This window comes from Rutidosis leptorrhynchoides, chromosome 1 (assembly GCF_046630445.1).
Source record: "Rutidosis leptorrhynchoides isolate AG116_Rl617_1_P2 chromosome 1, CSIRO_AGI_Rlap_v1, whole genome shotgun sequence".
Classification (NCBI taxonomy): Eukaryota; Viridiplantae; Streptophyta; class Magnoliopsida; order Asterales; family Asteraceae; genus Rutidosis; species Rutidosis leptorrhynchoides.
Window position 1 is genome coordinate 532,013,061 of NC_092333.1, and position 72,089 is coordinate 532,085,149.

General features: G+C 34.5%; 1 protein-coding gene and 2 long non-coding RNA genes across 3 annotated transcripts; 1 reads left to right on the forward strand and 2 right to left on the reverse strand.

The window, feature by feature from the left end:
• Nucleotides 1–598: 598 nt before the first annotated feature.
• Nucleotides 599–1,861, reverse strand: LOC139877511 (uncharacterized). Its single transcript, XR_011768636.1, has 2 exons — nt 755–1,861; nt 599–659 (listed from the first exon to the last, which is right to left on the reverse strand). It is a non-coding gene; the product is annotated as an uncharacterized lncRNA (long non-coding RNA).
• Nucleotides 1,862–13,565: 11,704 nt separating this feature from the next.
• Nucleotides 13,566–15,365, forward strand: LOC139877518 (uncharacterized). The gene is made up of 3 exons (XR_011768639.1): nt 13,566–13,678; nt 14,654–14,733; nt 14,819–15,365. It is a non-coding gene; the product is annotated as an uncharacterized lncRNA (long non-coding RNA).
• A 16,236-nt stretch (nt 15,366–31,601) lies between these two features.
• LOC139842311 (uncharacterized mitochondrial protein AtMg00810-like) lies at nt 31,602–32,246 on the reverse strand. The gene has a single exon (XM_071832464.1). It carries the CDS (start codon nt 32,244–32,246, stop codon nt 31,602–31,604), a length of 645 nt encoding a protein of 214 aa, XP_071688565.1.
• Between the last annotated feature and the right edge of the window lie 39,843 nt (nt 32,247–72,089).

Here is a 72,089-nt window from a genome sequence, read left to right on the forward strand (position 1 = left end):
AGTTACATAGAGTTATAAAATAAGAAATTAAATTCAAAATTTTAGAGGATGAATTTTTTCTTACCTATGAGTATAGTGACTTTTAAATAGCCATCTCAATTTTTGATACTTCCTTAACATCTGATAACATATACCTGAAAAAAAAATATATAAACTAGGTATGTACCACATATATGGTCCTAGAACGTAACAATTGCCACATAAAAAAACAGAATACATCGGTAACGATACAACATATATGCAGCAACAACTAAACTAAACTCGATACTTATATGCAGAAGCTAAAATTAAAATATACCCCAGCAAATAAAGAAGCATCACGAGAAGATACAAACAAATTATTGACATAACTATTATTTTTATTGGTAAAATTGTAATAGAAAAATGACCTTTTAGGACGAAGTGTTTCCGATAAGGCGGGAATGAATTGCCTCAACATGTTACCAAGTTCACGTGAGCCGCCCATTTTGACACCTACACAAGATGAAAATATGTAAAACAGATCAATACACGGAATGAACCTTAGCTACCACTAATTTAAAAGAAAAATCATCACACTTAGTAGTCTATGTTAGATAATGTTGTAGAAAACTGATACCATGGTCATAGAGGAAGGTAAGACAGTTGACTCGTTTGATACTTCTCGGGATACACCTCATCTGACAAATGCAAATACTCAGTCAACTATTCAAATTGTGACATGTACACTTATGTGATCATGTAAATCATCAAGCCTGAAAAAAAGTAGATGAACCTATAACACGAGCAATAGTTAATTATAAAAACCACTTGTGAAGGACCTCGAGACCCCCTGCAATCCTAGATTCAGAGCCCAATAATTCAGTTAAACATTCTTCTTGCAACAAATATGATATAAATTATTAGCCATTCAAGTTTTGGGGAAATCGTAACTCGCAGTTAGAACCTTACTAAATCCTCATCAACAATTATTACACGAATCGATACTAATGCTAAAGATCAATTCTTGTAAAGGAACTCGAGAACCCCCACCATCTTCGGCCTCAACACATTAGCATGCATATTTCCCTGTATGTCAAACACAAGAAATTCTTTTAAATCACTTGTTTATAAGGAGTCCAGTAAATAACATAAAGTTCAAAACTTTTTGGGCAGTTTATATTGTTGAAACCTAAGAAATTGTAAAAACACAAGAGCGTTTTTAACATCACTCGTTTTCAAGAAAATACATAAAGTTCTAAACTCGTCTATTCTACTGATTTCAATATCCTAAATAGGGATGTAAGATTTAAATTTTTCAATGAAGTAGTGCAAGATCCAATTTTGACAATAACGGAGTGCAATATTAAGACCAAAATTGGTGTGCAGGCTGAAGGTACTTTCAGTATAGTATATCAAGCTACATATAACAACACAATTTGTATGTTATAGAGAACCAATATTACAATTTAGTCTATAGATAAAGAAGCAATATTATTATCATATCAAAATTAAATGACAAAACTTAAGTATTTAAAGTATACCTATAAAAGAAAATACGAAATTTACCTTGCAATTAGAAGTTGCAGGCACTGACCAATTGTCCAGCATTGATACAACAACCATTTCAGATTCTTTAGAAACTGCAACCTCTGGTTGGCGATTCAAAGAAGTTTGTGACAAAAAAGTGATGACACAATTACCATCTTTAAACAACATTTTCTACCGGTAACCAAATTCTTTTTATCAACATCATTATATAAAAGCAAATCAGCAAATTTAATGCCACTTTTGTCATCATTGAACTTCAGCAAAGAGCGAAATTTCAACAAACAACTTGATCGAGACAAATTTAAAATCGATTTTACACGCATTATCCCCAAATATAACTCAAACCCTAACCGATATTATCCTTTGTTATACCGTTTCCACAATGAAAAAAGAAAATTTTAAAACTAACCTGATTATGTTTTCAATCAAAAAATAGTGAAAACAGCGCTGAAGAAAGATTAATCTGAATGAATCAGGTGAAAGCTCATAATTGATTCTTCTTATACTCCGTATGTTCTCATTCGTTCTTTCAGACACGGCTTTTAGGGTAATTGGTTGATTGGAAGGGGTGTTGCTGGTGCGATGGCGTTCAATCGGGTTTGTTAGCGTTCAACGCTGGCATAACCCTGCGAGTAGTCAATGTATGAAACAGCTTAAGCTGCAAATATCAATGCACATAACATGACTAATAAGATGAGGAACCTTTAAAAATAAAATTAAATAGCAACATGGAATACAATTAATAAAGAAATATAGTCATACCTGCATTATTAGAAATTCTTTACAATGATGAAGTAGTTAAAGCAAAGATACCGGATACTTCAAAATCAACATGAGGCACACAATCCATCGAACAATGACATAAATTTTCTAAGAGAGGTCCGTTGACACAACTAATGATTCAAGAGATGACACAAAATGGATACCACTATTAACATAAGAACAACTGGTATCTGAAGTCATCATTCCGTCTTTTCTTAGTTGCCATTATCCTGAAAAACAATAAGGGCAAAAAACTAACTCGAAAAACATCAAATTAATTTTCCTTAATTGAACCATCTTAAACATATATCATAGTAATGACGAAAACAATCAAACCTCTTTAAACTGAACAATATTAGTATGTCTTAAAGGCTTATGATTGATGATTTTCCTTTGAACATATACATCAATCTGTGAAAAAACAAAAAGTAATAAAATACTAATCACAATTCACAATATAATGATAATATCACTATTACTTATAAACAAAAAATAATAATTTCATAGTATATATTGGAGTTTATTTGATATCATAACCCTAATCATATACTCACAATGATTTAATGGATTCAAGGAAATAAAACTGATTTCATTAGAAAATCACAACCTAGGTTGGTCAATCCTTAAGATGCTAGCATACAAATCTATCAAACTTCAAAGTTTAGTATTATAACAGTAAGCGTACTAAAAATGACATAGAATTGTAATAACTTGACATTGCCACTTCGTTTCCTTTATTCACAAAATATTTCCCTATATTGTGGCTAATTAAGCTTAAACCCTATACTATACACTAAACCATAAACCCTAAACCCTAAATACTATACACTAAACCCTAAAACCTATATGTATACTCTAGACCATAAATTGTAAAAAAAACTAAACCTTAAGCCTTATACCCTAAACCCTAAACCCTAAATCATAAATTTAAAATCTAAACCTTAAACCTTGAAGTCTAAACCATAAACTCTAAACACTAAACCCTAAGGCCTATACACTAAACTCTAAACTCTAACTTATATCTAAACCCTAAACCCTTAACCCCAAACCCTAAACCATAAATTCTAATCTAAACCCTAAAATCTAAAACCTAAACTCTATACACTAACCCTATATTTAAACCCTAAACACTAAACACTAAACTATAAACCATAAAACTCTATACCATAAATTCTAAAAACTAAACTCTAAACTCTAAAGCCTAAACTCTAAACCCTTAACCCTAAACTGTAAACCCTAAACTATAAACCCTAAACCCTAAAGCATAAATCCTAAACTGTAAACCATAAACCGTAAACCCTAAATAGCATTCCTAAACCTTAAACCATTAACTCTCAACGTTAATTCTTTTTATCCATTAAGCTTATATTAGTTGTCAAAATGATCTTAGTTTGTACTATAAGTATATAATATTAGAGAGGTAGCAAAACAACTTTACAATTCTGGAAATTTTATGAGTCAACCCCACTCAACCAAGTTGATATAGTTTATTGTTTATTTGTTTACAACATTAATAAGTATCATATTCTTAACAAGATCCGGATCGGCCCGCGCGATGCGGCGGGACCTTTCGAGTTACATATTCATATTTAACGTAGCATTACGGAATGTTAGAAAAAATGAACGAAAAGAGTATATACGACTTAGTCCATGTGTAACACCCAACCTTAACATGACCACAATATTGTCCGCTTTGCCCGCAGACGCACCACTTTTTCTTGGCGACCACACACGAGAAGCACTTTCCCAGGAGGTCGCCCATTCTGGTAGTGCTTTCGCCCGAGCACGCTTAACTACAACGTAATCGCACATCCGCTCTGCCTGTGGTCCCAAAACGCGTTGTGTCATTTAAGCGTGAGTATTACCTTATAATCCCATGATCACTCATGTTCGTGGGCGATGTGGGATTTTATTTAATTTCGAATTACTTATTAATTAAACACAAAAACTATGTGAAATTCGTAATAAATATTAAACAGAATAAAAATAATCATAAATTTTTTTCCTGAGATTATTATACTTGTATAAAGCTGCGAAAATTATTAAAATAAATATATGGGTCGATCTAGTATTTAATAGAAATTTGTTTGTGTTGATTTGTAAACCGAGCAAGAACAATAAGGAAAATACAAAATAAATGCAACCACAAATTTAATTTGGTTTTATAAAATTTTTATATGACTATTAGGATGTATAGATGCTGTAAAAATTATAAAAATTAATTTTAAATTTATTTATCCTATTTATTTAATTATAAGTCGACTAGAATGGATAAATGATAAGAAAATATTAAATTAATAATAATATATCTATATAAAATTCGAATTTAAAATTTTTATAACATATTTACAGAATATAGAACCTACAAAAAATATAAAATTATTTAATTAGGTCGATTTAATAATTATTATCTAATTAACCTTGATTATAATAAATCGAGAATATATATATAAAGAAAAGTGAGAAATAAATACAAAAACTTGATAAAATTATTTTTGTAAATTATCCTATCGATTTGTACAATTAACTAAGTTTATAAATATAGTGAATAGAATATTTAGTGAATTAATTATTAAATTAACATGTATTAGTATAATTATTGGTTAATATAAACATATATAATACATATACAAAGTTAATATTATTATAATTTTCAAAATACTTTAGTTATTGTAATAATTAAAAGTTAATTATAGTTCATAATAATAACGAAAGTAATACATGATTAATAATTAATTATAAAGTAACCATTAATACTTTTATTATAAGTACGATATAAAAATAAATAATACGTCATTAATAAATAAATATAATAAAACTTATAATATAATAATAACATAGAATATGATTTAAACTTAAAGTGAAAGTTATAATCGAAAGATAACGTGCACTTTATACGAACCTCACCGCTACTTACGGCCTAGGGTGGTCCTTGTTGCCATTATGGGACTCGCTTGTGGATCTCGAATGCCAAGACTTAGATTCTGGTCAAGAGTCTTGGGCACCCGGTAACAACAGATCATCAGAGTAACTTACTTGATAGCAACGAGGTTTGGGTAAAGGTGTACATGAAAGATTATAACCCGAACTTCCTAAATTTGGAAACTTACTATAAATGGAAACTTTCCAAAAATAGTAACTTTTCAAAACTAGAAATCTTTTAGTAAACCATCACTACGAATATAGGTTGCTATACTTATAAGTATACTTATATCCGTTCTTTCGTTATATCTCTTGGTTGAGATTTTCGGTCTACTACTTCCGTTCATTCATTTCTTTCGAGGATACTTTACTTACTATTAAGGTGATTTCATAGACCCATTTTCTTTTACTGTTGTTATAAATTGGGGTGAGACACATGCTATCTTTTAAATGTTTTACATGTTAGACACAAGTGCAAAACCTTAAAATGCAATGCTATATGCTTAAGTCATTTTAAATTCCCCTTAGAGTAATATCGTCAATTGCTATGTGATTTAGTGAGCTTACTTATTGTGAATAGCTCTGTTGAAGGTAACGCCTCTGTCCATTAACCTATGGTTGTGGACACATAATAATGATTTGGGGCCAGAAAGAGCCTTGGGGTTACCGTTTAGTCTCGATATTACAATTCGGCATATATTTTTAAAGATTGATATGATGAATGTCAGTCTATTTTATTGAAATCTTGTGGTCTTAACAATTCAGGAATAATTATAAACCTATGATATCACTCAACCTTTGTGTTGACTTTTTAAAACATGTTTTGTCTTAGGTAATTAAGATGCTAATAATGTGGATTGCTAGCTTTACATGGAGTCTGCATATTATCATAAAACATTCATTTTAGTTTCATTTAATACATTGCTATTTCAATGTAAAAACAATATTTACTTCCGCTGCCAATAAAGAAGTTTATTTTATAAAACGTTTCATATAGAGTCGTTCTCGTTTATGTACACTACTTGTTTTGATATAATTGGTCACAAATACCCCCGGCCCTATTTGGGGGTGTGACAGACTGGTATCAGAGCAAGTTGAGTATAGAGAATCAGGATTGCATTTTATGTGTGCCTTATACAGATAGGTACCTTATCAATGTAGGACTATACCTCTCCTTGACCTTAGTGCTTTTAATTGCCACATTTAAGTGTTATCTGCTTATACTTACACCCTTTATTTCTTTCTTAGAATATCGAACCAATCAGGAAATTCAGTTCGCTCTCGTAAGTACTCTCCAGCTACTCCACCACACTCTAATGACTCCGCGAGCTCTGCTGATTCACCGAAGTATAAGCCAATGAGTACTCCTGAGTGGGAAGCTTACGAAAGTCTCCCAAACTACGACAGTGACTTCTCAGACTATGAGCCTGAAGAAGAACCCACTCCTAAGGAGGCATCTCTAAAAAGAAAGCAACCAGAAACTGCTACTGCTCATGAAGCCGGTCCATCAAAAAGGGCTAGCTCACCATTCTGTAATAACATGGAGCATGTACTGAACAAATGTGATCTCATGAACCTTCAGCGCAGTATGAAAAGTGCAAGAAAGCCTTACGTCGCCATGTTGCACGGATTGAAGTGCGTTTAAACAGTTTGGAGAAAGAGAACAAGGTCTTGAAAGAGATCATAATAGACTCATTCACCACTCAAACTGGAAAACTAGATAAGCTTGTTCAAAACAACATGAATGGGTTGAGAGAAGAGATCTTGAATATAAAGGCTGACAAGGAACGTGGTACACGATGGGGTAAACAGTCCATGACTTACTTGGAAAAAGACATGGAGGCTAAAATGAAAGTGGAGAGAACCCGTGTCAATAGTCAGTTTGCTATGATGGACTACCATCTCAACGTGCTCGGAGGCAGGGTTGATAACTTCTATAACAACCTTGAGTACCTTAATGATAAGCAGAAGGAAAAGAAAGAAAAAGTGGAGAAAATTCATGAAAGACGCTCAAAACATTCTTAACATCGTTTTCTGGAACTAGCATCCTTATGTCCATTTATAGTCACCCCCTTGTACAAGATGATAGAAAAGTATGTTGAGGGTCTACCTTCTGATATCCAGGGGAATGATATATCTGCTGGTAAGGAAACTATTGAGGCTGCTATGCTGTTAGCCCAAGATTTAGTTATGACTGCTAGAAGAAAGAAGGCAGTTAGTAAACCATCTGAGGTAAAGACAGGGGATAACAAAAGAAGACAGTTAGTAAACATTCATTTTAGTTTCATTTAATACTCTGATTGTCAAACTTTCTTTTGTTATCCCCTGTCTTTACCTCAGATGGTTTACTAACTGTCTTCTTTCTTCTAGCAGCCATAACTAAATCTTGGGCTAACAGCATAGCAGCCTCAATAGTTTCCTTACCAGCAGATATATCATTCCCCTGGATATCAGAAGGTAGACCCTCAACATACGTTTCTATCATCTTGTACAAGGGGGTGACCATAAATGGACACAAGGATGCTAGTTCCAGAAAACTATGTTGAGAATGTTTTGAGCGTCTTTCATGAATTTTCTCCACTTTTTCTTTCTTTTCCTTCTGCTTATCATTAAGGTACTCAAGGTTGTTATAGAAGTTATCAACTCTGCCTCCGAGCACGTTGTGATGGTAGTCCATCATAGCAAACTGACTATTGACACGGGTTCCCTCCACTTTCATTTTAGCCTCCATGTCTTTTTTCAAGTAAGCCATGGACTGTTTACCCCATCGTGTACCACGTTCCTCGTCAGCCTTTACCTTCAAGATCTCTTCTCTCAACCCCTTTATGTTGTTTTGAACAAGCTTCTCTAGTTTCTCAGTTTGAGTGGCGAAGGAGTCTATTATGATCTCTTTCAAGACCTTGTTCTCTTTCTCCAAATTGTTTAAACGCACTTCAATTCGTGCAACATGGCGACGTAAGGCTTTATTGCACTTTTCATTACTGTGCTGAAGGTTCATGAGATCACATTTGTTCAGCACATGCTCCATGTTATTACAGAATGGTGAGCTAGCCCTTTTTGATGGACCTGCTTCATCAGCAGTAGCAGTTTCTGGTTGCTTTAAAGATGTCTCCTTAGGAGTGAGCTCTTCTTCAGGCTCATAGTCTTTGAAGTTACTGTCGTAGTTTGGGAGACTTTCGTAAGCTTCCTACTCAGGAGTACTCATTGGCTTATAATTCGGTGAATCAGCAGTCCGCGGAGTCATTAGAGTGTGGTGGAGTAGCTGGAGAGTACTTAGGAGAGCGAACTGAATTTCCTGGTTGGTTCGACATTCTAAGAAAGAAATAAAGGGTGTAAGTATAAGTAGATAACACCTAAATGTGGCAATTAAAAGCATTAAGGTCAAGGAGAGGTATGGTCCTGCATTGCTAAGGTACCTATTTGTATAAGGCATACATAAAATGCAATTCTGGTTCTCTGTACTCAACTTGCTCTGATACCAGTCTGTCACACCCCCAAATAGGGCCGGGGGTATTTGTGACCAATTATATCAAAACAAGTATTGTACATTTATAAAATAAACTTCTTTATTGGTAGCGGAAGTAAATATTGTCTTTACATTGAAATAACAATGTATTAAATGAAACTAAAATGAATGTTTTATGATGATAATATGCAGACTCCATGTAAAGCTAGCAATCCACATTATCGTCATCTTAATTACCTGAGACAAAACATGTTTTAAAAAGTCAACACAAAGGTTGAGTGTTATCATGGGTTTATAATTATTTCCTGAATTGTTAAGACCACAAGATTTCAATAAAATAGACTGACATTCATCATATCAATCTTTAAAAATATATGTCGAATTGTAATATCGAGACTAAACGGTAACCCCAAAGCTCTTTCTGGCCCCAAATCATTATTATGTGTCCACAACCATAGGTTAATGGACAGAGGCGTTACCTTCAACAGCGTTATTCACAATAAGTAAGCTCACTAAATCACATAGCAATTGACGATATTACTCTTGTAGCGACCCGACAAAATCGTCATTGACGGCACCGACTACTTAGGTCCCGTTACGTGGTCATAAGTCTTTAAAACAACGTTTGACCAAAAGTATGTCGCATTCATTTCAAAAGTGAAGATGTTTCAAAGTTTACAAGGTAGTTCATGACCAAATACATTACAACGTTTTAGAGTACAAATGAAACCTATGCGACACAATTTAAGATAATGTCAAAAGACGCTCCAAATATGCATGTATACTCGACATCCAAGCAAGTATCAAAAATAGCGTGCAGAAGCATGTAACACTTAACGTTCAAGGACCTGAGAAAAACATAAAAATCTGTCAACGAAAACGTTGGTGAAATCATAGGTTTAGTAAGTAAGTAAGTGAGCAAGTAAGTTGAACCACAAGATTTATCACGTTGAAATAATAGTAAACCATTCTAAAAATTGTTATCACGAGCACCCAATTATCAAAGCTTAACTTTCCACGAACCCCATAAATAACGTGTTAGAACCTACACTTATACTCGAAAATATATTTCATCCACATAACGGTAGCAAACCGTCCGAATGAGGGTTTGTCAAACCCATATGGCCATACAACATAAGTTCTCGCTTACACCCTGCAAGTGTAACTAATGATAATTGAATTGAGGCATTTTTGTTCTAACTCGTACGTAGAATGGTTGTTTTCGTACGTGTGTTCACTTTGTAAAACGAAACGTTTATGTTTTCTCATCCCAAATATAAGTATAAAAGAGTAAAAGTGGGACTATGATCTCACCTTGAGTGCACGGGAATAAATATACTTCACAAAGTTAACGTGTGTAAGAACGAATGCTAGTCTTGACCTAAACAATAGGTTGTATCAATATCGGTAAAGTATAAAGTATGTCAAAGTGTTCAATTAGTCATATGGCTCGTTACGACTTGATTAATATAGCATGTGAGTCAAATTGTCAAGTTTCATGCAAGATATAAGTATAAACGCAAGTTAGAACGATTGCATAAGAGTTTGGTTAAGTTTGACTAAAAGTAAAACTTGGTCAAAGTCAAAGTCAAAGTCAACTGGGTCGGGTCGGGTTTTCGACCATTACACATAAAAACGTAGTCATATATAAGCATGTTGGCAAAATTTCATGTTAAACGGAGTTGCGAGTAAGCGGGAACGAAATTGCAAAAATCAAAAATTGACTTTGGTCAGGGAGAATCTCGTGACCGCGTGCCCAAACCTCGCGACCGCGAAGTGGCCTTTTTCAGCATCTGGTGACCGCGAGCCCAAACTTCGCGATCGCGAAGTGCCCTTTTTCAGATGCTGGTGGCTGCAAATTGTGATATGCACGAACCAAACTTCAAATAACCATAAATCATGAACCGTAAACATTTAGAACACGTATCTTATATCGTTGGAAAATTAATTTAACGAGGAATACAACTAAACACATTTAATCAAACAAAAACATCATTTACAATAACCGAATTTCCGAAGAATGATCATTTAACGCTCACCATTCAATGTTTCAAGCTCATAAATGCAAGTGATGATTCGGGAACTTAATACACACATATAATACGCCATTTCGTAGGTAATTATGCATACAATACTACTAAACACTTACAAACAACATTGCAAAGCATTCAATGCATCAAAAGTTCATATTAAATCTATCAAACCCTAACCAAGAATCACAAAATCAATAATCATGTTAATGTAAGGTTTTCATGTCATCAACATACCAAATCGAAGCATATGAAGTTAGTAACACAATTAACACATGAACTTTAACATCTAACAACATTTCATTAACCAAAATCAAGGATTAAACTAACCCATTTTTCATATTCAAGCTAGTTACATCAAAATGACAAGAACAAGCAAATAATTCACATAATCATGTTAGACTTGAGCCATAGACACTAATTAACACACTTTTAAGTTTTAAAGATCAAGAACAAGAAATTTAGTGTTTTTAGAAAGTTACCCAAACGAGATGAAGTTGGTATGGATTCGAAGATGAAGATGCAAGGATTCCGAATATGTAATTTGTTTTGAAGAACGCTTGCTAGATCGGATTTGGATGATGAATTTGTGTTTGAGGTTTGAGAGCATAAAGGTGGAAGTAGTGAAAAGTGGTGGATGAAATGAATGGAGGAGGAAGGAGTTTGACTAGTTGACCTAGTCATCTCTTTGGTCTATTGGCAAGTTTAGTCCCTCAAGTTTAAAAGCGAGTGCGTGAATTACCTAAACGAAATATTTTAAAAACGCGTCTTAACGGGTGATGTTATAATTAAATAACGAACTTTAAATTAAGTAAACGGAAAAAGGCGGGTCATTACATTACCTACTCCTTAAAAGAAATTTCGTCCCGAAATTTAAGTAGATGTAGTGATTGTTGTTTCTTCCTCGGGATCTTGCGTTGCCAACTCTGCGAATAAGTGAGGATACTTTCTTTGCATTTGATCTTGTCTTTCCCAAGTAAAATCGGGTCCCCTTTTGGCATTCCAACGAACTTTGACAATCGGGATTTTGCTTTGTTTTAGCGTTTTGACGGAGTGGTCCACAATTTCAACCGGTTCTTCCACAAAATGAAGTTTGTCATCAATAGTAAGCTCCTCGAGAGGGATGACGAGTTCGGCTTCAGCAAAACACTTCTTCAAATTTAATACATGGAAAGTAGGATGAACGGAGCTCAATTGAGGCGGAAGATCTAAACGATAAGCAACGGTTCCAATACGCTCCAAGATTTCAAAAGGACCAATATATCGCGGGTTTAGTTTTCCACGTTTCCCGAAACGGATTACACCTTTCCAAGGTGCGACTTTTAACATTACCCGATCACCCACTTGGAACTCGAGATCCTTACGTCTAATGTCGGTATAGCTCTTTTGACGACTACGGGCCGTCCTGAGCCTATCTCGGATTTGAATGATCTTCTCGGTTGTTTCATGAATGAGTTCGGGTCCGGTGATTTGTTTGTCGCCTACTTCAGCCCAACAAAGAGGTGAACGACATTTGAGACCATATAAAGCTACGAAAGGTGCGGCGTTGATATAACTATTGTTGTAAGAGAATTCGGCGAGAGGCAAGTGCTTTTCCCAAGCTTTTCCAAAATCGATAACGCAAGCTCGTAACATATCTTCAAAGGTTTGAATTGTGCGTTCGCTTTGTCCGTCGATTTGCGGATGATAGGGTGCTCATGTCTAATCGTGTTCCCAACGCTTCTTGTAAGGTACGCCAAAATCTAGAAACAAAACGGCCATCTCGGTCAGAAATAATCGATAAGGGTACACCATGGCAGGATACGATCTCCTTAATGTAAAGTTGTGCAAGTTTTTCCATTTTGTCGGTTTCCTTCATAGCTAGGAAGTGGGCGGATTTGGTGAGACGGTCTACAATAACCCAAATGGTATCATAACCGCCCACCGTTTTTGGTAGTTTGGTGATAAAGTCCATCGTTATTCTTTTCCACTTTCATTGTGGGATTTCGGGTTGTTGAAGTAATCCGGATGGTCTTTGATGTTCGGCTTTGACCTTGGAGCAAGTTAAACACTTTCCCACATAAGTAGCAACGTCCCTTTTAATGTTCGGCCACAAATATTGTTCTTTAAGATCCAAGTACAACACGTAAAGCTTTGTCAAGCCCACTCAAAGCATCATTTATGTTTTCAGAAAGGGATTATCACCCAAAAGCCCATTTTTTTGAACTTGTTTGCGTGAGAACCCATAAAAAAAAAGTTCGACAATTTGCCCTCGCAAGGAGCAAGAAACCTCTTGCTCCCTTGCGTCCTTGCGACCTTAGTCACACTTGAGAGCAAGGAGCAAGGTGCCTCTTGCTCCCTTGCTCTCAGGTGGAAGCAAGGACGCAAGATGCCTCTTGCTCCCTTGCTTCCACCTGGGAGCAAGGTGCCTCTTGATCCCTTGCTCCCAGGTGGAAGCAAGGGAGCAAGATGCACCTTGCGTCCTTGCTCCCAGGTGAAAGCAAGGAAGCAAGAGGCACCTTGCGTCCTTGCTTTCACCTGGGAGCAAGGGAGCAAGGGAGCAAGAGGCACCTTGCGTCCTTGCTTCCACCTGGGAGCAAGATGCACCTTGCGTCCTTGCTTCCACCTGGGAGCAAGAGGCACCTTGTTCCTTGCTCTCAAGTGTGACTAAGGTCGCAAGGCGCAAGGGAGCAAGAATGCGAGGGCAAATTGTCGAATTTTTTTTAAGGGCTCTCACACAGACAAGTTTAAAAAAATGGGTTTTTTTGGTGATAATCCCTTTCAGAAATACCCGTGGTGGCCTAAAACAAACATAACAACGCATCCCATTTTATTAATTTTATTAATTATTAATTATTTATGGTATTTTTAATTTTATTTTATTTATTTTACTCTCACAGACATTACAAAAACAACAAGGGACGCTCACTGCACAAAAACCTTCGTTTCTCTATTTTGTCGTCCTTGCCCCAAAATGCAACCGGTGCGTCACTCAAATTCATGATTATAGGTAAATCATCATCATATGAACCCAATCAAGCTTACTTTACATGTGATTCGCCATTAATTTGTAAATCAATTAACTTGTGTAAGTAGTTCATCGACTGTTTAAATGATTAGGGGTTTTAATCTTTCGCATTTTAATCTTATTTTATGTCCCCAACTTAGATATCGGGGTTTAGCTTCTATCTTTTTGTTAAATTGAACTTTCTTTAGGTCTAATCAGTTTGTTTGATTTGTGTTCTACGTTTGATAATTGATTGATGTGCATTTTAGGTTTCTATTTGGATTTACGCAATGTAATTGTTATGTACAAAGTATGAATTGTATAGATTCACCTTGAATTTGTGTAGGCCCTATTGATTAGTGAATATTAATAATGTAATATATGGATTCATTACAAGTTAATTTATTAGATCTGATTTGTTTAACATTGTATAGTTAAAGTGGTTACGTCATACGTGATCCTAGAACTGCATGTAGAAGATTTAAAAGAAACAAAATTGTTCCTCTTGTTATTAATATTTGTAACTTATAGGTTGTGCCTTATATATTCAATGCACTTATGTTTTCTTCAAGATAGATTCAGTCACCAAAACGCTCTATAAGGGTTAGATCACCATCTCTAGCACCATATAGTATAACTCAGTAAAACATTTATACAGATAACATCATTACAAAGATTATATTATGTGACCTTACTTATTGTAACTTCACATTTGTGTTTTTAAAAATCATTACCCGTGTCCTTGTGTACTATATAGAGGATATCAATCGCGAAGTACGTAATTTGGTTCTTGACTAATCGTGAACTCAGTTGTTGACTTACGTTGACTTTTTAGTTTTTTATATAAATATATATGTTCAAGTATAAATTTTAATAGACTTTGACTGATTTGCTGAGTTTTTGACCGAGTTTTCTGAATCTGACTATTGAAGATGCGGTAATGCTTGAATGTTAATTTAATGTAATTTATTCATTCAGAAAAATTCAGGGAGAAATTGATGGGCATGCAAATAACTACCCTGATCGTTTCTAACAAAGTGTTCTATGTATTGAATCAGGTACTGATATAAAAATTGGTCATTTGGGCAGAAATCTTACGTTTACACAGTTGTTTTATACATGTTCTTTATTTACTTTTTGCAGCCACCTGAGTAATAGACAGGTGGTGTTGGTTTCGTATCAAAAGAAATGATCGAGACCCATTGCCTTGCACCTGCCTTCGATATTAAGGCATGGTTTAAACACTTCATTAACTTTATGAAAATATACAGTATATAACAATTAATAATACTGTCGAAGATGCAGGTTCTTAAATGTGTTCCACCACCAATGAACAAGGCCATGGCCGGTCATTTAGATGCTTTGGGATATACATCTGAGATGCAATTTCTATTCTAAATCTATTGAGGGCCTCCACATGTTGCTCATTTTTATAAGCGGAAAAATAAACAACAATTTGAGACCAAACATTGTGTTTAGAATATATACTTTGTTAATCTTCATTGTACTTTATATGAATAAAGTTTTTCCCTTTGTGTTAACTATAAAATATGCAGTTATTCGCATCTTTTAGCAGATGCGGTTAGGAGTTGAGACCATATTCAGCTTAAACTTATGTTGTAGAGGCATTTGAAATTGTTGAAATGCAAATTAACATATATGATTGAACCAATATACAAGGTTGTAAGTCATCAACATAATTGATATTGCCCAAGAGATATCAGTGTATAATACTATTAAAAAAAAATAAAAAAAATTGAAATGATTTGTATATCATGTTCTTTGTTATCTACTACTAATCATGTTCTGTTCTCCAATAATCATTTTGCTATTTTTGTATATCAATCCTTATTAAACTTGTTATACTTAACACAATAGGTATACCACTCGTATCCTACGTGTTTTAGTCTGGGTTAACTGAGTTTTGTAAATAAAACACTCATACTAACATACTCTAGTACGTAATAGAAAACACCAGCAAACAACAAATAGCAAACAACATATTGTAGTTCATGTAAAAAGAGTTACTATCAGCAAACACTCATACCACACACTGTACTTGAACTACATTATTTAAAACCTATACTATTATAAAAAGAGTTACTTTCTTCACCAATAACTGGCAGGCCTTACCTATGTATCCTTCCTTATCCCAAATTGGAACCTGTTGTGAATTCTTCCATATACAAACTTGCCCAAAACAATTCCAATTGCCAACCCACTTCCAAAGCCGGACAATATGACAACCCAATCGATTATGTCACTTGGAAGGAGAGACTCGTACTCATTGCTTGTTTGTGGAAGTGTTGATGTCGTTGAACGCTGACAGTCATTTGATAACGGTTTTCCACACAGTAGAGGATTACCCATGTAAGAATCGTTCTCAAATGTGTTGAACTGTTTCCCAGTTGGTAGGCGGCCTTCAAGATTGTTGAAGGACACGTTGAACTCTGCAAGGAAGGTAAGTTGTACCAATTCTGAAGGAATTTCTCCCGAAAACTTGTTATTTGAGAGATCCAAAGATTCAAGATTCTTTAGGTTCCCCAATGATGGTAACACAAAACCCGTTAGACGATTGTTGGGAAGATTAAGTGATCCAAGTCCTTGAAGATCTGTGAGTGAATGTGGGATCTCTCCGTCAAAACTGTTACAAGATAGGTCAATTAGAGCAAATTTGTTGATGATCTTTGGGCGTTTCTCACGTTCGTTATGAAATGTCCCGTTCTTATTGATTAAAAACGTTCCATATTAATTTATTTCGTTGCGAGGTTTTGACCTCTATATGAGACGTTTTTCAAAGACTGCATTCATTTTTAAAACAAACCATAACCTTTATTTCATAAATAAAGGTTTAAAAAGCTTTACGTAGATTAAATGATAATCTAAAATATCATGTTTACACACGACCATTACATAATGGTTTACAATACAAATATGTTACATCGAAATCAGTTTCTTGAATGCAGTTTTTACACAATATCATACAAACATGGACTCCAAATCTTGTCCTTATTTTAGTATGCAACAGCGGAAGCTCTTAGTATTCACCTGAGAATAAACATGCTTTAAACGTCAACAAAAATGTTGGTGAGTTATAGGTTTAACCTATATATATCAAATCGTAACAATAGACCACAAGATTTCATATTTCAATACACATCCCATACATAGAGATAAAAATCATTCATATGGTGAACACCTGGTAACCGACATTAACAAGATGCATATATAAGAATATCCCCATCATTCCGGGACACCCTTCGGATATGATATAAATTTCGAAGTACTAAAGCATCCGGTACTTTGGATGGGGTTTGTTAGGCCCAATAGATCTATCTTTAGGATTCGCGTCAATTAGGGTGTCTGTTCCCTAATTCTTAGATTACCAGACTTAATAAAAAGGGGCATATTCGATTTCGATAATTCAACCATAGAATGTAGTTTCACGTACTTGTGTCTATTTTGTAAATCATTTATAAAACCTGCATGTATTCTCATCCCAAAAATATTAGATTTTAAAAGTGGGACTCTAACTCACTTTCACAGATTTTTACTTCGTCGGGAAGTAAGACTTGGCCACTGGTTGATTCACGAACCTATAACAATATATACATATATATCAAAGTATGTTCAAAATATATTTACAACACTTTTAATATATTTTGATGTTTTAAGTTTATTAAGTCAGCTGTCCTCGTTAGTAACCTACAACTAGTTGTCCACAGTTAGATGTACAGAAATAAATCGATAAATATTATCTTGAATCAATCCACGACCCAGTGTATACGTATCTCAGTATTGATCACAACTCAAACTATATATATTTTGGAATCAACCTCAACCCTGTATAGCTAACTCCAACATTCACATATAGAGTGTCTATGGTTGTTCCGAAATATATATAGATGTGTCGACATGATAGGTCGAAACATTGTATACGTGTCTATGGTATCTCAAGATTACATAATATACAATACAAGTTGATTAAGCTATGGTTGGAATAGATTTGTTACCAATTTTCAAGTAGCTAAAATGAGAAAAATTATCCAATCTTGTTTTACCCATAACTTCTTCATTTTAAATCCGTTTTGAGTGAATCAAATTGCTATGGTTTCATATTGAACTCTATTTTATGAATCTAAACAGAAAAAGTATAGGTTTATAGTCGGAAAAATAAGTTACAAGTCGTTTTTGTAAAGGTAGTCATTTCAGTCGAAAGAACGACGTCTAGATGACCATTTTAGAAAACATACTTCCACTTTGAGTTTAACCATAATTTTTGGATATAGTTTCATGTTCATAATAAAAATCATTTTCCCAGAATAAAAACTTTTAAATCAAAGTTTATCATAGTGTTTAATTAACTAACCCAAAACAGCCCGCGGTGTTACTACGACGGCGTAAATCCGGTTTTACGGTGTTTTTCGTGTTTCCAGGTTTTAAATCATTAAGTTAGCATATCATATAGATATAGAACATGTGTTTAGTTGATTTTAAAAGTCAAGTTAGAAGGATTAACTTTTATTTGCGAACAAGTTTAGAATTAACTAAACTATGTTCTAGTGATTACAAGTTTAAACCTTCGAATAAGATAGCTTTATATGTATGAATTGAATGATGTTATGAACATCATTACTACCTCAAGTTCCTTGGATAAACCTACTGGAAATGAGAAAAATAGATCTAGCTTCAAAGGATCCTTGGATGGCTTGAAAGTTCTTGAAGCAGAATCATGACACGAAAACAATTTCAAGTAAGATTTCCACTCGAAATAAGATTGTTATAGTTATAGAAATTGAATTAAAGTTTGAATATGATTATTACCTTGTATTAGAAAGATAACCTACTGTAAGTAACAAAGGTTTCTTGATCTTGGATGATTACTTGGAATGGATTTAGAAAACTTGGAAGTAAACTTGCAATCTTGGAAGTATTCTTGATTTTATGAAACTAGAACTTTTGGAATTTATGAAGAACACTTAGAACTTGAAGATAGAACTTGAGAGAGATCAATTAGATGAAGAAAATTATAGAATGAAAGTGTTTGTAGGTGTTTTTGGTCGTTGGTGTATGGATTAGATATGAAGGATATGTAATTTTGTTTTCATGTAAATAAGTCATGAATGATTACTCATATTTTTGTAATTTTATGAGATATTTCATGCTAGTTGCCAAATGATGGTTCCCACATGTGTTAGGTGACTCACATGGGCTGCTAAGAGCTGATCATTGGAGTATATATACCAATAGTACATACATCTAAAAGCTGTGTATTGTACGAGTACGAATACGGGTGCATACGAGTAGAATTGTTGATGAAACTGAACGAGGATGTAATTGTAAGCATTTTTGTTAAGTAGAAGTATTTTGATAAGTGTCTTGAAGTCTTTCAAAAGTGTATGAATACATATTAAAACACTACATGTATATACATTTTAACTGAGTCGTTAAGTCATCGTTAGTCGTTACATGTAAATGTTGTTTTGAAACCTTTAGGTTAACGATCTTGTTTAATGTTGTTAACCCATTGTTTATTATAACAAATGAGATGTTAAATTGTTATATTATCATGATATTATGATATATAATATATCTTAGTATGATATATATACAGTTAAATGCCGTTACAACGATAATCGTTACATATATGTCTTGTTTCGAAATCATTAAGTTAGTAGTCTTATTTTTACATATGTATTTCATTGTTAATACACTTAATAATATATTTACTTATCATTTAATATAATTAACCAAGTGTATCAATATCTTAATATGATTCATATGTACCTAGTAAGACGTTGTTATAACGATAATCGTTATATATATATCGCTTTCGAGTTTCTTAAATTAATAGTCTCATTTTTATGTATATAACTCATTGTTAAAATACCTAATGAGATACATACTTATAATAAAATCATGTTAACTATATATAAAACCATATATATGTCATTGTATAGTTTTTACAAGTTTTAACATTCGTGAATCACCGGTCAACTTGGGTGGTCAATTGTCTATACGAAACCTATTTCAATTAATCAAGTCTTAACAAGTTTGATTGCTTAACATGTTGGAAACACTTAATCATGTAAATAAAAATTTCATTTAATATATATATAAACATGGAAAAGTTCGGGTCACTACAGTACCTACCCGTTAAATAAATTTCGTCCCGAAATTTTAAGCAGTTGGAGGTGTTGACGTATCTTCTGGAAATAAATGCGGGTATTTCTTCTTCATCTGATCTTCACGCTCCCAGGTGAACTCGGGTCCTCTACGAGCATTCCATCGAACCTTAACAATCGGTATCTTGTTTTGTTTAAGTCTCTTAACCTCACGATCCATTATTTCGACGGGTTCTTCAATGAATTGAAGTTTTTCATTGATTTGGATTTCGTCCAACGGAATAGTGAGATCTTCTTTAGCAAAACATTTCTTTAAATTTGAGACGTGGAAAGTGTTATGTACAGCCGCGAGTTGTTGAGGTAGCTCCAGTTGGTAAGCTACTGGTCCGACACGATCTATAATCTTGAATGGTCCAATGTACCTTGGATTTAGTTTCCCCCGTTTACCAAATCGAACAACGCCTTTCCAAGGTGAAACCTTAAGCATGACCATTTCTCCAATTTCAAACTCTATAACTTTTCTTTTACTGTCCGCGTAGCTCTTTTGTCGACTCTGGGCAGTTTTCAATCTTTGTTGAATTTGAATGATTTTCTCGGTAGTTTCTTGTATTATCTCCGGACCCGTAATCTGTCTATCCCCCACTTCACTCCAACAAATCGGAGACCTGCACTTTCTACCATAAAGTGCTTCAAACGGCGCCATCTTAATACTAGAATGATAACTGTTGTTGTAGGAAAATTCTGCTAACAGTAGGTGTCGATCCCAACTGTTTCGGAAATCAATAACACATGCTCGTAGCATGTCTTCAAGCGTTTGTATCGTCCTTTCGCTCTGCCCATCAGTTTGTGGATGATAGGCAGTACTCATGTCTAGACGAGTTCCTAATGCTTGCTGTAATGTCTGCCAGAATCTTGAAATAAATCTGCCATCCCTATCAGAGATAATAGAGATTGGTATTCCATGTCTGGAGACGACTTCCTTCAAATACAATCGTGCTAACTTATCCATCTTGTCATCTTCTCTTATTGACAGGAAGTGTGCTGATTTGGTGAGACGATCAACTATTACCCAAATAGTATCAAAACCACTTGCAGTCCTTGGCAATTTAGTGATGAAATCCATGGTAATGTTTTCCCATTTCCATTCCGGGATTTCGGGTTGTTGAAGTAGACCTGATGGTTTCTGATGCTCAGCTTTGACCTTAGAACACGTCAAACATTCTCCTACGTATTTAGCAACATCGGCTTTCATACCCGGCCACCAAAAATGTTTCTTGAGATCCTTGTACATCTTCCCCGTTCCAGGATGTATTGAGTATCTGGTTTTATGAGCTTCTCTAAGTACCATTTCTCTCATATTTCCAAATTTTGGTACCCAAATCCTTTCAGCCCTATACCGGATTCCGTCTTCCCGAATATTAAGATGCTTCTCTAATCCTTTGAGTATTTCATCCTTTAAATTTCTCTCTTTTAAAACTCCTTGTTGCGCCTCCTTTATTTGAGTAGTAAGGTTAGTGTGAATCATTATATTCATAGATTTTACTTGAATGGGTTCTCTGTCCTTTCTGCTCAAGGCGTCGGCTACCACATTTGCCTTCCCCGGGTGGTAACGAATCTCAAAGTCGTAATCATTCAACAATTCAATCCACCTACGCTGCCTCATATTCAGTTGTTTCTGATTAAATATGTGTTGAAGACTTTTGTAGTCGGTATATATAATACTTTTGACCCCATATAAGTAGTGCCTCCAAGTCTTTAATGCAAAAACAACCGCGCCTAATTCCAAAACATGCGTCGTATAATTTTGTTCGTGAATCTTCAATTGTCTAGACGCATAAGCAATCACCTTCGTTCGTTGCATTAATACACAACCGAGACCTTGCTTTGATGCGTCACAATAAATCACAAAATCATCATTCCCTTCAGGCAATGACAATATAGGTGCCGTAGTTAGCTTTTTCTTCAATAATTGAAACGCCTTCTCTTGTTCATCCTTCCATTCAAATTTCTTCCCTTTATGCGTTAATGCAGTAAAGGGTTTTGCTATTTTGGAGAAATCTTGGATGAATCTTCTGTAGTAACCAGCCAATCCTAAAAATTGACGTATATGCTTCGGAGTTTTTGGGGTTTCCCACTTTTCAACGGTTTCGATCTTTGCCGGGTCCACCTGGATACCTTCTTTGTTCACTATGTGACCGAGGAATTGAACTTCTTCCAACCAAAATGTACACTTTGAAAACTTAGCATACAGTTTTTCTTTCCTCAATACTTCTAGCACTTTTCTCAAATGTTCTTCGTGCTCTTGATCATTCTTTGAGTAAATAAGTATGTCATCGATGAAAACAATGACAAACTTGTCAAGATATGGCCCACACACTCTGTTCATAAGGTCCATGAACACAGCTGGTGCATTAGTCAATCCAAACGGCATAACCATAAACTCGTAATGACCATAACGCGTCCTAAAAGCAGTTTTTGGAATATCATCCTCCTTTACTCGCATTTGATGATATCCAGAACGTAAATCGATCTTCGAATAAACCGACGAGCCTTGTAGTTGATCAAATAAGTCGTCAATTCTCGGCAGTGGATAACGGTTTTTGATGGTAAGTTTGTTCAACTCTCTGTAGTCAATACACAACCTAAATGTACCATCCTTCTTCTTGACAAACAAAACAGGAGCTCCCCATGGTGATGTGCTTGGTCGAATGAAACCACGTTCTAATAGTTCTTGCAGTTGGCTTTGCAGTTCTTTCATCTCGCTGGGTGCGAGTCTATAAGGAGCACGAGCTATTGGCGCAGCTCCTGGTACAAGATCTATTTGAAATTCAACAGATCGATGTGGATGTAATCCCGATAATTCTTTAGGAAATACATCGGGAAATTCTTTTGCGACGGGAACATCATTGATGCTCTTTTCTTCAGTTTGTACTTTCTCGACGTGTGCTAGAACAGCATAGCAACCTTTTCTTATTAGTTTTTGTGCATTCAAATTACTAATAAGATGTAGCTTCGTGTTGCCCTTTTCTCCGTACACCATTAAGGGTTCTCCTTCTTCCCGTACAATGCGAATTGCATTTTTATAACATACGATCTCTGCTTTCACCTTCTTCAGCCAGTCTATGCCAACTATTACATCAAAACTCCCTAACTCTACTGGTATCAAATCAATCTTAAATATTTCGCTACCCAGTTTAATTTCTCGATTCCGGCATATATTATCTGCTGAAATTAATTTACCGTTTGCTAATTCGAGTAAAAATTTACTATCCAACGGTGTCAATGGACAACTTAATTTAGCACAAAAATCTCTACTCATATAGCTTCTATCCGCACCAGAATCAAATAAAACGTAAGCAGATTTATTGTCAATAAGAAACGTACCCGTAACAAGCTCTGGGTCTTCCTGTGCCTCTGCCGCATTAATATTGAAAACTCTTCCGCGGCCTTGTCCATTCGTGTTCTCCTGGTTCGGGCAATTTCTAATAATATGGCCCGGTTTTCCACATTTATAACAAACTACATTGGCATAACTTGCTCCGACACTACTTGCTCCGCTATTACTCGTTCCGACACCATTTGTTCCTTTCGTTCTGTTAACCCCTGGTCCGTAGACCTCACACTTCGTCGCGCTATGACCATTTCTTTTACACTTGTTGCAAAATTTGGTGCAGAACCCCGAGTGATACTTTTCACACCTTTGGCATATCTGCTTCTGATTGTTGTTGTTGTTGCGGTTGTTATTGTTGTTGGGATGATTGTTGTAGTTGATGTTGTTGTTGTTGTTGTTGTTGTTGTTGTTGGGCCGTTTGTTGTAGTTGCAATTGATGTTGTGATTGTTGGGATAATTGTTGCGATTATTATTGTAATTGCTGTTGTTGTTGTATTGGTGATTCTTATCACCGTTTTCCTCCCACTTTATTTTGACTTGCTTCACATTGGCCTCTTCAGCCGTCTGTTCTTTAATTCTTTCCTCAATCTGGTTCACTAGTTTGTGAGCCATTCTACATGCCTGTTGTATGGAGGCGGGCTCGTGTGAACTTATATCTTCTTGGATTCTTTCCAGTAATCCTTTCACAAACGCGTCGATCTTCTCTTCCTCATCTTCGAACGCTCCTGGACACAATAGGCACAATTCTGTGAATCATCTTTCGTACGTGGTAATATCAAATCCTTGGGTTCGTAACCCTCTAAGTTCTGTCTTGAGCTTATTGACCTCGGTTCTGGGACGGTACTTCTCGTTCATCAAGTGCTTGAATGCTGACCACGGTAGTGCGTACACATCATCTTGTCCCACTTGCTCTAGATAGGTATTCCACCATGTTAACGCAGAACCTGTGAAGGTATGCGTAGCGTACTTTACTTTGTCCTCTTCAGTACACTTACTTATGGCAAACACCGATTCGACCTTCTCGGTCCACCATTTCAATCCGATCGGTCCTTCGATTCCATCAAATTCCAAAGGTTTGCAGGCAGTGAATTCTTTGTAGGTGCATCCTACACGATTTCTTGTACTGCTAGATCCAAGGTTATTGTTGGTATGTAGCGCAGCCTGTACTGCGGCTATGTTTGAAGCTAGAAAAGTACGGAATTCCTCTTCATTCATATTCACGGTGTGTCGAGTAGTCGGTGCCATTTCCTTCAAAATAGTCAAATGGAACAAGTTAATCATACAGAATATTAAGAGTAGTTAATAGTATTTCGTAGCATAATATGAACTCATTTATAAAAGCTTTTTCTTCATATTTGCGTTTTATAAGTTTAAATTCGGGTAGTACCTACCCGTTAAGTTCATACTTAGTAGCTAATATACAATTCAACTACTACAATTCTATATGAAAAACTGATTATAATAATATTTCGCGTTCAAACTTTTATATAATATTTTACAAACTTACAATACCGCTTATTTTACATAAAGCATGAAATATAGCACACAATAACTTTGATACAAGATAGTTGTGAAGATAATTCTAGCTAGTACACAAGTCGTTCAGCAAAGGCAATAAAGACACGTAATTCATACGTCCAGAAACAAGTCATGCATTCTGGTTTTACTAGGACTACTTCCCATCCTTGGTCTTGTGGAACATAACCGTTATGGCCGTTGATAAGACAGCGTGTTATAACGTCGTCAAAGGTATGAGGGTTACGTAATGTCCATCAGTCCCGTAACAATCTAAAAACCTCATTTCTTACCCCAATTACCGACTCCGTTACTTGTGGGAACGTTTTGTTTAATAGTTGTAGCCCGATGTTCTTGTTCTCACTTTGGTGAGAAGCGAACATTACTAACCCGTAAGCATAGCATGCTTCTTTATGTTGCATGTTAGCCGCTTTTTCTAAATCATGAAGTCCTATATTCGGATACATTGAGTCAAAATAATTTCTTAACCCGTTGCGTAAAATAGCATTTGGGTTCCCCGCAATATATGCGTCAAAGTAAACACATCGTAACTTATGGGTTTCCCAATGTGATATCCCCCATGTTTCAAATGAAAGTCTCTTATAAACCAAGACATTCTTGGAACGTTCTTCGAATGTCTTACAAACTGATTTCGCCTTAAATAGTTGTGCCGAGGAATTCTGACCGACTCTAGACAAGATTTCATCAATCATGTCTCCGGGTAGGTCTCTTAAAATATTGGTTTGTCTATCCATTTTGTGTTTTTAAACTGTAAAATAGACAAGAGTTAGATTCATAAAAAAAAATTACTTATTAATACAAGCAATTTTTACATATATCATAAAGCATAAGCACACTATATTACATATATTACACCACACGAATACAACTATCTTATTCCGACTCGCTCGTTTCTTCTTCTTCAGTTTTGGTTCGTTTTGCCAAGTTTCTAGGGATATATGATGTTCCCCTAATACGAGCCGTCGTTTTCCACATTGGTTTAGAAAAACCTGGTGGTTTAGAGGTTCCCGGGTCATTGTTACAACTTAAGGACTTCGGGGGTTGACGATACATATAAAGTTCATCGGGGTTGGAATTAGATTTCTCTATTTTTATGTCCTTTCCCTTATTATTTTCTTTTCCCTTTTTAAATTCAGTTGGGGTAATTTCTATAACATCATCGGAATTCTCGTCGGAATCCGATTCATCGGAGAATTGGTAATCCTCCCAATATTTTGCTTCCTTGGCGGAAACACCATTGACCATAATTAACCTTGGTCGGTTGGTTGAGGATTTTCTTTTACTTAACCGTTTTACTATTTCCCCCACCGGTTCTATTTCCTCCTCCGGTTCCTCCTCTTCCGGTTCTGATTCTTCTTCCGGTTCTGATTCTTCTTCCGGTTCTTCTTCGGGAACTTGTGAATCAGTCCAATATATATTCGACTCTTCGTTATTATTAGGTGAGTCAATGGGATTTGTGCTAGAGGTAGACATCTATCACACAATATCAAACATGTTAAGAGATTAATATATCACATAATATATACATGTTAATAATATATAGTTTCCAACAAAAATGTTAAGCAATCATTTTTAAAGAAAACACGGTCGAAGTCCAGACTCACTAATGCATCCTAACAAACTCGATAAGACACACTAATGCAAATTTTCTGGTTCTCTAAGACCAACGCTCGGATACCAACTGAAATGTCCCGTTCTTATTGATTAAAAACGTTCCATATTAATTGATTTCGTTGCGAGGTTTTGACCTTTATATGAGACGTTTTTCAAAGACTGCATTCATTTTTAAAACAAACCATAACCTTTATTTCATAAATAAAGGTTTAAAAAGCTTTACGTAGATTAAATGATAATCTAAAATATCCTGTTTACACAAAACCATTACATAATGGTTTACAATACAAATATGTTACATCGAAATCAGTTTCTTGAATGCAGTTTTTACACAATATCATACAAACATGGACTCCAAATCTTGTCCTTATTTTAGTATGCAACAGCGGAAGCTCTTAGTATTCACCTGAGAATAAACATGCTTTAAACGTCAACAAAAATGTTGGTGAGTTATAGGTTTAACCTATATATATCAAATCGTAACAATAGACCACAAGATTTCATATTTCAATACACATCCCATACATAGAGATAAAAATCATTCATATGGTGAACACCTGGTAACCGACATTAAAAAGATGCATATATAAGAATATCCCCATCATTCCGGGACACCCTTCGGATATGATATAAATTTCGAAGTACTAAAGCATCCGGTACTTTGGATGGGGTTTGTTAGGCCCAATAGATCTATCTTTAGGATTCGCGTCAATTAGGGTGTCTGTTCCCTAATTCTTAGATTACCAGACTTAATAAAAAGGGGCATATTCGATTTCGATAATTCAACCATAGAATGTAGTTTCACATACTTGTGTCTATTTTGTAAATCATTTATAAAACCTGCATGTATTTTCATCCCAAAAATATTAGATTTTAAAAGTGGGACTATAACTCACTTTCACAGATTTTTACTTCGTCGGGAAGTAAGACTTGGCCACTGGTTGATTCACGAACCTATAACAATATATACATATATATCAAAGTATGTTCAAAATATATTTACAACACTTTTAATATATTTTGATGTTTTAAGTTTATTAAGTCAGCTGTCCTCGTTAGTAACCTACAACTAGTTGTCCACAGTTAGATGTACAGAAATAAATTGATAAATATTATCTTGAATCAATCCACGACCCAGTGTATACGTATCTCAGTATTGATCACAACTCAAACTATATATATTTTGGAATCAACCTCAACCCTGTATAGCTAACTCCAACATTCACATATAGAGTGTCTATGGTTGTTCCGAAATATATATAGATGTGCCGACATGATAGGTCGAAACATTGTATACGTGTCTATGGTATCTCAAGATTACATAATATACAATACAAGTTGATTAAGTTATGGTTGGAATAGATTTGTTACCAATTTTCAAGTAGCTAAAATGAGAAAAATTATCCAATCTTGTTTTACCCATAACTTCTTCATTTTAAATCCGTTTTGAGTGAATCAAATTGCTATGGTTTCATATTGAACTCTATTTTATGAATCTAAATAGAAAAAGTATAGGTTTATAGTCGGAAAAATAAGTTACAAGTCGTTTTTGTAAAGGTAGTCATTTCAGTCGAAAGAACGACGTCTAGATGACCATTTTAGAAAACATACTTCCACTTTGAGTTTAACCATAATTTTTGGATATAGTTTCATGTTCATAATAAAAATAATTTTACCAGAATAACAACTTTTAAATCAAAGTTTATCATAGTTTTTAATTAACTAACCCAAAACAGCCCGCGGTGTTACTACGACGGCGTAAATCCGGTTTTACGGTGTTTTTCGTGTTTCCAGGTTTTAAATCATTAAGTTAGCATATCATATAGATATAGAACATGTGTTTAGTTGATTTTAAAAGTCAAGTTAGAAGGATTAACTTTTATTTGCGAACAAGTTTAGAATTAACTAAACTATGTTCTAGTGATTACAAGTTTAAACCTTCGAATAAGATAGCTTTATATGTATGAATTGAATGATGTTATGAATATCATTACTACCTCAAGTTCCTTGGATAAACCTACTGGAAATGAGAAAAATAGATCTAGCTTCAAAGGATCCTTGGATGGCTTGAAAGTTCTTGAAGCAGAATCATGACACGAAAACAATTTCAAGTAAGATTTCCACTCGAAATAAGATTGTTATAGTTATAGAAATTGAATTAAAGTTTGAATATGATTATTACCTTGTATTAGAAAGATAACCTACTGTAAGTAACAAAGGTTTCTTGATCTTGGATGATTACTTGGAATGGATTTAGAAAACTTGGAAGTAAACTTGCAATCTTGGAAGTATTCTTGATTTTATGAAACTAGAACTTTTGGAATTTATGAAGAACACTTAGAACTTGAAGATAGAACTTGAGAGAGATCAATTAGATGAAGAAAATTGAAGAATGAAAGTGTTTGTAGGTGTTTTTGGTCGTTGGTGTATGGATTAGATATAAAGGATATGTAATTTTATTTTCATGTAAATAAGTCATGAATGATTACTCATATTTTTGTAATTTTATGAGATATTTCATGCTAGTTGCCAAATGATGGTTCCCACATATGTTAGGTGACTCACATGGGCTGCTAAGAGCTAATCATTGGAGTGTATATACTAATAGTACATACATCTAAAAGCTGTGTATTGTACGAGTACGAATACGGGTGCATACGAGTAGAATTGTTGATGAAACTGAACGAGGATGTAATTGTAAGCATTTTTGTTAAGTAGAAGTATTTTGATAAGTGTCTTGAAGTCTTTCAAAAGTGTATGAATACATATTAAAACACTACATGTATATACATTTTAACTGAGTCGTTAAGTCATCGTTAGTCGTTACATGTAAATGTTGTTTTGAAACCTTTAGGTTAACGATCTTGTTGAATGTTGTTAACCCATTGTTTATTATAACAAATGAGATGTTAAGTTGTTATATTATCATGATATTATGATATATAATATATCTTAGTATGATATATATATATATATATATATATATATATATACAGTTAAATGCCGTTACAACGATAATCGTTACATATATGTCTCGTTTCGAAATCATTAAGTTAGTAGTCTTATTTTTACATATGTATTTCATTGTTAATACACTTAATAATATATTTACTTATCATTTAACATAATTAACCAAGTGTATCAATATCTTAATATGATTCATATGTACCTAGTAAGACGTTGTTATAACGATAATCGTTATATATATCGTTTTCGAGTTTCTTAAATTAATAGTCTCATTTTTATGTATATAACTCATTGTTAAAATACCTAATGAGATACATACTTATAATAAAATCATGTTAACTATATATATAACCATATATATGTCATCGTATAGTTTTTACAAGTTTTAACGTTCGTGAATCACCGGTCAACTTGGGTGGTCAATTGTCTATATGAAACCTATTTCAATTAATCAAGTCTTAACAAGTTTGATTGCTTAACATGTTGGAAACACTTAATCATGTAAATAACAATTTCATTTAATATATATATAAACATGAAAAAGTTCGGGTCACTACACGTTAGTTATGTAAGTTCTGAATCCTACAACATGTGATTTCATTGCCTTCCAAATCTTAAAGTACTTGTCAGGTAGGTGACCACTGAAGCCATTATTTGAAAGGTCCAACATCTGTAACTTAGGGAACTCCGAGTTATAAGTAGACGAATCATTAATTGCACCGTAAAATCTGTTGAAACTTAAGATAAGCACTTGAAGCTGAGTAAGAGATACTAACCAAAATGGGAAGACACCATCAAAATAGTTATCTCTAACGGCGAGAGACTTCAAGTTAGTACAGTTAGCTAATGATTTTGGTAACTGACCCAGAAATCGATTTCCACTCAAATCCAACATATTCATCCGGCACTCACGCGTAAATGTATCTGATATTGTGCCACCAAAGTTATTTTGAGAAAGATTAATAAAAAACATTGATTTGCCAAAAAGACATGTAGGAAGGGTTCCAGTCAAGTTGTTATAAGACAAGTCTAGTAGTATAAGGGATTCAACTTGACATATCAATGGTGGTATCTCTCCGGTGATTAAGTTTTCTGAAAGATCAATAAAAAACATTGTTTCTCGACTGTTGTTTAAAATCCACGTGGGTATAAAAAACATTGCAAACTTGTTATTTCCTTTTGGAAACGGAGAAAGGTGGGAAATTCCTTCAAGTCACATGATGTCAATTGCAATTCTTTCAGTTGAGGTAGGGTGCCTTCGGTGTAGTTCTCACTGGTGACAACTGATTTTTCCTTCTAAATGCAAACCTTCGAGGTTTTCAAGTCCTATGAACGTGTTTAGGTCTACGCTGCCGTAAAATTTGTTACCACTTAGCCCGACATAGTTTAGCTTTTTGAAGTTGGAAAATGCACTGGTAATGGGGCCGTTCAGTCGGTTATCAACAAGATCTACATTTGTTAGTTGGGTGAGGTTCATAAATGAAGATGGGATACGACCGGGTATAAAATTTCTTGCCATTGAGACAACACCAAGTTTGGTTAAGTTTGCAAGAAAAGGAAGGATCTCTTGGTATATATTCATAGCACTAGATTGAGATGTTCAAGGTTTGTCAGTTTCCCAATCCACCCGTAGTCCGATGACGTCTCGAAATTGTTTTCACTAAGATTTAAATTTCTAAGTATCGACAAACTTCCCAAATAAGGAACTGGGCCTATGAAATTGTTTTTTGAAAGACTCAAGAGTGTGAGTTGTGTCAAGTTAGAGAGTGAACATGGAATGCTACCCGAGAGGAAGGAATCATCAAGATTCAATGATACCAAGTGGTTTAGGTTGCATATGGAATGTAAGATAAGATTGTGAATGTGTGTTCTCATTCATAAAACACAGCCGTATATATACAAGATGTGTATCCCTATCATAACAAAATATTCTAAACATATGGAAAGGATTGTATGCTAGCTATCAAATTTCTATCCTATGATACACCATACACACATGGCATATATTACAAAGATCACGACCAAATATAACAAAATCATATATCTATCTAATATAGCCCCTTAGTTTGAACGGTAGGGAGACCGAACGTTCAAACTGCTCCGAAAGTCTTCAAAGAGAACACGCGGTAATCGTTTCGTAAAAATATCCGCAAGTTGAAATCGTGTAGGGACATGAAGAACCCGAACCTGACCACGTGCTACCTGTTCGAGAACAAAATGTATGTCCATCTCGATGTGCTTTGTGCGTTGATGATGAACAGGATTTCCAGACAAATAGATGACATTGACATTATCACAAAAAAACAATCGTAGCCTTCGATATAGGACAGTTTAGTTCTAGAAGAATGTTGCGAAGCCAACATGATTCCGAAACCACATTTGCAACTCCTCTATATTTTGCCTCGGCACTTGATCGGGAGACAGTTGGTTGACGTTTTGCAGACCAAGATATCAAATTACCACCTAAATATACACAGTACCCCGGAGTGGATCTTCGTGTGTCCGGGCACCCGCCCCAATCTGCATCGGTGTATGAAACAAGAGAGGACAGTGACGAAGGTGTAAGATGTAAACCATGAGTCAATGTACCTTTGAGGTATCGTAAAATACGACGCAATGCTTGCATATTAACTTCTTTCGGGTCGTGCATATAAAGGCATATTTGCTGAACCGCGTAAGAGATGTCGGGTCTAGTAAACGTTAAGTATTGCAACGCACCGGCTAGGCTATGGTATTCGGTAGGATTTTTGTATGCGGGACCTGTAGAAAGACTTAGTTTACCGTTAGTGTCTACCGGTGTTTTAATGGTATTGCATGAGGACATCCCTGCACGGTTGATTATATCCTCAACGTATTTGTGTTGACTCAAAAAGAGTCCCTGTTCATTACGCGTTACAGATATGCCAAGGAAAAAACTGAGCGATCCTAAATCTTTCATGGGAAAATTCGTTGGCAAATGTATTCATGAGAGAGCTGCGTAGCGTACTAGAAGAGGTAACCAAAATTATATCATCAACATAGAGGAGTATGTATGCTGTTTCATTCCCATGATGATAGACGAATAACGAGTGATTGGATTGACTATGATGAAACCCAACTGTCATAACCCGTCCTTAACCATAAGAACGCGTTAGATAACGTATGATTTCATTGCGAGGTATTGACCTCTATATGAGACATTTTTGAAAGAAAACTGCATATATTATACATTACAAACCATAACCATTATTTTTGTTACAAACTTAAGACAATAAAAAGAAGATTAACGTTTAGCGATAATCTTCGACTTACAAACTTTACAAATGATGACAACAACACGGTTTCTAGCATATTTTACAGTACAACATCTTGGATATGCAGTTTTATTTTTGACACAAACATGCGTACGCAAGATCCTGGTTAGATCCAACATGATGCAGCGGAAGCTTTAGAAATCACCTGAGAATAGACATGTTTTAAAAAGGTCAACATAAAGTTGGTGAGATATAGGTTTAATGCCGGCAGCAATATATATATAGACCACAAGATTTCGTATATAAACAGTTTAATAAAAGTATTCTAAGTGGTTGAGCACTCGGTAACCATACTTAACATTTTCACGTCGCATATTCCCTTTAATATGAAATCTTACTACACCGTACCAAGTGTAGTCACAAAACGAAGTACTGTGCAACCGTTGAATACTGGTCGTCCAGTCCGGTTGGGGTTGTCAGGCCCGATAGATCTATCAACAGGATTCGCGTTTACAATACCGCTGTAAATATTAGTTACCAAGCTACAGGGAAGTATGCCAGTGGTACAACTCAACGTAGAATATATTTTTCAGTTACTTGTGTCCATATCGTAAAACATAAAATACATGTATTCTCATCCCGAAATATTTAGAGTTTAAAAGTGGGACTATATACTCACACTTGTCTTGATGATATATATAATTTGACTCGGTCTTCCGGTTGATATCACGGACCTATCCATATATAATATATCAATATGTTTTCATTTTAAACAAACGTTACATATATATATATACTTGTTATACTTTTAATACTTTGAATATTTCCTTAGTCCGAAGTTAGCATTCCGATGTTAGTAATTCAATTTTTAATGGTTCATTTTTAGATGTTTAATATACCCGCAATAAATAAAACCCCCAACGAAATAAATAAAACCCCAACGTATATGTATTGGTCGAGATTAATCTTGACCCATGGTACCGGTGTTGTCAAATGACGTGTTGCGTACAATCATGGGATCTTATGATTAATCTTCTCGTGTTGTTTACGGGTGATCCTGAACCATATAAAATTGAATTATAAGTACATATATATAAAATATCATGTTATCTTAGAAGTATGTGATTTTATGTAAATTTTTCCAATGAATCCCGAAGTCATTTAAGCCTTGGATAACCAATTTTGTTTCGGTCATAGTTTCTTCGTTACAAGTCCGTTTTCGTTGATTCAACTTGCCATCTCCTTGGATCGAGTCCCTCTTTAAGACTATGAACTGTAAATACCTTAGTTTGTATTCAAAATCACACGGCATAGGTCAAACTTTAGTGAAACTTATGAAGTTAATCATTTTCGTTACAACAAAATCATTTAATGACCATTTTTCTAAAAATACTTATACTTTGAAAAACCAAGTTTTACCTTGTTAAATTAGCATATACATAAGTTATATTACAGGTCTTGAAGTATTTTAAAAGTTAAGTTAGAAGGATCTATTTAGTTTGCAAACAAGTTTGAAAACATTCAAACTATGTTCTTGTTGTTAAACTTGTATACCACAAAATATGATAGCTATATATATATGAATCGAATAAGGTTATGAACATATATTCTACCTCAAGTTCCTTGGATGAAGTTGCTGTAAAAGAGAAGTAAGAAGCTAGAATCAAAAGGGTGATAGAAGTGGATGAAAGATTGGAAGTAAGTTGGTGTTCTTGGAGGGTTTTCTTGAAGTGTTTTTGTATGGTTTTCTTATGGTGTTTTAGTATGGTTTTTGAAGCTAGATCTTTATGGAATTTTGCTGGGTTGTTATGGAGTTTAGAGAGTAAGAAAGAGTGTGTGTTTTAGCTAGGAAATTGAAGTAGTAAATGAAGCAAAATGATCATGTATATATACACCATAAAAACGTGAATGATGATGATGATGGACAAGTTCACATGTTGTATTTTTGTGTAATAATTCATGCATGCATCCAAAATCCAATTACCTTGCTCTAAGGGCAGTAACAAGGGTGGGTTAGGTGGTGATTTGATGTGTATTTACTATTAGTAAATACGTATAGAAGCTTGGTATGATACGAGTACAAATACTCTAGGTATACGTATAGAAATTTTGTGAAAAATGGAATGAGGATTCAAATATAGCTATCTTTTGTGAATACACTTATATGATTTTATGTATTTAAGTTCTTAAAAGTGATTAAATACATTACTTATACGATATATGTATAAACATTATAAGTCTTAAGTATTTATGTCAAATAACGTTACGTATAGTTATCGTTTTGAAAACTTAAGTTAGTAGTTTCAAAATACACATATAACTTGTTGTTATTAATACAAAATGAGATATTAAAACATTTATTAATCATGTTAAATATGTATATATACATTTATATACACAAACGTATAATTATCATATATTGTATAGTTCGTGATATCATCGGTCAAACTAGACGGTCAAACGTTGTGTAAAACTCTTTTCGGAAATATAAATCTCGACAATTTGGATTGCTTATCATGTTGGCAAGGTTTAATTTATGTAAATATTAATCTTATAAGTATAGTATGATCGAAAAAGTGCGGGTCGTTACATTACCTCCCCGTTAAATAAATTTCGTCCCGAAATTTTAAAATTGTACCTATTTTGCGTCATCGAGAAACAAGTGTGGATACTTTTGCTTCATCTGATCCTCTCGTTCCCAAGTAAACTCGGGACCTCTTCTAGCATTCCAACGAACCTTAACAATCGGTATATTGCTCTGTTTGAGCTGTTTAACTTCACGGTCCATGATTTCGATTGGTTCTTCGACGAATTGTAGTTTCTCGTCGACATGGATTTCTTCAAGAGGAATGGTGAGGTCTTCCTTTGCAAGACACTTCTTAAGGTTTGAGACGTGAAAGGTATTATGTACTCCGGCGAGTTGTTGCGGTAACTCGAGCCGATAAGCTACCGGTCCAATGCGTTCGATGATCTTAAACGGGCCTACATACCTTGGGTTCAGTTTACCCCTTTTTCCAAAACGTATCACACCTTTCCAAGGTGACACCTTTAGCATAACCATGTCCCCGACCTGAAACTCTAATGGTTTCCTTCGGACATCGGCGTAGCTCTTTTGGCGACTGCGGGCTGTTTTTAATCTCTCCTTGATTTGCACTATCTTCTCAGTCGTTTCATGTATGATCTCGGGACCAGTTAATTGTCGATCTCCTACTTCATTCCAACAGATAGGAGATCTACACTTCCTTCCATACAATGCTTCGAATGGCGCAGCTCCAATGCTCGCATGATAACTATTATTATACGAGAATTCTGCTAACGGTAGATATTTATCCCATCCGTTTCCAAAATCGATCACACATGCCCTGAGCATGTCTTCAAGAGTCTGAATTGTTCTTTCACTCTGCCCGTCGGTCTGCGGATGATATGCGGTACTCATATCCAAACGAGTTCCTAGTGCCTCCTGTAGTGATTGCCAGAACTTTGAGGTAAATCTACTATCACGATCGGATATAATGGAAATAGGTATTCCATGCCTTGAAACAACTTCCTTTATATACAATCGTAATAGTTTCTCCATTCTATCCGTTTCCTTTATAGGCAAGAAATGTGCAGACTTGGTGAGACGATCAACAATCACCCAAATGGTGTCGTATCCCCAGGCAGTCTTTGGTAACTTCGTGATGAAATCCATGGTAATACCATCCCATTTCCATTCTGGGATTTCTGGTTGTTGAAGTAACCCTGACGGCTTTTGGTGTTCTGCTTTAACCTTGGAACAAGTTAAACACTCCCCAACATATGTTGCAACGTCTGTTTTTAAATTAGGCCACCAATAACGTGTCTTAAGATCTTGATACATTTTTCCAACTCCAGGATGTATCGAGTATCTTGTCTTATGTGCCTCGTTCAATATCAACTTCCTTAATCCACCCAACTTCGGTACCCAAATACGATTTGCAAAATATCGAATTCCATCTTCCCGCATAATGAGTTGCTTCTCATACTTCTTCATTATTTCATTTCCTACATTTTCTTTAGTAAGTGCTTCTCGTTGAACTTCTTTGATTTGTGAGTTGAGATTCATACGAATTTTTATGTTCATTGCTCGAACTCGAATTGGTTCTCGTTCTTTTCTGCTTAAAGCATCAGCCACCACGTTTGCCTTCCCGGGATGATAACGAATTTCACAATCATAGTCGTTTATTAACTCGACCCACCTACGTTGCCTCATGTTCAATTGTTTCTGATCAAAAATATGTTGAAGGCTTTTATGATCAGTAAACACAGTGAATTTAACCCCATACAAGTAGTGTCTCCACATCTTCAATGCAAACACGACTGCTCCCAATTCTAGATCATGCGTCGTATAATTTCGCTCGTGAATCTTCAATTGTCGGGATGCAAATGCAATAACTTTCTTCCGTTGCATAAGAACACAACCAAAACCTTGTCGCGAAGCGTCACAATATATTTCAAAATCATCGTTCCCTTCTGGTAACGATAAAATAGGCGCCGTAGTTAACTTCTTCTTCAGTATTTGAAATGCGTTCTCCTGCTCCGAGGTCCATTCATATTTCTTCCCTTTTTGCGTTAACGCTGTCAACGGCTTAGCTATTCGGGAAAAATCTTGAATAAACCTTCTATAATAACCGGCTAAACCCAAAAATTGGCGTATCTGTGTTGGTGTCTTAGGAGTCTCCCATTTTTCAATAGCTTCAGTTTTTGCTGGATCGACCTGAATTCCTTTGCTATTAACAACGTGACCAAGAAATTGCACTTCTTTCAACCAGAAAGCACACTTAGAAAATTTAGCGTATAGCTGTTCTTTTCTCAACAACTCTAATATCAACCTTAAATGCTGCTCATGCTCTTGCTCACTCTTGGAATAGATAAGAATATCATCAATGAAAACGATAACAAACTTATCTAAATACGGACTACAAACTCGATTCATGAGGTCCATGAATACAGCTGGCGCATTTGTCAACCCAAACGGCGTGACCAAAAATTCGTAATGACCATAACGTGTTCGAAAAGCAGTTTTCGGAATGTCCTCTTCTTTGACACGTAGTTGATGATAGCCCGATCTTAGGTCGATTTTCGAATAAACACATGATCCTTGCAATTGATCAAATAAGTCATCAATTCTCGGTAGTGGATACCGATTCTTGATAGTTAACTTATTTAATTCACGATAATCTATACACATTCGGAAAGATCCGTCTTTCTTCTTGACAAACAAAATTGGAGCTCCCCACGGTGATGTACTTGGTCGTATGAATCCACGGTCCAGTAATTCTTTTAACTGACTTTGAAGTTCTTTTAGTTCGGATGGTGCAAGTCTATATGGAGCACGAGCCACTGGTGCAGCTCCTGGTACTAAATCTATTTGAAATTCTACCGATCTAAATGGAGGTAATCCCGGAAATTCTTCCGGAAAAACTTCAGGAAAATCTCTTGCCACAGGCACGTCGTTGATGCATTTTTCTTTCTTTTCGACTTTATTAACATGTGCTAAAATAGCGTAACATCCCTTTTCTAAACACTTCTTGGCTTTCAAACAGCTAATGAGTTTTAGCTTTGAATTACCCTTCTCTCCATAAATCATCACCGGTATTTTATCCTTACCAGGAATACGAATTGCCTTCTTGGCACAAACAACTTCCGCTCCTATTTTGGACATCCAGTCCATGCCGACTATTACATCAAAACCTCCTAATTCCACGGGTATTAAGTCGATTTTAAACGTTTCTCCGGCTAGATTTATTTCACAACCACGACAAATTTTATCGGCTTTAATTAGTTTACCATTAGCTAACTCAATCAAGTACTTAGCATCTAGAGGTAATGATGAACAATTCAATTTAGTGTAAAAATTTCTACACACATAACTTCTATCGGTGCCAGTATCAAATAAAATAGATGCTGATAAGTTATTAATGGTAAACGTACCCGTAACAAGCTCCGGGTCTTCTCGTGCCTCTCTAGCATTAATAACAAACACTCTTCCACGTGCAGGTTCGCCATTCTGATTCGGGCACTGGCTCTTATAGTGACCTTGTTTTCCACACCCAAAACAAGTAATATTAGCCAAAGCAGTTCTATTTGCGTTGGTAGCAGGAGTCTTGTTACCATTTGTAACGAGAGCCTTACAATCTTCAGCAAGATGACCCTGTCGATTGCATTTAGTGCACAACACACTACAGTAACCAAAGTGATGTTTGTGACAACGGTTGCATAAAGGACTTTGTCCTTTGTAACCAAAGCCTGAACCGCTACCCGCACCTTTCGTGGTTTCTTGTTTCTTATAAGGTTGTTGTTGGTTACCTCGATCATAACCTCCATTCCACTTTTTCTTGTTCCCCAATACCTTCACCTCAGTATTGAATGCTTTCTTGTCCAAAATGACCTGATCCATTAGCTCGTTTGCCATGGTTATAGCTTCATGAATTGTCTTAGGTTTCGACGCCGTAACGTTTGCCTTGACCTTTTTGGGCAAACCACCTTTGTACATTTCAATCTTCCGTGCTTCGGTTGGAACCAATTCAGGACATAGTAAAACCAATTCCATGAATCGCTGATTGTAGTTGGTGATTTCAGTACCAACCACCTTCAAACTTCGTAACTCATCTTCTAACTTAATAACCTCATTCCTTGGACAATACTCGGTGATTATCATTGTTTTGAATTCTTCCCATGGAGTATCATAAGCTACATCTCCTCCTACCGCCTTCACATAATTCTTCCACCATGTGAGTGCACTATCTTGTAAAGTGCACGATGCAAACTTGGTCATGTCTTTTTCATCACAACCACTGATTTTAAACACCGTCTCCATCTTTTCTATCCATCGGGTTAAACCGATCGGTCCTTCCGTTCCACTGAATGATGATGGCTTGCAAGCTTGAAACGTCTTGTAGGAGCATCCTACACGAGGATTTGGATTAACTGCAGCAGCTCTTGCAGCCTCAACCCATAACATTCTGTCGTTCACTCGCTGGTTGATGAAGTCCTCGAGTTCTTGTTCCGTCATTCGATTCAATCGCGCCATTTCCTAATGAAAGAAAATAATTATTCACATGGATTATTATAGATGTAGTATGTATTTATAGTACATTTATAGCTTGTTAATAATATGAACCAGGTATTATTATAAAAGCCTTTTCTTCTTATTAGCGTTTTATAATTATATCTTGGGTAGTACCTACCCGTTAATGTTCATACTTAATAGCTTAGTACAGAATCAATTACTACAATCTAAATAATACTTAACCATGGAAAATTATTGCATTTCATACTTCGCTATTTTACATATGCTTATCTTACATCAAACTTTAAGCAAACCACACTAATAATATTATACAAAACATTATATGATTCCATGGCTTAATACGGCAGTGCATCGTTCGGTCTATTTTCTAGGGCGTTTAGTTCCAATGAATGGCCTAACGCTTATCCTAGCTGTCTGCCTACGTTTTGGCTGAGGAGCCGAAGAACTAGATGCGGGGATAGCACTAATAGGAATAGCGGGAATAGGGGTGGTAGTGTTGAGTGGAATTGGTGCCACGTCATTCTTACTAAGTTCGGGATTTGAATTTTCTAATTCATTCGCTTTTCGTTTCTTTCCTTGATCGAATTTTTCTTTCGTAATTTCTAGTATTTCTTCCTCGGGTTCACTTTCTTCTTCGGGTTCACTTTCCTCTTCGGGTTCACTTTCCTCCTCGGGTTCACTTTCTTCTTCGGGTTCACTTTCCGATATTTCAATAGTTGGTTCATCCGGAAATTGTGAGTCTTCCCCAAAAATACCACTTTCGTCATCGGATATGTTAATGACTGAAACACAATCTGAAGGTTCTGATTCGGAGTCGCTGAATGTGATAATAAGTTTCGAGCCCGACATCTATCACACAACAACTAACCCATTAGTACTTACATAATATTTACACATAAATTTTAACCAACAGTGATAAGCAATGGTTTTTAAAATCAGACCCGGTCAAAGTCCAGACTTTACTAATGTATCCTAACGACTTCTCGGTTAGACACACTAATGCAAACCTGGTTCGCTAAGACCAACGCTCTGATACCACATGTCATAACCCGTCCTTAACCATAAGAACGCGTTAGATAACGTATGATTTCATTGCGAGGTATTGACCTCTATATGAGACATTTTTGAAAGAAAACTGCATATATTATACATTACAAACCATAACCATTATTTTTGTTACAAACTTAAGACAATAAAAAGAAGATTAACGTTTAGCGATAATCTTCGACTTACAAACTTTACAAATGATGACAACAACACGGTTTCTAGCATATTTTACAGTACAACATCTTGGATATGCAGTTTTATTTTTGACACAAACATGCGTACGCAAGATCCTGGTTAGATCCAACATGATGCAGCGGAAGCTTTAGAAATCACCTGAGAATAGACATGTTTTAAAAAGGTCAACATAAAGTTGGTGAGATATAGGTTTAATGCCGGCAGCAATATATATATAGACCACAAGATTTCGTATATAAACAGTTTAATAAAAGTATTCTAAGTGGTTGAGCACTCGGTAACCATACTTAACATTTTCACGTCGCATATTCCCTTTAATATGAAATCTTACTACACCGTACCAAGTGTAGTCACAAAACGAAGTACTGTGCAACCGTTGAATACTGGTCGTCCAGTCCGGTTGGGGTTGTCAGGCCCGATAGATCTATCAACAGGATTCGCGTTTACAATACCGCTGTAAATATTAGTTACCAAGCTACAGGGAAGTATGCCAGTGGTACAACTCAACGTAGAATATATTTTTCAGTTACTTGTGTCCATATCGTAAAACATAAAATACATGTATTCTCATCCCGAAATATTTAGAGTTTAAAAGTGGGACTATATACTCACACTTGTCTTGATGATATATATAATTTGACTCGGTCTTCCGGTTGATATCACGGACCTATCCATATATAATATATCAATATGTTTTCATTTTAAACAAACGTTACATATATATATATACTTGTTATACTTTTAATACTTTGAATATTTCCTTAGTCCGAAGTTAGCATTCCGATGTTAGTAATTCAATTTTTAATGGTTCATTTTTAGATGTTTAATATACCCGCAATAAATAAAACCCCCAACGAAATAAATAAAACCCCAACGTATATGTATTGGTCGAGATTAATCTTGACCCATGGTACCGGTGTTGTCAAATGACGTGTTGCGTACAATCATGGGATCTTATGATTAATCTTCTCGTGTTGTTTACGGGTGATCCTGAACCATATAAAATTGAATTATAAGTACATATATATAAAATATCATGTTATCTTAGAAGTATGTGATTTTATGTAAATTTTTCCAATGAATCCCGAAGTCATTTAAGCCTTGGATAACCAATTTTGTTTCGGTCATAGTTTCTTCGTTACAAGTCCGTTTTCGTTGATTCAACTTGCCATCTCCTTGGATCGAGTCCCTCTTTAAGACTATGAACTGTAAATACCTTAGTTTGTATTCAAAATCACATGGCATAGGTCAAACTTTAGTGAAACTTATGAAGTTAATCATTTTCGTTACAACAAAATCATTTAATGACCATTTTTCTAAAAATACTTATACTTTGAAAAACCAAGTTTTACCTTGTTAAATTAGCATATACATAAGTTATATTACAGGTCTTGAAGTATTTTAAAAGTTAAGTTAGAAGGATCTATTTAGTTTGCAAACAAGTTTGAAAACATTCAAACTATGTTCTTGTTGTTAAACTTGTATACCACAAAATATGATAGCTATATATATATGAATCGAATAAGGTTATGAACATATATTCTACCTCAAGTTCCTTGGATGAAGTTGCTGTAAAAGAGAAGTAAGAAGCTAGAATCAAAAGGGTGATAGAAGTGGATGAAAGATTGGAAGTAAGTTGGTGTTCTTGGAGGGTTTTCTTGAAGTGTTTTTGTATGGTTTTCTTATGGTGTTTTAGTATGGTTTTTGAAGCTAGATCTTTATGGAATTTTGCTGGGTTGTTATGGAGTTTAGAGAGTAAGAAAGAGTGTGTGTTTTAGCTAGGAAATTGAAGTAGTAAATGAAGCAAAATGATCATGTATATATACACCATAAAAACGTGAATGATGATGATGATGGACAAGTTCACATGTTGTATTTTTGTGTAATAATTCATGCATGCATCCAAAATCCAATTACCTTGCTCTAAGGGCAGTAACAAGGGTGGGTTAGGTGGTGATTTGATGTGTATTTACTATTAGTAAATACGTATAGAAGCTTGGTATGATACGAGTACAAATACTCTAGGTATACGTATAGAAATTTTGTGAAAAATGGAATGAGGATTCAAATATAGCTATCTTTTGTGAATACACTTATATGATTTTATGTATTTAAGTTCTTAAAAGTGATTAAATACATTACTTATACGATATATGTATAAACATTATAAGTCTTAAGTATTTATGTCAAATAACGTTACGTATAGTTATCGTTTTGAAAACTTAAGTTAGTAGTTTCAAAATACACATATAACTTGTTGTTATTAATACAAAATGAGATATTAAAACATTTATTAATCATGTTAAATATGTATATATACATTTATATACACAAACGTATAATTATCATATATTGTATAGTTCGTGATATCATCGGTCAAACTAGACGGTCAAACGTTGTGTAAAACTCTTTTCGGAAATATAAATCTCGACAATTTGGATTGCTTATCATGTTGGCAAGGTTTAATTTATGTAAATATTAATCTTATAAGTATAGTATGATCGAAAAAGTGCGGGTCGTTACACCAACCGATGATGCAAAGGTCGCAAACCTTTGGTACCACGCACGAGGCGCTTGCTTGAGCCCATACAAAGACCGTTGGAGAAGACATACATGGTCCGGTTTATGTGGGTCACGAAATCCATAAGGTTGGTGCATGTAAACGGTTTCGTTTAAGGACCCATGAAGAAACGCGTTTTTCACATCAAGTTGATTTATATTCCATGACGAGATAGAGCAATAGAGAGTACTAATCGAATAGTAGCTGATTTAACAACGGGGTTGAAGGTCTCATTACAGTCAACACCGATGGTTTGAGAACGACCATCACCTACTAACCGTGCCTAATATCGTTCAAGCGACCCGTCTGATTTCATTTTGTGTCTAAAAATCCACATGCTCCGAATAATACGCATTTCAGGTGTGCGCGGTACAAGAATCCAAGTATTATTATTCATTAATGGTTTGTATTCATCGGTCATGGCCATGTTCCAATTTGGGTTTAAAAGAGCATCTTTAGCTGAATTTGGGAGAGGAGATATGGTAGTAGAGGTGGTAAGATTGAACGGAATTTTGGGTTTGTATATACCGGACATACTACGGGTGTTAATCGAACGTATAGGAGGTGGGGTATTTGGTGAAGTAGAGGAAATATTAGAATCAGGAGAGGAGATAGACGAGTTGGTAGTAGAAACAGTAGGCGATGATGGATCATTTGTGATGATATTTATTATATTTGGGTCTTGTGAGGGAGGTGAATTAATTTGAGGCTGAAAAGTAACGGGTCATGGTGTGGAGGTTGGGCTAGTAGAAGTAGTAGTGAGCTGTTGGGTTGGATTATTATTTATAAGTGGGCTTGGCATGGTGTAGAATGAATGGGTGTGATCAGTGAGTGATTTATAGTCAGGAGGAATTGAAGATTGCAATTTTGCAAATGGAAATTGTGACTCGTCAAAAATGACATGACAGGAAATAATGAAATTTTTAGTGGACAAATTATAGCATTTATATCCACGATGATTTTGTGGATATCCAAGGAAAACACACGGTGTCGAGTGTGGTTGGAGTTTGTTAATACTTTGAGAAGGGAGCAAAGGGTAACATAGACATCCAAACACTCGTAAATGAGAATAGGATGGAGTACGACCATAGAGGATTTGTGTTGGTGACTGGTATTTTAGAAGTTTACTTGGCATAATATTTATTAGGTAAGTCGTCATTTGAAGAGCATGATTCCAAAAAAAGAGAGGGACGGAAGCATGAGAGAGGAGAGTTCGGATGATATTGTTAATGGCCCGAATTTTGCGTTCGGACTTACCATTTTGAGAGGATGTGTACGGACACGAGAAACGAAAGAGCATCCCATTTTTGGCACAAAATTGATGAAATTGTTTATTATTATATTCAGTGCCATTATCACATTGAAACGTTTTAATGTACTTCCCAAATTGTGTATTAACATAACTACCGAATGTGAGGAAAATAGAAAAGACATCCGATTTATTATTCATTTGATACGTCCACAAAAAATTAGAGTAATTGTCTAAGAATAGAACGTAATAACGATGACCGGTCGTACTAGGAACTGGGGATGTCCATAGATCACTGTGAATAATGTCAAATGGTAAGCAAGTAGTAGAATAAGAAGAAACAAACGGTAGTTTTATTTGTTTACTTGTTTACCAAACACACATGATTGACAAACTGAATTTAAAGAAGTTTTATTACAATGAATAAACTTTTTATTACTAAGAGAACGTAAGACTTCAGTTCCTGGGTGTCCAAGACGGTGATGCCATAGTTCCGGAGATAAAGCAGTAAAAGTTGATGGTGACGAAATACGACGCAGCAAAGAGGTGGTGAGTAGATAGAGATCGCCATCACTGTTACATCTCAGGACCGGAGTGCCCTGCGGGAAATCCTTCACAGTAAAACCAAAAGGATCAAATTCCATAGAAATATTATTGTCAATGGATAATCGACGAACAGAGACAAGATTCTTTATAAGGTTAGGAGCATGAAGTATATTTTGTAAATATAAAGGACGAGTAAGAGTAGAGATATTTGAGTGACCGAAACCTTTGATGGGGATACCATGGCCATTACCGATGATAATATTTTTTGGTTGTGTTAATGGATAATAAGACTTGAAATTACCTGAGTTAGCAGACATATGGGATGTAGCCCCTGTATCCATGTACCATGTATCATCAGGAGGGGAGAGTCATAGTGTGCATGGCACTATCATATATCTATCTAATATGGAATCTGGTATTATCCCAAAAAACCCTGTTGTATACAGTTCAAGATACTCGAGTAAGGTGGTGTTATGAAACTCAGGCAAGGAACCCGTGAGGTCGGGATTCTGTGCCATGCTCAGATGTTTCAGCCTCGGTAAGTGAAGTATTGCTGATGGAAATTCACCTTGAAGCTGACAATCTCCTAATTTGATTGACATTAAAGAAGAAAAATTGGCCAAAAAACGTGGTACGGAAGAACTGATGTTCACCTTTTCGAGATGAAGTATTTCGAGTTTAGTCAAGTTTTGCAACAAGCTTGGAGTTTGAAGGTTTAGTAAATTGAATGATAAATCCAACAAAGACAATTGGGTCAAATAAGAGATTTCATTTGGGACTTCACCACTGAATCCTGAATAAGAAAGATCGAGGCTTTTTAACTGCTTTAGACGACCAATTTCAGGTGGGATTTGAGATTCAACGAAATTGTTCATTGAGAGGTTGAGCTTTTGAAGATGAACAAGGCTGAACAGAGTACTGTTAGACTTGAGAGGTCCGTAAATTGAGCTTTCACTCAAGTCAAGTTCGGTCACGTGACCCTCACTGGTGCCACACACCACACCATCCCACAACAACAATAACAAGAACCGTTTATTGAGTTATTGCTAATTGTGGGTGTTCTCCAAGAATCTAACTTTTGAAACCCATTAAAAGATGATGTAGTGTAATTTTGATGAAGAAAACTTTCCTTAAATTGAAACAGAGCTAGACATTCTTGGTCATGGGTTATTAACGATGATGATGATGATGATGATGATGATGATGATTGATAAGTATACAAAGGAAATCAAAGTCATTGAGTAGCAAACCATGATGAGATAATGTAATTTAATTTATTCTAGAGTGCATACGTATGCTTAACATGCAATTGCACGGTGGAGAAATGTAGATTGACTGTGGTGATGGGGTCTAAATCTAATGAATCAAGTTATGGTCCCTACTCCCTAATTTTAACTTTTCCGCACCTAAGATTTCTTACTGTGCTGTACGGCAGGCACACCAACTACAAAACAAAAACAAGGGCGTTTACAAGGCACAAGAAAATAAAAAATATATTTTCTTCTCATTCAAAATCGGCGTACAGAAAATAACAGATACTGTATGAATCTTTCGTTTGACTTTAAAATTTTGATTTTTGGTTTGAAAGTCTTTAGAAAGAAAAAAACCAATAAGTCATTGATTTTTATTAGATGTTGCAAAAAAGATAAAAAAAAAATAATAATAACTTTCTTTTTATACTTGTTTATATTTTTATACTTAAAAATTGTCAACTAACAAGTATATTCATTTTTTTATTTGTGTAACACGTTAATAAGAACGTTGATAATGCTAAAAACGAACATATATTTCATAGCATTATTCCTCAAGAAAGACAAGCTTTTAGTTACAATTGTTCTATTTACAAGTGATATTCGTTTAAATAATAAAAGGTGAAGACAAAAGACAGATTCGACGAATTGAAGACGCAAACGACCAAAAAGCTCAAAAGAACAAAAGACAATCAAAAAGGTTCCAATTATTGATAAGAAACGTCTCAAAATCACAAGAGTACAAGATTCAAAACGCAAAGTACAAGATATTAAATTGTACGCGAGGACGTTCAAAAATCCGGAACCGGGACTAGAGTCAACTCTTAACGCTCGACGCAACGGACTAAAAATTACAAGTTAACTATGTATATAAATATAATATAATATATAATTAATTATATTAATTATATATATATTATATATATATAATAAAAACCGTCGGCAGCAGGAAACTCCAAGGGAGTGAATTGTAAATACCTCTCCGCGACTCGCGGAGTTTGAGGGGCATTTTGCCGCGAGTCGCGGAGCCCCAAATTTCACTTCTGGCTATAAAGCCAACCGAATTCTGATCGAATTTATCATCATTTTTTCTTCTCATTCATACGAAGTAATATATATTTATATTTATAATTTATATTTTAATTTTAATTATAATTCTAATAATAAGGGTATGTTAGCGAATGTTGTAAGGGTGTAAGTCGAAATTCTGTCCGTGTAACGCTACGCTATTTTTAATCATTGTAAGTTATGTTCAACCTTTTTATATTAATGTCTCGTAGCTAAGTTATTATTATGCTTGTTTAAAACGAAGTAATCATGATGTTGGGCTAATTACTAAAATTGGGTAATTGGGCTTTGTACCATAATTGGGGTTTGGACAAAAGAACGACACTTGTGGAAACTAGACTATGGGCTATTAATGGGCTTTATATTTGTTTAACTAAATGAAAGTTTGTTAATGTTAATATAAAGATTTACAATTGGGCGTCCCTATAAATTACCATATACACTCGATCGGACACGATGGGCGGGGTATTTATATGTACGAATAATCGTTCATTTAACCGGACACGGGAATGGATTAATAGCCACTAGAATAATTAAAACAGGGGTGAAATTACATTCAAGGGTAATTGGTGTAATTGTTAACAAAGTAGTAAAACCTTGGTTTACACGCAGTCGATAACCTGGTGTATTCATTAAACAAAGTATTAAAACCTTGTTACAATTCGAATCCCCAATTAGTTGGAATATTTATCTTCGGGTATAATAATAATTTGACAAGGACACTTGCAATTTATATTTATGACTGATGGACTGTTATGGACAAAAACCAGACGGACATATTGAATAATCCAGGACAAAGGACAATTAACCCATGGGCATAAAACTAAAATCAACACGTCAAACATCATGATTACGGAAGTTTAAATAAGCATAATTCTTTTATTTCATATTTAATTTCCTTTATTTTATATTTAATTGCACTTCTAATTATCGCACTTTTATTTATTGTTATTTTATTTTATCGCACTTTTAATTATCGTACTTTTTAATTATCGCAATTTAATTTTATCGCATTTTTATTATTCGCAATTTCATTATCGTTATTTACTTTACGCTTTAATTTAAAGTCTTGTATTTATTTAATATTTTACATTAGGTTTTAACTGCGACTAAAGTTTTAAAATCGACAAACCGGTCATTAAACGGTAAAAACCCCCCTTTATAATAATAATATTACTTATATATATATTTGTGTTTTTATAAAAGTAAACTAATATAGCGTTGAGCTTTGTTTAAAGATTTCCCTGTGGAACGAACCGGACTTACTAAAAACTACACTACTGTACGATTAGGTACACTGCCTATAAGTGTTGTAGCAAGGTTTAAGTATATCCATTCTATAAATAAATAAATATCTTGTGTAAAATTGTATCGTATTTAATAGTATTTCCTGCTAAAAATTAATGCTATTTTATATACACCTCGCACTTCATCAAGTATTTTTGGCGCCGCTGCCGGGGACATTCTATCTTAAAAGCCGGAAGCGCAACGCTAATATAAAAAAAAAAAAAGATTTTTTATCTACTTTTATTAAAAATTCGTTTTTGTAAAAATACGTTTTAAATATTCGAAAAATATAAAAAGAAAAACAAAAATATTAGTATTTTTAGGATTTTGTTAAATATTTAAGTTTTATAAGTTTCTTTATTTTTATTTTAGTTTATAAAAATATAAGTTTTAATTTTAATATCTTTTATTTAATTAAAAAAAACAGAAAACAAAATAAAAAAAAAAAAAAAAAAATATAAAGAAAAACGCGTAAAAAGTGAAACCTGTCAGCTCAAATTCTGAACCCCGCGACTCGCGGGGTTTTTTCTTCTCTTTTTGCCGCGACTCGCGGAGGGCTTCTGACACACGGACAAAACCCTAATCAAGCATTGATTACGGGATATTATTAATTATTATTATTATTAAAACCTAATTATTATTATTATTATTATTAGTTTTAATTCTAATTTTACTTTTTATTTATATATTTTAGTTAAATTAGTTTTATTAAATTGTAAAATTAATAGTTTAGTAAAATAAATAATATAAAAATAATATTTTTATAAAAATTGTACTTTTTACAATTTTTTGTATATTTTTATATTTTGTACCTTTTTAATCGTTGTAGCGTAATATTTGTATTTTTAGCTCATATTTAATTTTAAACTTAGTTTTAGCTATAGTTATTTTTACTCCTAGATTTTTAGGCTTTGCCGTAGAATTCCTTAAGTGCTTTTTCTTTAGACTAAGATTTAGGTGCTTTAGAATTTTGCGACGCCTTTTTAAGTTTTAGTTTCTTTTTAAGTTATTTCCATTTGGGACTTAGTTTTTCCTGTAAGCTTTAATATTTTTAGACCTTTTACTATGTATCAATTATCATTCCAATTAGTAATTTCAATTTGCGATTATAATTTTAAGTTAGTTGTAGTAATAAGGTTAAATTAGTTAAGTATTTTTAAGTTTTTATAAGTTTCTTTTATTTTTCCGTCACCTTTTATTTTTCAACCATTTTTCTTTTTCGACCTTTTTCGACGAACTCTTTGTCTTTCTTATTTCTCGCTATTCTAGTTTTAGGACTTAGAATTTTTTTCTACTTCTTATCTAAATTTCTTAAAATTACGAAAATTTATTTTAAGTGGTTAAATTGATAGACATCAAAATTTTCTGGTTCGTAGTAATAGTTGGATTTGTACGTGGACCGGGTTATTGGAGCCAAACAGTCCTCAATTATATTGAGACCAAACGAATCCTGCCCCTCTGCTGCATCTTTTGGCTATTCGAAACGTGGGCAAAATCAGAAAAGTCTATTGATTGGATAACTTATTATAATTTTTCTTTCCTTTTAAAAACTAATAGGATATTCTGTGAATGCACCGAGCAAGACGTTCATCACCTTTTGTACGTTCACCACCTGTAACTCGATCAAGACATCGTTTAACAAATATAACCGCCGTTGATTTTTCTTTAGAATCGTCATCCAGTCGACCAAGTACTTCAGTTCAAATTTCCGATAATCCAGTTTTTGAAACAAACCTCACAATTGATAATCCAGAAAATATTCAGGAACGGTTCATAGATCCTAAACCATTAAACTTTCCTCCGGAACCACCAATCATTCAAACAGAGATTGTTGAGGAACGAACTATTAAATCAGAATCATCTAGTGATACCGATTCAACAAATTCAATTATGGAGAATCTGGAACCTTTAAGTATGGAAGACCGAATGAGAGCTAAACGCACTGGCCAAGGTCACGCAATTACTCATCCAGACATTAATGCGCCAGATTATGAAATCAAAGGACAAATTCTACACATGGTAACTAATCAATGCCAATTTAGTGGTGCACCGAAGGAAGATCCAAATGAACATCTACGTACCTTTAATAGGATCTGCACACTATTTAAAATCCGAGAAGTGGAGGATGAACAGATATATCTCATGTTATTTCCCTGGACTTTAAAAGGAGAAGCCAAAGATTGGTTGGAATCGTTACCTGAAGGGGCGATCGATACATGGGACGTTTTAATTGACAAATTTCTTAAACAATTCTTTCCTGCATCTAAAGCCGTAAGACTTCAAGCAGAAATTGTTACGTTCACACAGAAGCCAAATGAAACTCTATATGAGGCGTGGACAAGATATGGAAAGTTGTTAAGAGGATGTCCGCAACATGGTTTAGACACCTGTCAAATAGTACAAATATTCTACCAAGGATGCGACATCACTACAAGAAAAGACATAGATATAGCAGCTGGTGGTTCTATTATGAAGAAGACCGAAACTGATGCTTACAAAATTATTGATAATACTGCTTCCCACTCACATGAGTGGCACCAAGAAAAAGATATCATTAGATCATCTAAAGCAGCTAGAGCCGATTCTAGCCATGACTTAGATTCCATTTCCACAAAGATAGATGCTTTCGAGAGACGAATGGAAAAGATGACTAAGGATATTCACTCAATACGAATTAGTTGTGAGCAGTGTGGAGGACCACATTTGACAAAAGATTGTCTCAGTATTGAATTAACAATGGAACAAAGAGAGAATATTTCATACATAAACCAAAGGCCTGGAAATAATTATCAGAATAATTATCAACCGCCAAGACCGATTTACAATCAAAACCAGAATTATAACCGAAATATTCCATACAACAACCAACAAGGTCCTAGCAATCAACAAGTATCCAATAATACTTACAATCAGCAAAGACCGAATTTTCAAAACAAACCACCACAACAAACCGATGATAAAAAGCCGAATTTAGAAGATATGATGACGAAGCTAGTTGAAACTCAAACGCAGTTTTTCTCATCTCAAAAACAAACCAATGAACAAAATGCTCAAGCATTTAGAAATCAACAAGCTTCTATTCAAAATCTGGAACAAGAAGTAAGTAACCTAGCAAGGTTAATAGGTGAAAGAAAACCGGGAAGTTTACCTAGTGATACAAATGCTAACCCCCGGAATGAAACAGCTAAAGCTATTACCACAAGAAGTGGTACGACACTTAAATCACCTGAAATACCTGTAACTTCTGATGAAACTATTCCTACTCCACAAGAACCACAACCAGATCAAGATAAGGAACAAGAACCGGTAGTTGAAAAGGTTAATGAAAATAACACAGTTAAGGATAAACCTTATGTTAAACCATACCAACCACCACTTCCTTATCCGAGTAAAATGAAGAAGGAAAAACTTGAAGCCGAGCAATCCAAATTCTTGGATATGTTTAAACAGATAAATGTAAATCTTCCTTTCATTGATGTGATTTCAGGAATGCCAAGATATGCTAAATTCTTGAAAGATCTAATCACGAATAGAAAGAAAATGGAAGAACTCTCGGCTGTTACTATGAATGCTAATTGTTCAGCAGTGCTGTTGAATAAGATACCAGAAAAACTATCTGATCCAGGAAGTTTCACAATTCCATGTTTTCTGGGTAGTCTTAGTTCAATAGAAGCATTGGCTGATTTAGGTGCTAGTATAAATCTAATGCCGTATTCACTATACGCTAAACTAGACCTTGGAGAATTAAAACCAACAAGAATAAGCATACAACTAGCCGATAGATCAATAAAATATCCTAGAGGGATAATGGAAAACATGCTAGTTAAAGTTGGTACTTTAGTATTTCCAGTAGATTTTGTTGTTTTAGACATGGAAGAAGATTCTCAAGTTCCTCTCATATTAGGAAGACCATTCTTAAACACGGCTAAAGCAATGATAGACGTGTTCGGTAAGAAACTGACCCTAAGTATAGAGGATGAGAGTGTTACCTTTTCAGTGGATAGAGCCATGCAACAACCACAATCTGCAGATGATACATGTTATTATATTCAAACTATAGATGCACATGCAGAATTATTAGAAGAATTTCCAGAATTACAAGGAACAGGAGAATGTTCTTTAGGAGAAGGTAATGAACCAATTGATGAAGCCGAAATGTTAGCTACACTTATAGCTAATGGATATGAACCAACAACAGAAGAAATTCAAATGCTAAAAGAAGAAGACAGATATCGATATAAATCATCGATAGAAGAACCTCCGAAATTAGAGTTAAAGCCACTTCCAAACCATTTGGAATACGCTTATTTACATGGTGAATCTGAATTACCTGTAATAATATCGTCTTCTCTTACTGAAAATGAGAAATCACAACTCATTTCTGTGTTGAAAGCTCATAAACCAGCCATTGCATGGAAGATTCATGATATTAAAGGAATAAGTCCTTCGTATTGCACACATAAAATCCTTATGGAAGAAGGTCATAAAACGTATGTGCAACGTCAACGAAGACTAAATCCTAATATGCAAGATGTAGTTAAGAAAGAGATTATTAAGCTGCTAGATGCAGGTTTGATATATCCAATCTCTGATAGTCCATGGGTAAGCCCAGTTCAATGCGTGCCTAAGAAGGGTGGCATGACTGTCATCACAAATGAGAAAAATGAGCTTATTCCTACTAGGACTGTAACAGGATGGCGTGTATGTATTGATTATAGAAAATTAAATGACGCCACCAGAAAAGATCACTTTCCCTTACCTTTCATAGATCAAATGTTGGAAAGATTAGCCGGAAATAGTTACTATTGTTTTCTAGATGGATTTTCCGGATATTTTCAAATTCCAATAGCACCCGAAGATCAAGAGAAAACCACATTCACGTGCCCTTATGGTACTTTTGCTTACAAACGCATGCCATTTGGACTTTGTAACGCCCCTGCAACCTTTCAAAGGTGCATGATGGCGATTTTTCATGACATGATAGAAGAATGCATGGAAGTATTCATGGATGACTTTTCAGTCTTCGGTGATACATTTAAATCATGTCTAGTTAATCTGGAACGAATGCTAATTAGATGCGAAAAATCAAATCTAGTACTTAATTGGGAGAAATGCCATTTCATGGTTAAAGAAGGCATCGTTCTTGGACATAAAATTTCAAAAGAAGGAATTGAAGTGGATAGAGCTAAAGTAGATGTAATTGCTAAACTTCCACATCCCACCAATGTTAGAGGAGTTAGGAGTTTTCTAGGGCATGCCGGTTTTTACCGACGTTTTATAAAAGATTTTTCTAAAATTGCCACTCCTATGAATAAACTCCTAGAAAAGGATGCGCCATTCATCTTTTCAGATGAATGTATCAAATCTTTTAATATTCTTAAAGAAAAACTCACTAATGCACCGATCATGATAACACCAAATTGGAATCTACCATTTGAACTAATGTGCGATGCAAGTGATTTTGCAATGGGAGCCGTTTTAGGACAAAGGATTGAAAAACGATTTCAACCTATATATTATGCTAGTAAGACATTACAAGGAGCACAAACAAACTATACAACTACTGAAAAAGAACTCCTTGCTATTGTCTTTGCTTTTGACAAATTTCGATCATATCTCGTTCTAGCAAAAACGGTGGTCTATACCGACCATTCTGCTCTTAGATACCTATTTTCAAAACAAGATGCTAAACCAAGATTAATCCGTTGGATCTTACTCTTACAAGAGTTTGATATTGAAATCCGAGATAAAAAAGGAGCAGAAAATCTCGCCGCTGATCATCTTTCTCGTCTTGAAAATCCCGAATTAAAAGTTCTGTATGAATCGGCCATACAAGACAACTTTCCTGATGAATATCTATTGAAGATAGATTATAAAGAAATCCCATGGTTTGCAGACTATGCAAACTACTTAGTTTGTGGATTCCTTGAAAAAGGATTATCGTACCAAAGACGAAAGAAATTCTTCAGTGATATAAAACACTATTTCTGGGAAGATCCACATCTGTTTAAAAGTTGTCCCGATGGAATAATACGCCGATGTGTATTTGGAGATGAAGCTAGTAAAATTTTAAACCATTGTCACACAGGACCAACAGGAGGGCATTATGGGCCTCAACTAACAGCAAGAAAAGTTTATGAAGCTGGATTCTATTGGCCTACAATTTACAAAGACGCACACCTTCTTTGCAAATCCTGTGATGCATGTCAAAGGGCCGGAAAAATAAGTCAACGTGATGAAATGCCACAAAATGTCATCCAAGTATGTGAAGTATTTGACATTTGGGGTATTGACTTTATGGGTCCATTTCCAAAATCTCATAACAATCTATATATACTCGTAGCCATTGATTATGTATCTAAATGGGCGGAAGCACAAGCTCTCCCAACCAACGATGCACGAGTTGTAGTCAACTTTTTAAAACGTCTTTTTGCAAGGTTTGGAATACCGAAAGCTTTAATAAGTGATCGGGGTACTCATTTCTGTAATAATCAACTTGAGAAAGTTCTTAAAAGATATGGAGTAACTCATAAAATCTCCACCGCATATCATCCACAAACAAGTGGACAAGTTGAAAATACCAACCGAGCCTTAAAACGTATTCTAGAGAAAACCGTAGGATCAAATCCGAAGGAATGGTCCATTAAATTGGAGGATGCACTCTGGGCTTTTAGAACAGCCTACAAAACTCCAATTGGAACCACACCTTTTAGACTTGTTTATGGAAAAGCATGTCATCTTCCAGTAGAAATTGAACACAAAGCATTTTGGGCTTTGAAGACATGTAACCTTGATTTACATGAAGCCGGACGTCTACGATTAAGTCAACTAAACGAATTAGAAGAATTAAGACACGAAGCATACGAAAATTCGTTAATCTATAAAGAAAGAACGAAGAAATGGCATGATAAAAGAATCAGAAGTTCAAAAGAATTTAAAGAAGGAGACAGAGTTCTTCTTTTCAATTCACGATTCAAGCTATTTCCTGGAAAATTGAAGTCAAGATGGTCTGGACCATTCATAGTCAAAAGAGTTTTCCCATACGGAACGATAGAATTAATAAATTCAAATGGGATTGAATTTAAAGTTAATGGTCACAGAGTTAAACATTACATACATGGTCCGATGGAAGTCGACAACGAAGTTAATCACAATTTCGATACCACAGCTAACTAAGTGTGGGGAGAATCAAGTCTTTAAAAGATAATATGTATTTCTGTTAGAGTTAGATTGTCTGTTTTCGTGTAGTTCTCGAAAATGGAACACGTATGGTCTTTCCCTAGCAGACCCTAAAGAACTAGTCTTCTCCCCCCATTCTGAATTTTTATTTTTTTTTAGGTTTTTACGAAATGAAGACTGCCTGTGAACTAAACCATGGTCTAATGCTACACGCTTTGATCACTAAACGTAATAATGACATACTCCCGAGTGAAATAGTATCAGTAATCAGAGAAAGAATGGACGGAGTTAGAAAAGGATCCAGATGCGAAGATAATAAGTTACAATTTGGTAAAGGAAAATCAAAATCCGCAGCGAAAAGAAGAGCACGACACCTAGAAAAATGTCACAAATGCGGAAAATGGTCACATGGAGGTAAATGTTCAAATAATCAAACCTATTCAAATACCGAATTTGTTACTTTATGCAGAGACGGACCGTTCATATGTTTAGAAGAAAAGACAATGAATGCTCGAGGTTACGCCTATGCAGCCATGGAAGACCAATTAAACCGACTATCTTATGAATATAATAGATCATATAACTAAGAAATCTATTTCACAGGTATGTCTGTACAGTTTTTATTTTTATTTTTATTTTTAACCTTTTGATAATAAACGCTAATTTGTTCGCTAAAAAGTATTAAATTGGTATTAAATAAAATTAGGTTTGGCAACCGAAATTATTGATATCATTCAAAAATTTATTACATCACTGCGAAATTTAACGTTTATTCTTAAGGTATAAATATCTTTAATCAATCAACCCAAAATATTTCAAAAATTCGTCATGAGTTAAATTAGGTCTTGGAACCGAAATTACTTTACCGAAAAGAGGGGCGCATATTTTTGATAATATTTGATTGATAAAAGTGGGATAAAAAGACAAAAAGATTTTTAATTTTATTTTTACCATGTATTTAAAATTAATATTTAAATCTTAAATTAATATTGTAAACTTTGTAAAAATAATATTTTTAAAATTGTAAATATTTGAAAAATTAATATAAGTTTGGTATGAATTTATGAATTTTTAAATTAAGTTTGGTGTGAATTTTTAATTTTTAAAATATGAAATTTTAATTTTATGCATTTTAAATTTTGAGTTTGGTGTGAATTTTTAATTTTAATTTTGAATTTTATATTTAAGTTGTGTGAATTTAAAAACAAAAATTTACTTTATCTCATTAAGTTAAGAATATGATTTTTAAAATTCGTCGTAAGTTGAAGACTAGGTCTTTGAACCGAAATTGCTTTACCCGAAGGAGGGACGAGAACTTTTATTATCATTATTTTTAATCTTATTGATTTAAAGTATGCCAAAAACATTAAAAAACCCAAAAATCTTAGCTTTTAAAACAATCGCTACAAAAAAAGACAAATTTTAAAATTTTGTCGAGGGACGGACTAGGACATCGATCCGAAACGACCTCGTCCTAAATAACAAGGGAAACAAAATTTTAAAATTAATTTCTTAATTGTTTTATAAGTTAAAGATTATAAAAAAAAAAAAAAAAAAAAAAAAAAGAGAACTCCGCGACTCGCGGAGTTTGCAGTGCAAACCTCCGCGACTCGCGGAGGGACCAAATTACAGAAAAAAAATAAAACAGCTGAAACGATCAGTCACTCCCACACACACAAAACACAGAAAAATACTGCGAAGAAGAGCTCGAAAAAACCCGAAAATCACCCCCAAAAATCTCAATTTTTAACCGTTAATCACCAAATTTTTTGCTAAAATCATGTTGAGAAGGATGATATCTAAGAACTACTCAAGAAAAACGGTAAATTTCTACACCTAAACACCATTTAATTCGAATTTTAGTGTTCTTGAGCTATTTTTCCCCAATTTGATTTTGATGCTTTTTAGTGTAATTAGACTTAAATTGTTTATGTATTATGCTTGTATAACCTAGATTGATGCTGTTTAACATGATTAGAAGCCTTAAACTTCAAATTTTGAATAATCTAGGGTTTGTGTTCTTGAGCAATTTGGGGCTTTTTGATATAAACAGGTTATGGCCGATTTTTGTCATGAATTATTGCTAAATTGAGTAGTGTAACATGTCTAGGTAGTTAAAAGATCCAAACTTTGAGCCTAAACATGATTTTGAGAATTAAAGTGGACTTTTTCAAGTCCAAAATTCATGAACTTGATTTTTGAAAGATAATGCCATTTGAGACTTGTTTATTTGCTAGTAATGATTACTTTGACATGTTATTTGAGTTAAATGCTTGTGAACTTGGCGAAAATTTTCGTATATGCTTATTTGAAAAAGTGTAGATTTGATAAAAATGTGAAAATGAGCTTAAGTTTGATATAAATTGATAATGTCATTGTAATTATTTTGATTGATGATTTTGCTGACACTAATGCATATTTGGATGCACAAAATTTGTGTTTGATGTGTTTTGCAGAATGAAAGGGGTGAATCTTCATCCCAAGCCCGTCATGCTCCTGCTGAGAACTTGGAACAACAGGAGGTAGATAACTACTACAAGCAGGATGTACCTCATCCAGTCATGACCTTTTCAGATATGCACTTGGAACAGTTGCACCCGAACCTGAGATTTGACAGACTTTGGATAGATTATCCAAAATATCAACGGGGTTTGCATACTCTTCATTCCAAGGTTGTTGAGGTACCAAGGGTCATAGAATGGGGACCCTTGAAAGCTGTAGAATTGGCCGGGCCAATTAGGGAATTACTGGTACAGAGGTATGGTAATTCTTATTTTAATGACTGGATATGTTTATTCACCATACGCAGACCTGTATATAAAGTATGGTGTGAAGAGTTGTTATGTAGTATAGAGTTGAATGATCGGGTAGCTAGTTTAACCGATCGTTCTTTTATTAGATTTTTGTTAGGCGGTTCGATGCGCCACATGTCTTTACTGGACATGGCTCAGGCTTTACGTATATATACGCCTGAGGAATTAGCGTCTGCCGATTGTAGAGGATTGATACTAAACGGTAGGAAAATAGATGAGAATTTTGATACACACGGTGTGTGGAGTCAAATGACAAGCCACCACCGTTTCAAAGGGGGAAACTACTCTTATTTGGATATAGATAGAGCCGAATTAAGAGTAATACATAGGTTTTTAGCTAATTCGATTACACAAAGGGGTAAAAACAAAGAAAAGGTAAATGAACAAGATTTGTTTTACCATATGTGTATTCGAGACCCACACAGCGCTGTAAGTATACCATATTGTGTGGGTTATTATTTATCAGCTATGGTTCGAGGGATGCGTCCACATAGCATAATAGGAGGTGGTATTTTTATTACTTTGATTGGTGAATATCTCGGTGTGGATATAAGTCGGGGGGGGGATTATTAGTAGAAGAGCCGGAACCCCGCGACACTATAGGTTTAAATGTATACCATGGTGCGAAAGTGTTGAAGCGGCGAAATAACGCCGCAGTACGATACAATGGTAGACATCCACAGGTAGAGAGAAACCAGGAACAAGGTAATGTAGGAGGGGGGAATGAGATGCAAGAAATGCATAGGTTTATAGCTTCTCAGGAATACGAAAATGCTAGACAGAGAGCATTTGAAGATTGGCAAGTTCATCAGAACCAGATCATAGCGCATTGCCAACATATAGGTAGAAACTATATTCCTACTCCGAAACCCGTCTTCCCTCCTTGGTCGATAGAGATGCAGCCACCATATCCTACGTATGACCCTGCCGAAGCATTCTATAGCACTTATGGTTATGCGTGGAACCCCTATTGGTACCAATATCATCCTTAGTTTACTTATTTTTATTTTTTTTTTATTTTGTAATTTGTAATTATTGTTATGTTTAATACTTTTATTAATATTGTAATCATTTTTATAATTATCTAACTTTTATTCTTAGATTTTAAAAATTTTTGAATGTGGGGTAATAAACCAAACTTCAAAAATATGTATATATGTTTGCAGTTTATCTTATGTATACAACAGGGTAAAACAACGCATTTTCAAAGACTGGCATTAAGTTCAGCAAAAGCAAGTAATTTTGACGACAAGATGCAAAATATATGTGAAATAACAACAAGATGGAATGAACAAATGATGTGCACCATTTATCATTCAGCAAACAAACGCCAATATATTTGGAAACTTTGGTAAAAATTTAATCATTTTCACACTAATCACCCTCAATAATTTAAATTGTTACTGATTTCTTGCAAATGAGGGCATTGCAAGATCTTAAGTGTGGGAAGGGATTAAATTCTTTCGGATTTTAAAATTTTTTACTTTATACACTTGGTTACCATTAAAAATACTAGTAAAGCAGTAGTTGTATTAGAATCTAGTGCTCTCTGATAAAAAAGAACAGCCCTAGTCTTATATACTGACTACCCAATTCTAGTAAAATTTTTCAAAATTTTCAATTAAATGAATTCAAAATCATGTTTATACATATTTATGAACGATAAAACTAGGTTTTAACACCGAAATTATTGTTACCTCGGAAAGGACATAAATTGAGAAACAAACTAAAACGTCAAAATTCATTTAAAATGGAATAGAGGACGATAAAAAGAAAAATAAAAAGCCAAGTATGGGAAAATTTACCAAGTTATCTTAAACATATGTCACATATATCTGTAACAAATAATTGAAAATACTTTTGCTTTGGACTAAACTAAACTGTTTTACCCGATGAAAGAAAAGAAGAGATGGATCTACACGATGAATCAATTCCATCATTAAAAGGAAGTAAAGTCTTCCGAAAAAGACACGCGCTTCTTGATTTAGGTCATGAAGTTGTCGTCCAGACCAGCTGTAGGTTGACGAAAAATCTAGAAAAGTCATCACTAAAATCAGCAGGAAATCCACGGACCTCAGCATTAAACAGGGTCGCCAAGTGGTCAGATTTATCCTAACCATGAGAAGGATTTATCTCGTACAATGGGGGGGCACCATGCAAATTAGCTGGATAAGACTAATGAGTCAGATCCCCAGAAAGGATAATCTCCTTAAAGATTAAAAATCAGCTTTTAAGACTGATATTACTCAATCCTAGAGATTGACCTTAAAGATTGAGAATTACAAACTCATGGAATTCAATGATATCTAAACTCGAGCTTAAACGAGAAAATATTTTGATCAAAATTATAAACCGATTTGTTTTCTGAAAACCCTATTTTCAATGCGTTCATTACCATTGAACGTAAAATCCTAGGAATTCACCTGGAATTCATTAGGTCACCTGAACCAAATCGGGTGTCAACCGTAAGAACGGTGGTTGCATAGCATGGTCAAAGACAGGACCTTGTGCCAGACCGAAAAATTATAAGGGTGAGCTTTACTATTGCTCCTACCAAGGATAGTAATTGCGTCCGACACGTTATAGACCATAATCAAAAGCATGTCACGGGACATTGCCTTAAAACAGTTGCTTGTTCAACGCTTTCCTTTACAACCGGACGGTAGTTTGCCGAAAGGTAATATACGGAACAAGTAAACTGGACGTGTTGCTTTCCAAATACAAGGTTAGCAAGTGGGTGACACAAAACCGCAAGTTTTGAGCTAAAATTTTCAAATCTGAAACCCACCAAACCCACAAAAATATTTTGCAAACACCGGTAAAGGGTTATTCCGGAAAACTTATCTAGGGTAAAAACTAGATTTAATTTTCAAAAGATCAAATGTTTTCATAAAGATCCAATTTCCTTAATGGATCTAAATTTTTATAGTCATGTGGGACTGTAAACCATATCGTTACTACCATTGTTTATACCGCCGTATAGAAATCACTGATGTACAAAGTGTGAAGAATAAAGAAGTGATTCTAGTATTTCAAGACGATATTGCTTGAGGACAAGCAACGCTCAAGTGTGGGAATATTTGATAATGCTAAAAACGAACATATATTTCATAGCATTATTCCTCAAGAAAGACAAGCTTTTAGTTACAATTGTTCTATTTACAAGTGATATTCGTTTAAATAATAAAAGGTGAAGACAAAAGACAGATTCGACGAATTGAAGACGCAAACGACCAAAAAGCTCAAAAGAACAAAAGACAATCAAAAAGGTTCCAATTATTGATAAGAAACGTCTCAAAATCACAAGAGTACAAGATTCAAAACGCAAAGTACAAGATATTAAATTGTACGCGAGGACGTTCAAAAATCCAGAATCGGGACTAGAGTCAACTCTTAACGCTCGACGCAACGGACTAAAAATTACAAGTTAACTATGTATATAAATATAATATAATATATAATTAATTATATTAATTATATATATATTATATATATATAATAAAAACCGTCGGCAGCAGGAAACTCCAAGGGAGTGAATTGTAAATACCTCTCCGCGACTCGCGGAGTTTGAGGGGCATTTTGCCGCGAGTCGCGGAGCCCCAAATTTCACTTCTGGCTATAAAGCCAACCGAATTCTGATCGAATTTATCATCATTTTTTCTTCTCATTCATACGAAGTAATATATATTTATATTTATAATTTATATTTTAATTTTAATTATAATTCTAATAATAAGGGTATGTTAGCGAATGTTGTAAGGGTGTAAGTCGAAATTCTGTCCGTGTAACGCTACGCTATTTTTAATCATTGTAAGTTATGTTCAACCTTTTTATATTAATGTCTCGTAGCTAAGTTATTATTATGCTTGTTTAAAACGAAGTAATCATGATGTTGGGCTAATTACTAAAATTGGGTAATTGGGCTTTGTACCATAATTGGGGTTTGGACAAAAGAACGACACTTGTGGAAACTAGACTATGGGCTATTAATGGGCTTTATATTTGTTTAACTAAATGAAAGTTTGTTAATGTTAATATAAAGATTTACAATTGGGCGTCCCTATAAATTACCATATACACTCGATCGGACACGATGGGCGGGGTATTTATATGTACGAATAATCGTTCATTTAACCGGACACGGGAATGGATTAATAGCCACTAGAATAATTAAAACAGGGGTGAAATTACATTCAAGGGTAATTGGTGTAATTGTTAACAAAGTAGTAAAACCTTGGTTTACACGCAGTCGATAACCTGGTGTATTCATTAAACAAAGTATTAAAACCTTGTTACAATTCGAATCCCCAATTAGTTGGAATATTTATCTTCGGGTATAATAATAATTTGACAAGGACACTTGCAATTTATATTTATGACTGATGGACTGTTATGGACAAAAACCAGACGGACATATTGAATAATCCAGGACAAAGGACAATTAACCCATGGGCATAAAACTAAAATCAACACGTCAAACATCATGATTACGGAAGTTTAAATAAGCATAATTCTTTTATTTCATATTTAATTTCCTTTATTTTATATTTAATTGCACTTCTAATTATCGCACTTTTATTTATTGTTATTTTATTTTATCGCACTTTTAATTATCGTACTTTTTAATTATCGCAATTTAATTTTATCGCATTTTTATTATTCGCAATTTCATTATCGTTATTTACTTTACGCTTTAATTTAAAGTCTTGTATTTATTTAATATTTTACATTAGGTTTTAACTGCGACTAAAGTTTTAAAATCGACAAACCGGTCATTAAACGGTAAAAACCCCCCTTTATAATAATAATATTACTTATATATATATTTGTGTTTTTATAAAAGTAAACTAATATAGCGTTGAGCTTTGTTTAAAGATTTCCCTGTGGAACGAACCGGACTTACTAAAAACTACACTACTGTACGATTAGGTACACTGCCTATAAGTGTTGTAGCAAGGTTTAAGTATATCCATTCTATAAATAAATAAATATCTTGTGTAAAATTGTATCGTATTTAATAGTATTTCCTGCTAAAAATTAATGCTATTTTATATACACCTCGCACTTCATCAAACGTAAGTCAGCGTATCAACCCTATTTGCTCCGCAACTATCACGTGTCAAACGGTGATATTTTTCTTTTCACGTAAAGCTTTTTTTTTCTGGCAATATTTCACGGTAACAATTAATCACATCTGCTCCTGGTGTCTTCATCACGATTACATGATTGATGGGGAAGAAATTAGGAGCTGTTACGAAGAAAAAACCGCATGAAACGGAAACTAGGGTTTTGCGTAGTCGTAGTATCGAAATCTCTGAAGATAAAATGGATTCAAGGGATCAATTGGAGAACTCAGACTCGTCAGAATCAGATTATTCGACTTCTAAAAAGGAGGATTTTACTTATCTGAATTTTGATGGTGAGGCAATGAAGGATGTGGGTAATGTTAGTGTTCATACGGAAGCAAATAAATCAGACAATGAATCATTGTTTGGTGCAACTGAAAGTCCTAGGTCGGTGACGAAACAGATCCACAATGATTCAGGTTTTAGAGCAGTTGTGGAATAAGATGAACAACATGGTAATCTTGTGCGTAACCTACATACTAATGAAGATGTGGCTAGTAGAACCCATGAAGAAGAGGATGGTATTAGGTTTGATGGGAACACTGATGGTGCTCCTAACATCGATAATTACAATTACAGGAAGGACCCGGGCGATGGTGTTCACGGAGCTGTGAAGCCACCTACTGTTGATAAGGTCGATTTAAATTCCTCTTATTTGGGTGCTGTTAATGGAAATCAAGCCAAGAAATCTATGAATTTCAGGTTTATAAAACCGACTGTTAACTTAGATGATGGTGTTGATGTTGAATTGCCATTAGCTTCCGTAAGTAACTAGAGGGGGGATGAATAGTTACTTGGTCGATTTTTCAAAATTTTCTTTGCGTTTTGTTGAACTTGAACTTGATATAGTGTGATTTGAAATGTTTGTTCTCTAATAATACTAACAATATAAATATATGTAAAATTATAATGAAAAGATAAGGGAAGAGAGAACAAACACAACGATTTATAGTGGTTCGGGAAGATGTTAACTAATCTTCCTTAATCCATTCCTCAATTCTACGAATTGAGATTTTTCTTCACTATGATACTCCAAACTCGGTGGAGTGCCCGGATACAACACTAGTACTTCGATAAGCCGCAACTTGTGAACTCTTACGTCCCTTTGAAGACTTCACAAACACCTATAGCTCTTACCACAAGATCCTAATGAACTATCCTAGTGAAAACACAACTATCCTCTAGATCCCTTTAAGAAGATAGTTTACAAGTAAACTTACAATTTTAAGCTTACAAGTACCCTTGCTAGAATCACTCCAAAAGATTACAATTTAATTTTAAGAATGACATCAGTAAGTATGAGAAAATATGAGTGCAAGAGGTGAGTCTTCAAATGCTTCAAGGCTTGGCTTTTATAGGAAAGAGAAATCTGCCTGAAAGCTATACGGTTCGCTGCACGGTCGACCGTGGTTCGACCGTGTACCTCTGACATCGGATTCTTATGGCCGTTTTTGTCCTTTGAAAATTGTCATTTTCCCATGTTGAATAGCTGCAACTAAAGGCCAATTATCTCTGAAATTATCCCCATTACCCCTTTTGTTTTAGACATAAGCATGGAAGTTGACATGTCCATTAAAGAAGAAAGTCTTCAATCTTTGACCATTTGTCATTGATTACCAAAAGAGGTAATTGAAGAATTTTGTCTCTTGACAAACCATTATCTTCCAAAAGCTACATCAACCTTTCTTAATTACTTATCATTTTGCTTATGGGAGTATCTCGTCCTTTGAAATATTGTTACATCTCAAATGAACTAGTTTGAGTCTAGTTGAAACTCAATAATCTTTGTTACAACCTTAGCTTGGATTAGTTGCACATACATACAAATGGTTCTTGAAAGTAATGAGAGAGCACCTCTTTAATTGGGACTTTAATGACCATTATTAGTATGTTTAAATGACATTATGCAATAAGATAAAAAGATATAACACTTGTGTGTTTAATCTAAATTTGGCTCAAAATGTTATTAAAACGTCATTAGGTGTGATTAGTAAAACTTAACCTCTTTTGTTTCAAAACTCTTTTGAGATCAAAAAGGACAACTATTATAAGTATGTTTAAAAAGGTTTTGTAAATTATAGATGTCGGGAACTAGTCAAACTTTATTTGGTCAAAATTGGTAATAGAGAAAACTGCGGTCGAGCTGCGGTCGTCCGTGAGGTAAGCCGTAGATTGACAGTTTTAGAAAACCTTGAATTCGTTGGTACAGGACATACACGGTTAGCTACATGGTCGACCGTAGTTCAGCCGTGTAGCATCTTTACCAAGATAATTACTTATGTGTTGGTCTTTTGCTAGAGATTGTTTAGGCTTATGAACTCATGTCGTCCTACATATGATTAAATACTTAGCTCTTGTCTGTCATCATCAAAACAAAGTGATTAACCTTTGAATATTATGATTGGAATCTTAACCAACAGCTTCAGTTCTGGAAGTGAATGAAAGGTATAATAATACACTTTATGGGTATTTGGGTATTTTCTCGGTAAACGACTAGCTTACCTGTAACGACCCGACTTTTTCGACTTGCTTTTGTGCTTGTCGTTTTCACAAAACTCCGTATTTATGCGTACTGAGCGAGTTTATGCTCTGGGATCTTATTTCATGATAATTACTTTGGTTAATATCTTACAACGTGCTATTAAGTGTTTAATCACTTGACTTGATCCCCGAATGCTTTTATGACCGTTAGTGTCACTTGACGTTTAGAATGAGCTATGTACTTTGGTACACGTTTAACTTTGGTCATAATCGGAATATTATGACTACGAAACACTAATTGTTATTTTATAATGACAATTACTTGGGTTTTTGGATGCTTAATTACGCTTACAAGTACTTTACTAGAACACACTAGTTAGTCTTGTTGGACTTTCTACCTTGTTGGACTTTAGCCCACCCTACTCTAGCTAGTGGACCATTTAATTAGCCCAATTATAAATGGATTATGACTCATTTATATGTAAGACAAATACCCATTTATAAGAGCCAACATACTAGCATTTTTGTTAACCATTATCACTAATGTTGCATGGGATCCCAACATAAGCACCAACTTTAGACCACCATTAACCAAAAAGCAAAAGTTGTCCCCCACTTGTCCCCCTTGGAACCTACGGCCTCCCCTCCCATATTTCACTATAAATACCATGCTATTTCCTACCATTTCACAGTTGATCTCATTCACAATTTACACACACTTACTCTCTTATTTTCTCTCTAGTCTTTCTCACTCTAAAAAATTGTAAGTTTTAAGTTTTATTTCTCTTCTTTTCTTCTTATTACACACGACATCATCATCATCATCATCATGTGGAGATCAAGCTTTTTAGCTTTTTGATCTTGTTATATCTTGTAGATTCAAACTTTGATTTGAATCCTTCAAGAACATGGAAGATTCAAGCTTTCTAGCTTTGAATCTTCACCTATTTTGTTAGATCTAAACTTTTTAACTTATAATCTCTTTATTTTGTTGTAAAGATCAAAACTTGTGTTTGTGGTATTCATGTAACTTGAAGATCTAGCTTCATGCTTCAAGGGTCTTCAAGAACAATCAAGATTCAAGCTTTCTAGCTTTGAATCTTCATTACTTTTATTGGATCTAAGCTTTCTAGCTTATGATCTCTTTATTTTGTTATAAAGATCAAAACTTGTGTTTGTGGTCTTCATGAAACTTGAAGATCTAGCTTTATGCTTTCAAGATCTTCAAGAACATAAAAGATTCAAGCTTTCTAGCTTTTAATCTTCATTACTTTTGTTGGATCTAAGCTTTCTAGCTTATGATCTCTTTATTTTGTTATAAAGATCAAAACTTGTGTTTGTGGTCTTCATGAAACTTGAAGATCTAGCTTTATGCTTTCAAGATCTTCAAGAACATAAAAGATTCAAGCTTTCTAGCTTTGTAATCTCATAACTTTTGTTAAAAGGATCCAATCTCTCTAGCTTAGGGTTCCATTACTTTGTTTGATCAAATTTATGTCTTGTTTGTTTGATTGAATGAAAGTTTGTAGCTTTTGTTGTAGATAGAATTTGTGTTTGTGTTAAGACTAAGAATATCATGTAACCTTGGTTCATCATCCTTCTAAAACTCTTGAGTGAGTTGTATTCTTACTTAGTCTTAATATTTTGTGTGTTGATGGTTGAATCTTGGTCAAAGTGATGCTAACACATCAATGAGTTGTACACTTGAAGCTACAAGCATCAAGGATGAGAACCGTGATGAGCATCAAGCACCAAGAATCCCACCGGAGCACTTGTTTACTAATTTTCGGGGTCTGACCAGACTCTTTGGGCTTCTGTAAAATTGATTTTCAGATAGTTTGTTTCGATTAGATGACTTTTCGTTTAAGACTCACCTAAATCCGATATACGGTTTAGGATTTATAGCCTTCCGAAAATCACTACGCATTTGTAACGTCGTGCTGAAATTTCTGACCTACTCGTACTTAAACCATCACCGCGGTCAAACGAAGACGAGTTAGGTTCTGAAAATTGGTCATCGGTTAGAGGACTCACATACGGAGCCTTGTCCACTGACTACATGTCTTTTCGATTTGTATAGAGGTCGTAACAGCCATCCAAAGTCAGCCTATTGTTTCGGTCTCTATTGTTGTTAAACTTACTTTAGCTTTGATGAATGATAATGATGATGATGACACTTAAACTTAATTTATGCACTTTTAAAGCTTTGGGGACAACATACTAACTTAGTGACCTTTGACTTAGGTTGACGACCTTTCAGACCGACTTACTACTTGCATACTTTTCATACCGACTTTTACTGCTTATACACTGTGAGTTATAGCATCCCTTACTACTTTTACTATTTCTGGGACTGAGAATACATGCGCTTTTTATGTTTTACATACTAGACACGAGTACTTAAACTTTACATATGTGTGGGTAACATAACGACACAAAGATTCCCCTTAGCTCGATAACGTTTAATCATTGGATTCCTAACCGTGAACGCGAATCTTAGATATGGATCCATAGGGTTTGACATCCCCACTCGGGCTAGTTGTGCTAGCATTCAACGGGTGTTTAATACTTCGAGGACAAACGCACTCGCCAAGTGCACTTTTAGGGGGTGTTATACATACGTCAAGTCTAGTTACCGGGTGCCCACGGTTAAGCATATACTTTTCATACTGATTTAAACTGCTGGTTGAAGCACTAAAATCTCGTGGTCTACATTACTTTACTGATTACAAACAAACTATAGCTCACCAACATTCGTGTTGACTTTTTAAGTTTGTATTTCTGAGGTGCTTAGATGTTGTTGCTTCCGCTGTTAGATTTGCTGTCTTGGTGTTATAGACTTGCTGTTACAGACTTGCTGTGTTAGATTTCCGCTGTATTACTTAGAGATGTCTCAATCATGGAACTTTTATTTTGCATTCGCAACTTATGTTATTTTCAAACAATGGCTTTGTAACGACCTTTGGGTCACATACTTATGTTAATGCTTCTATTCATAGGAAGCACGTTATCTTTTGTAAAACGCTATCTTTTCATGAATGCAAAAATGGTTTTTAAACAACATATAGTGTTTGACCTCATAATGATCCTGTTGTTGATGATCCGTACACGATGGTTTTGTACGGGGTGTCACATTTGGTATCAGAGCGTTGGTTATAGGGAATTAGGTTACATTAGTGAGTCTAGACCAGGCCGAGTAGGATTCACTAATAGGACTAATTTACAACTTGATCATTTATTTGTTACTGCTTACTACTGCTACATGCTACTGCTTACTTATACTGCCATATGATCTTGCGGCATACTACTGCTTACTCTTACTGCTATGTGAACTTGCTGTATGCTATTGCTTATCCTCGCTACTGCATGCTACTATCTGCTTTTGATTGCATGTTACTACTGTTTAGTACTATTAATATTGCCATGCTATGTACTGTGACGACCCGAAAATTTCCGACCAAATTTAAACTTAACCTTTATATGTTTTCGACACGATAAGCAGAATTTGTAATGTTGAATCTCAAAAAGTTTGGAACTACATTCATGTAATCAATTATCCTTTAACCGTGTTCGACGATTCACGAACAATTATGTGTATATAGATATGTATATATAATATATAATATTAACTGAAAACATTAACAAAGTATTAGATATATGATACTTTACATGAATGTATTTGTTTCGATATATTTATTGACAGAATTAAGAAATAATATCAAATGATTGAATTATCAGATACATTATGATATGATTACGGGCCTATGTTATGAGGTCCACTGTGATTTAAGAAATCTATTCTTTTTTACCACTCATTACTTAACTAGTATGATAAAATAACGATATTTATATTTTATTTTATCAAATATATATAACGATTTAAATTAATATTATATATATTTATACGCATATTATACGTACATAGTTTTATACTTTTACTATATTTTAACTTTACCTTTACTTTACTTTTACTTTACTTTAACTTTAATAATTCATACTTTAATAATTCACTTTAATAATTCATACTTTAATAATTCACTTTAATAATTCATACTTTAATAATTCACTTTAATAATTCAAAAATCTATTATAAATAGAATTCAATAGGTTTTATTATTTCATAGAAACTTGAAAATATATGTCTCTAAACTCTCTCAATCGAATTACACATATATATTTTCTTTGTATTATTTTAAGATATTATTAGTATACATAAAATACTACGACGGAGTTATATTCAGACGATTTTAAAATAAGTTTTCAAACGGAATAGAGCTAAGGAAATTATGGGTTATAGCTATGGAGGTTATGGGTATTGATCGAGGGTATTGCTCGTGAGGTCAACCTAACGTTTATCATTTTCGTTTCGTCTACGTACTTTCCTGCAATATTGAATCTCAATATTGATACGTGAGCACTCATAACTTAACTTTTATATTTCAATAGTGTATCCCTGACTAGTGCTCGAGTATATAGGATTATGCATGCTTGTACATTTGATATTGTCCTTAGATAGGTTTGTTGAATCCTGAATTAGATACATATGCTACTGAGATAGGGTATATGATATGCATGTCATTGGAAAGCTAGCGAAAAATTAAGAACTTTTCACTTAGATATCGAATGGTTTCGATGAACGGATTAGAAGTTATAGTCAACTGAATTTTAGTATTATTGTTAAAATGATTATTATTACTATCGTCGTTATTATTTTAATAGAAATATCATTGTTATTATAAAATATCATTATTACTATTATGTTAGTATTATCATTTTATCATAATAACATTTTTAGTAAATATAAATATTGTTATATTTTTATAGAATAATAATAATTATTATTACAAAATAATACAACTTTTACTTATTATTATTATGATCAATATTATTTTATCAAATAAATAGGGGATACAAAGATATTTTTCACCACGCGTAATATAATTACATTAATAATACTTACCACTATAGTTTTATGATATTAAGTAAACTTTATAAATTTTACTACTTAAGATATATAAAAGTATATTTTATCATATATAAACGTTAATATAAATTTTTATTAATAAATGACTTTTATTATTATAAAATCTAATAAATATATTTAAATATATAAAATGACTATAGTTAAGTTATATAATAAACACGTATAAATTTTAGAAGTCATTTTGGGTTAAGTTGACTTTTGTTGACTTTTGCATATTAGTCTCGAGCATTAGGATTGTGGTACACTATGACTTGACCAAAAATTGTTAGACAAATATTGACCAACATATAAATATATATAATTAATATAGGTTCGTGAATCCGAGGCCAACCTTGCGCTTGTTAAATGACGTTATATGTATTTTTACTACGAAATACAGTATGGTGAGTTTCATTACTCCCTTTTTATATATATTTTTGGGCTGAGAATACATGCGCTGTTTTATAAATGTTTTACGAAATAGGCACAAGTACTAAAACTAATTCTATGTGGGTTTAAACCAGAAATATACCCTTAGCTTGGTAACATTAAACTACTTGTCTATGTACGATAGGCGCGAATCCTAAAGATATCTATTGGGCCTGACAAACCCCATCCTGACTATGGGATGCTTTAGTACTTCGAGGTTATTTTAAACACACCTGATCTGGTGTACTTCAGAGGGTAAAACATGAACGTTAAGGCTTGTTACCGGGTGCCTACAACTTATAGA

Excerpts from the sequence above, each read along its gene's own strand:
- LOC139842311 (XM_071832464.1), bottom strand. The coding sequence starts at position 32,246 with ATGAAAGATTTAGGATCGCTCAGTTTTTTCCTTGGCATATCTGTAACG.